Below are 60,948 nucleotides of genomic sequence, written 5' to 3'. Positions count from 1 at the left end.
GATTTGATAGACCTAAACCTCTCCGAGGACATGGTTGAGGATAAAAATTCGTGGAGAAGTAGAATTAAAGTTAAGGATTTTTAGAGAGAATTGAATATCTTAGGGCTTAGACTTGACTTATTTAGGTCACATACCATAATGGTATTTCCCTTACATATATTATTATTATTATTATTATTATTATTATTATTATTATTATTATAATTATTATTAGCTTTTATATAGCTGTTAAACTGTGGCCTTATTATTAATATTATTATAATTAGTAGTAGTTTTTATATAATTGTTAAACTTTGATTTCCTTTATTTTGCTTCATACTCATACACATTCACATGTACTTAGAGCCGAGGGTCTCTCTGGAAGCCACCTCTTTATTCATTTGGATAGAGGTACGGTGTGCCTACATTCTACCCTCCCCAGACCCTACCTATAGCTTTGCTGTCGGTGGGATTTTACTGGGTATGATTGATTGATTGATTGAGTTCACTGAACACTAAGATCTTCCAACAAACAAAAACAAGTTTGTATTATCAACACTACACCTTTACGCATGGTCCTGTCCTATATGCTTCAATAACGGTACTTAACAAATTCGATTACACAAACCATACGCTAACTTTTATTGTTGATTCGGCCTTCTTCTCCCTACATCTGTCCTCATTTTCTTAACAGGGTTAGCCCAACCAACGCTAGCACCACCCCCACTTCCCTGTTGACCAACAGTTTGACTTTGACTTGGCCTACTTTGACCCGGGCTCCTAATCCCACGCCTAACAGGCGAGACAGGACCAGCTCTATCTTTCCTTTTCTTCTTGCAGGTAACAAGATCACCTGGATGGGAAAGCGGTTTAGATTCTTCCAGACCATGAGACGAACCCGCACCCCCACTGCTGGTGTTCCCGAACCTTGTTTCTCTAGCGGGAATGGACCCACGAGAAAGTGGTCTCGACGGGTGACGTGGCTCTGGCTCTGGATTACTCGTCTGTTTTGTTCGCTTGGCTTGACCAATGGGTTGTAGCCCTTTAGGAGATGAGGAAGCCATCGGCCCTCTAGGAGATGAGGAAGCCATCGGACCCGAGAAAGTGAGTGCACTTCGGGCTTCACGGAAGTCGGCGTCGGGAAATGCAATTTTCATTATGTCGAAGAAAAGATCGTGCACCTTCCTTGCTTCAGACCTCACCTGTTCATCAATATTATTATTGTATTGTTTATGTAGATCATAAATTATACTATATATTAAAAAGAAGATTATACTCTCCTCACATATGTACTATTCCTTTTTGGTACAAAATTTTAAACATGTAGTATAATATTGTAATGCATATTTTCTTTGTTCACACCTTAGGTTTGACAGAAGTTATCAACAAAATCAAATCTTCAACAATAATGTTACAGTTTTACCCCTCAAATCTGTATACTTTACCCCTCCCCCTCTTCAAGTTTTACCTATAACTTTTTATGACAAAATCTCATTTCTTTGTTTTATTTGTTATCCTCTTATAACTTTATAAATTTTGATTTTAATAAAATTCAGAATATACCATTACGACAAGCTTATATTTATCTACGTTTTGATGTAATTTTTATTCAAAACGAAGATGCGTGTCATAATACAAGTCATCGAAGTGCAAACCGTCAAGGCTGCTTCAAGGTTTCGATTATCTTATAAACTTTTTTTCTCTTAAAACTTTAAGAACATGATGTTGTCAAAGTTGCTTCAAGGTTTCGATTTTTTATCTTAAAACTTTAAGAGCATGATGTTTTATCAACGTTTCGATACAAATAATGTTAGCTTTTTTTAACGCTTAACAGGCCACAACACGACGGTCCCGCGGCAAAGCGCGGGTTATAAATACTAGTTAATTTTCAAATTTAAGGGTTATAAACTTATAATACCTCATGTGAAAATCCGAAGTACTGCATTCCAGTTTTTAACATAAGCTGCACGTCACCAATGAGATCAGTAACTCCACTGTACTCCAGTCGGTCAACTCGCAGCTCAATCTTTCTTAGATCAAGACTATTTCCAGAACCCCTGGGACTTTCGGTTCTCTTCCATAAATCAGTTAGCAATGGAATAATCTGTTGGCCTTCTTTGTCAATTCGCCTCTGGATCTTGGTGATTACATTTTTGCACTGCAGAGTAAGCAAATTATTAAAGATTTCACTAATAGCATAAATAAATCAAACAAGTTGATTGATTAACATTAACTCGTATTAATTAAAAACGTACCCTTCTTTGGATCGCCTCAGTCATCATTGTCCCACCAAAAGACCCACTTCCTTTCTTTACGTTAGAGTTTTCAGAAGGACCAGATATGGGATTTGTTCTTGTAGGCTGCCCAGAAATTTTCCGGGCAGGGGGGGTTTGTTTAGCCTTCACTGATGAGCTGCTTTGTTCATTCTTGTAAGCATTATTATCTTTAACCAATTTTCGGTCAGCTTGAAAAGGCAGGTGAGAGGATGGACCGCGGAGGAGAGAAGACCGGTCAACAGATTTGTTATCCTGCCTCGTTACAGCAGGCTGCGGTCGAACACGAATACTACGTTTGCGTTTTAACTTTGGTTGCACAACTAATGCAGAGAGTGACCCGAATTTCTTGGAAGGAATTGAAGGAATTGTCATTGGAGTTGATCGTTTACTATCTGAAGATGATCCTGATGAGCCCGGTTCTTGAAGCATATTATTTTGTCTTGAAGCAGGAATAATATCATCTTCTTCAGATTGACTTTGGTCAACTACAGGTGCAGTTTCATCATCATCATCATCATTATCAGAGTCTGCAGCTTCTTGTTCTTCTTCTTCTGCTGCTGCTGCTGTGGCATCCACAATCTCTTCAGATGAAGCTTCATAGAGATCTGTATCGTCCAGCTCCGCATAATTCAAAAACTTCTTTCCTTTAAGTCGGGCCCTTCTAACATCTGAACCCATTTCACTTGATTCCACACCAATGTTATCGGTAAATAAAGTGTTCTTCAGGGGCTTTTTGGACATTCTAGCAATAGTAGAGTTGACTTCTCGAGTACCAGCACGGAGCCATTTAGGAACTTGATCGTATTGCGTCATCTCATCCGTCCAATCAAATTCTTCATCCATTTGATCAAAAATCTCAACTTCTTCTTCACTTCTAGCAATCATTCGATTCACTTCTTGAAGTGACGGGACATCATGAACCGTTTCTTGATACCTTTCTTCATCACGTAACAATGATTCCAAAGTTGACCGTCTTTCTTCATGTGTGGTTCTTTGGTCAAACCTTCCAGCATTTATGACCTCATCAGCCATCTCAATCTTATATTGCTGAATATTATTTCTTATCAAACTTTCGATAGATCCTACGTAACGATCTTTACCTGCCAGGTCATCATCCGAGTCAACACTACCTCCGTTCCTAAAATTATCCTCTTTTTGATGACTAGAAACTTGGTCAACCACGGCTTCCATGTAAATAACTTTGACTTCCCGTGTTTGACCAATACGATGAGCTCTCGCAACGGCTTGTTCCTCGTTTTGAGGGTTCGCATCAGGATCGTATATTATAACCGTGTCAGCTGTTTGAAGATTTAAACCTCGTCCAGCTGCACGAATGCTGAGTAAAAACACGAAACAATCAGTATCCGGGCTGTTAAAGTCATCAATTGCTGACTCACGGTCTTCCAAGCTCGTTGTACCATCGATTCTTCGGTAAATAAGTCGACGCCACTGTAAATATTCCTCTAAAATATCTAGAAGCTTTGTCATTGTACTAAACAAAAGCACGCGATGCCCAGTTCTTTGAAGCTTTACTAGGATTCTATCAAGAACCCATAACTTGCCACATGATTTAACAAGGAATTCTTTTGATAGATCGTTAAAAAACGGGTAAGTAAGCAAAGGATGGTTGCACGTTTTCCGAAGCTCCATGATTTTATTCTTCAATGGCTTGAATGTCTTGGCTTGGTATATTGAGCTTTTTTGTACCTTCCGTTTCTCGTCTTCCGGGTCAACCCGAATCGTACCAGTTGCTTTGATCCAATCATATATCACACTTTGGATAGCTGACATTTTACATCTTAATATGATGGAGATCTGCAATTATTATTTTTTAAGGTCAGACTCAAGGTACGGATTAAAAACGTTGCCTGTAAGTGAACCAAACGAAGTGTTCATTCATTTAGCTTTAACGCAACAAATGATCGAAAATGAACAATTAAACGAACAAAGTTTTGTTGTTCGTGTTCGTTCGTTAAAAAAAGAGTGTGTTCGAGTTCATTTATGTCTGTTCATTAACAGTATAAACAAACGATTTATGAACGTAAACAAACAAACACAAGTTAAAATTAATGGACGAACATAACCGAACTAAAACAATTTAAAAGTAAATGTGAACAACAATATGTTGGGCCTAAAAAGTTACTATAATTAGACTAAATTGAACAGGCCTAAAAAGTTAACTAAATATATTAATGAACTTAAATGAACATAAACTAACAAACTTAAAAGAACGTAAGTAAACGAACAAACACACACGAATTCAAATGAACGAACGTTGACGAACATAAATGAACGAATGAGACATGTGTTCATGTTCGTCTGCTTATTAAACAAGCGAACATAAACCAACTCCCGCCAAACGGTTCATGAATGGGTCACTGAACGTTTGGTTCGTTTACAGGCCTAATCGGGTAAAAAAGGTGTTTTTTACTAGTTGTGTTGGTCTGGATTGACCCGAAACACTTTTTGACCAAGGTTTTTTTACTGGTTGTGTTGGTCCGGGTTGACCCGAAACACTTTTTGACCTGTTTACTTTTAAACCAAGTTTTTTTTTTCATTTTACCATCTTGACCCATTAACACAACACAAATGGACCCATTGATAACTAAACGGATCGAATAAGATTGATTACCTTTGGAGGAAGTGAGCCTTCAACATCTTCAACACGACGCCTAAGCATAAAAGGCTCCAAGATTTGATGAAGTCGATGTATAATAATAACTTTTTTCTCGGTTTCGAGCCAATCATCTTCAGCATTGTGAGCACCATCTTTCTGAAAAGGTTGTGAAAACCAATCATGAAACACTTTTCGGTTGTCAAACACGTCTGGAAGTAATAGATTTAACAATGACCAGAGCTCTTTAAGATTATTCTGCAAAAAATAAAATAAAAAGCCACCACTTGCCAACTCAGCATATGTAGTTAAGATGTAGAAACTGTAAAATATGAGTGATTATGAGACCTGTAAGGGGGTCCCAGTGAGAAGTAACCGCCTTTGGCATCGATATTTATCAAGATCACGGGCTAGAACCGAGTCTCGGTCTTTCATTCGTTGTGCTTCATCAATAACTATATATTTCCAGTCAACTCTAGAAAGTTTTGATTTATCAAACATGATAAATTCATAGGTTGTCACAAGTACATTAAATTTCATACAGCGAACCTCCTAACAGAATAGAAAAAAAACATGGGATCATTTAAATGTTATAATAAAGGGAAAACAAAGGAAAAGGGAAAATTCTTACCTGAGTAAACAATTTTGTCCGTTGATCTTTGTTACCAACATAATAAATGCAAGATGCGTTTGGCAACCAAGTACGCAACTCACTCTGCAGAAACAAGTTAGTTAGACAAGAATGCAAAATGAAGCATTAACAGGGGCATAATTAAGGTTAACCAACCTTCCAGTTAACCAGAACTGCATTTGGAACAATTATAAGATGTGGACCATAATTACTTTTGTACTCCATCAGATAAGCAATCAAAGCCATAACCTGTGAAGGAAGAAAAATAAGATTTGGTTGCCAGGTGGACAGATAGAATTACAGACAAGTGTAGTGTAGCTTACCTGGACAGTTTTCCCAAGGCCCATTTCATCAGCCAAAATACCATTCAACTTATTGTTATATAATGAAAGCATCCACTGCAATCCAACCTGTAAGGCCCATAAGCTGATAAGAATATTTCTTCATCATTGACCAAATTAAAAAATAAGGACTTAACATAAATAAAGCAACATACAAGTTGATAGTCACGTAAAGTTCCTTTTCTTAGCATTGAGGGCTGCCGTGTGACTCTTTCACTGACAGCATGTGCAAGAGTATAATATCTGTAGACAACCAACAAGATGAGAGATTAAATAAAAGAATTTATAATATATAATCTTGGATATCCTAAAGGCTGCATTGTAAAATTTAAAAAACTAGAAATAGTTATTTGAAGCTCACTTGCTAACAGATGAACTATCTTGAGGTGCATTCATTTCAGAGAAGCGGTTTCTTATTAATACTTCTTCTCTCGCACGAGATGCGGCAGCTCTTACCTCTTCTTCGGATAGACCCTTCTATAACAAAGTGACATCATTTATGTGACCCAAGAATAAATATATATGACATGAAGAATCATTTCATGTTTATGTTATGAATCCCGTACCTGAGCTCTTGCAACTGCAGCTGCAGCATTTGTAGCCTCGTCAGCCTCCTGTTGATTCTTGGCAGCCGTAAGTTTGCCACCAAGTTTGTTAAGATAATCTTCAGTCTGAGATAAAAACGAGGATAAAACCTCGTATCTCTCGGCAGCCTCACTGGGAACATTATTTTGTTGCTCTAGAAGAATCTCTCTATACCTCTCAACATCATTATTCTTCAAAGCTTCCATTCTTTTACTTAGATCATCATCTTCGTTCCAGAATTCCCTCAACATCTTCTCATGATACTTAGCAACACCCTTGTTACGTGAAGTCCGTGCATCACGAATAGCCCAGTGAGATTCTAGAAGCTTCTTACGCCACTGAAAAAGAGATTTCAACTGGTTCTTTCTAATGGTTCTTTGAGCAGCTTGTACTTGTCTGTTAAGATCCAGTCGTTGGCGTTCACATAACCGAATAAATTTCCTATACGGTCTATCTGGCATAGCCATTATATGTTGTTGTTGTTGATCAACTTCTTCTCTCACACGTGTTTGTACATCTTGTAAGAGAAGTTTCTTTTCTTCAATCTGTAACTTTATAACAAGATCTGGCCTTATCCTTTTTCTCTCCAAATTTACAGCTAGTAAACTGTTAATCTTTTTTAAACTCTCGTTTTTCTTTTTGTTAATCATGTCTATGCCTTCGTCAATAACAAGATCTTTCACATCATATGCTAGAGTTAGATTGTTATTGTTATTGAGCATCATACTTGATCCAAAAGAATCATGCTTGCGAGTGAAAAAAGGAAAGTCAAACAATGGGCCATGGTACTTTCTAGAAGGACCCGGATCTTTTGTTTGAGTTGGATCTCCTGATTGTGAGACAACAGCTTTCCCTTTGTCTGTGGGACCCTCACCTACATGAGAAGTTTTCGGAATCACATGCTCTACCTCATGTTCCTGTTTGGTAGGTAGTGTAGGATTTCTCAGCTCTTCTTTTGCAGGGAGAGAAACTGATGGAGTTTCAGTAACTACAGTTGTACTTTGTGCATTAGCTGTGGAACCCGCAGTTTCTTTCTCCTTGTGCACTTCTCTTTTCGGAAAATTCATCACAGCCTGAAGATCCTTGTTATTGGAATCCATAAGATTTCTACCAGCAGGGGCAGTAATCTGCTGCAACTGCACTTCAAGTGGAGGCGGTGCAATAGCTTGAAGTAGTTCACGAGGCAGAGTTTTCTCTCCTTTCTGTCATCAAGTCAAATAAAAAGGTCAATAAAAAGATAAATATATGACATTTACAAAACTAGTCTATATGATTAAAAAATATACAAATTTTGCAAACCTTTATACGCCTAAAAGCAAGAATTTGGGCTTTAAGAACATGAAACTGCTGTTTTGTAAAGCCCGGGGGTAATTTTTGTACTTTCTGAGATGCTAAAGGGTTATCCATTTGCTGTCTAGCATGCTGTATTTGAAATGACTCTGAGCCAGTTACCATGTTTTTGCTAAAATTATCTGAATTCTGGCTCATGTTAGCAAGTGAGTGTGGGGGCGGCATAGATTGCCTAGGTGCCATCTGATTCTCCCTCCCTTGAATAGGGAACTGTTGACCTTGACCACCGCTAGAAGTGTTGACCAAGGGGGTATTTTGGGTTGAACTCAGATGACCAGGCGACATTGCCTGCCTTGCTTTTGTAGAGCCCGAATGACCCGACACGTCACTATGGGGAGAACTTGCATTCGCCACTTGTGGAGAATGCGGGCCCGTGTTGCTTTCATTGACTTTTTGTTGACCAAACATCCTAGACTGCATAATCGGCATTATTTGTGCCATCAAATTAACATTTTCAGGACGTGAAAGATCAATGTTACGCTCGAGTGCCAAAGCCTGCATTGCCTGCATTTGGGCAGCCATTGCGACCTGGCTATTTCCCATATTATTGATACCCTGTTGACCTTGTGAGACTTGCATTTGTTCCATATTACTCCCTGGTACCATCTGGCCAAACGATGCTGGCATGCCAAAATGCTTCTGAATTTGATTTTGACTTTGACTAGAAACCGCCTGCTGGGCTTGCATACCCGGTGATGACTTTTGTTGGCCTTGTTGGGCTTGTTGAGCATATTGCATATATGCCTGTTGCATCGGGCTCAAGTGCTGATCAAAACCATGCCTTGTATTTTGTCCTTCATCTTGACCATGCTGTTGCATTTGTTGCATGGAGCCCGAACCCAATCCCGATACTCCTTGCCTGATTCCAGCTTGATATGCTAACATAGCTTCTCTCCCTTCAGGGTTTCTAAGTAACTGTTGTTGCAATAACTGCATAAACAGTGTACACAAAATTCACTTTCAAACTTTCAACAGAACCACATAACTGTTTCAAACAAGATATAACTGCATAACAACATACACACACACATATCAAAACTTAACATAATTCAAAAGAATGGAATGTAAACCCAATGATGAATACTGATAACACATACAAATAGGACTTAATGATCCTGAGTGAAACACGTCGACGAACTGTCGTGAACCATTAGGCGGGAAGTTTGTTTATGTTCGTTCAGTTAATAGATGAACGAACATTAACAAAAAATTTCGTTCAATTAACTAAATGAAGGAACACGAACAGAGGCAATGTTAATTCAATTGTGTTTGTGAACGCTCAAATACTGTGTTCATTTACGTCTGTTTAGTGCTTGCTAACGTTCGATAATGTTGTTAAATGACTTCTCTGATTTTATCATATAAAACAAATATATATACACACACACATATATATACGAGTATTAAGTCAATTAATTTATATGCAAATTAACATATGAATATGAACATTCATAAAAACACAATCGTTCGCTTGTCCGATGAAACAAACATGAACAAGGCCTCTTTCGTTTCGATTCAGTTTGTTTACAGCCCTATCAGCAAGCGTAAACAAATCTAACAATTCATTGACACTTTCAACAAAAAAACACAACTGTTTCAAATAAGACATAACTGCATAACCAACACACACACACACACACACATCAAAACTTAACCTAACTCAAAAGGCACACAAACAGTACTTAATAGTCCACGTGTCAAACTCAAAACCATTTTCAGTGTAAACAAATCACTTTCAGTTGCAACAAATTGACACGTCATCACTCATGTGAGCTGTCAGCAGTACAACAAAGCATCCAAAAGTTCATTTATGCGGCCAATTGAATAAATCTAAATATAAATAATAATAAGAATATCAGTGACTCCAAAACCCTAACCTGCATTTGCTGCTGCTGCTGTTGATGCTTCACCGGATCAAATCGAGACACCGCCGGCGCCGACGAAGACGACGGCGATGCGGACGCCGAGGGCGGTCCTCCACCGTCAGATTGCATTTAAAAACCTTATATAAATAAAATTAAAAGCGTTAACGGTCACTACCTGTCACTAAAAAGACGCAAATTCACCTGTACCGAATAAATCGATAATTTCGGATGAATTTGCAATACTTTATATCGGATCGTGTGGGACCAGATGTAGATGACGGCGTAGGCACCGAAGTTAACGGAGGAATGATTTGATATGAGTTGAGTAGAGGCTAGTGGTTGAGTTGGTGTCAGATTGTACGCCCAATTGAAATTCGATTGGATCGGTCAAACCCTAATTTTTACCTTACCCCCAATTTTATTATATTATATTTTCCTAATGTTTTGCGTGTGGGGGGTGGTGTATAATATAGGGGGTGTATAATAATAATAATAATATTATTATATAGGGGTGTATCATGATGAGCTGGGTCCCCCACGGTATTTGAAAACCAAGGTGGGTTGGGTTGGGTTGGGTTTGGTTGTATCAACTATGGTTAAATGAGTGGGTCCCACAATTGTTATATTTTCATTATTATTTTTTAAAGCACTGTGAAATATAATGTTAAGTGACGGTGATGTCGTAATAGATCGGTATTCGATTTTCAGTTTTGTATTCGGTAGGGAACCTCGTCCTATATTCTATGATATATGAGTATCGACTATGTTGTGAGATTGTTAAAGTTTTCTCTCTTAAGGTTTCTAAATACGCTTTAACTGTTTGAGTTTTTATTTAATTTTGTTATTTAAGTAAATAGTGAGTAAGAAATAGAAAAAGTAAAAAGAAGTGAACTAGTGAATCTTATGTGTAGGTTGGTATATGGGTATGCGTGTTCAAGTAATTGGGTCATGTCTCATCTAATATTATACCCAACTACCCGTCTATGCATGTCAAGAATTTTAAAGAAATCTCAAACCCGGTCTAAAACAAATAATTAATATATATTAATCTTTTACAATAAACTTATAATAATAAAACCGTTACACTATGGAATTTAGTTATCATAATTAATTTATTGTACTTATTATAAGGACAACAATCATAACAATATAATTTCCACATGATTTACACTTTCTTCCTCATTTTCTGTTTTTGTTAAATTTTTAGAGAAACATATATTTAGTTTAATAATAGCATAAAATATACGTGCTTGGGACGTTATAGTAGAATCTTCATTCATATAATTTAACTAAAATATGTATTCATAGTTAAAACTTATTATGTTTATCAAAAAAAGCCTCACATCTGATTTCATACGTATCTTAATAATTAGTTAAATAGTACATTTTCCACCTACGATCACTTAAAAAAATAAACTTTATGTATTGTGTTTTCAAGCATTTATGTTTAAATTATGCCAGTATATTTTAAACATTTAATTTGTGATACTTTTTAATTTCTCTTTACAAGAACAAATGGAACTCTCAATGTTATGGAACTATGGAGATTAAGCTCCTAAGTCATATCATGAATATGTGGGAAAGAGTAATTGAGAGAAATAGACACAAACTTGATTTACAATGAACCAATTTTGATATATGTTATGGCAATTTACCGCTAAGGTGATACACATCGGAAGAAATTAATCAAAATGTACAGGGGAAGGTGGGATTTGCATAGGTTGTTCATTAACCTTGAAAATCTTTACGATAGTGTGCCATGTCAAGTATTTTTTAGATAGCCTTAAGAGAAAATGGCTCCAAGAAATACATAGAAGTAACTACATATGTATGATTGGTTTAAAACAAGTGTTCGCGCGTCAATAGGGGATACAAACTTCTTTTCTATAAAGGTGGATCTTTCACCAATGATCTATGTTAAGCATTTTGTTTTTTACAATAGTCTTGGATGATTTATCTAAGTTGATCTAGGTGGAAAACCCATGGTGCATGTATTTATCATATTGTGCTAATAGATGAGAGTAAACATGGACTGAATTAGAGACTAAAGGAGTGGTGGTCGTTCTTAAAGCATAATGGTTTAGAGATAAGTCATTCTAGAAGTGAGTATCTTTATTGTAACTTCAGTGGTACATATGATGGAGAGGACACTCAAATTACTATTGAAGGCCTTGTAGTCTCCTAGAAAACTAAATTCAAATATTTATGATCATTTGTTTACAGATAGCAGTAAAGGAGTGTGTAAGGATGTTGGTGCAAGTGGTGAGGCACATAAGTATTTGTGACAAAACGTACCCAAGAAGTTCAACGAGAGAAATTTATAGGGATACAACTCCAGAGTATCTTATACATAAACGATCACTAGAACATCAAGAAGACACGTGTCCGAAAGCGAAATCTGGCATAAATGAAGGTTTGAGGTGAATGAGTGAAACATGGGTTGGACCAGATAATAAATGAAGTTCTTCATAAGAAATTAGGCATGTCTTGTATTTTGGATAAGATAAGAGTTAAGATTAAGATGGTTTTGAGCATATGAATATGTGACATGTTTACTTGACACAAATAAGAATCATGGGCACCGTCATATTGAAGGGGAAGAGGAGCAGAGGCATACCTAAATCAACATAGGATGGACGAATTATATAGGATTTGCTAGACTTGCATCTCCGCGAGTAGATGCTTGAGGAATATGATTTCTTGGAGACATCGAAATAATGTTTTGTACTTTAAGGAGAGAGTATATATATAACTTAGTCTTGTAGCCTTAGTTCTTATACACTTTTGTTATTTAAACCTTGGTTTTATATTAAGGTTGTCTTATGTGTAGATTTTCCAAGGGAGTGTATAAGTACCTTAGAGGGTGTTGGCGATACTTTTGTTTTAGTTCTTTTCTTTTTTATTGGTTGCCACAATAGTTTACTCACCACTTTATGATAGTGATGGTTTTATAGAAAAATAGAGTTTTTTGAGCTAGAGAGATCTCAATGACGACAAACCATCTATTTCTTATATGAAAGGTTTTTCTTCGAACCCTTTCCTAGACCGCGCTACTAGTTAGTTGATATGAGTGAGATTGGACTCGGTACTCTTGTGTGCATATTTAGACATTGGTATAAAAAGCATATTCAAATAAAACACTTTAAAAAATATATAAAAAGTTGTATTAATTTTAAACAAGTTAGCAAGTTAGCCTATGAGCCCATCAAATTAACACAAACACTACTCATTTACTAAATGAAACATACACGAACTCATTTTTGACTAAATCCAAATCTGTTTATCTTGTTTAGTTTCATGCCTTACATGTAGGTTAGAAATTCACATCAATGCTAAAAATTATGTATTATTATTATTAAATCCATTAAATGTGATATATTAACCACATTCTATGTTGTATTGATTACTGTAATATACATGTAAAAGAAGGTTTTTTAAGGTGGATGTTTCGGTTAGGGCATCTCCAATAGTCAATTTTTTGAAATCAAATCTATATAGAGAAAAGAGAGTGTCATGTGAAAGAGAGAGAGAAGCGAAGAGTTTGTATGCTCAAAATGAGTGTTTGTGAGATAAAAGTAAAAAAAGAGGATAGAAATGAATGAAAATTGGAAAGATGGCGGTGAGATGGTGATGATGTGAATGTGTTTGGAAAATAAAAACACCTTCACCATTCAAGATGCTCTTAGGACAACGTTTCTATTTATTGGAATCGAGGAAATGTTTTGACTTCAACCTCGATTTTTAGACCTTACAAATAGTTAATTGCTATGAGTGAAAGTTTACTATGCATATACGTTATTTGTTATTTAAACTTTGGTATATGATCCCGAAATAGCTTAGTTATTACTATATTAAAAGCATGTTTAACATAAACAAAAGATAAAAACATGGGTCAAACAAGTCTACTTATGAGCCCGTCGGGTTAGACACGTATTCGACACGTGTAACTAAACGCGTTCACAGGTTAAACCTGAAACTGACTCCAACCTATCAAGACTAAATCTGGCGTGTTTTCATTTTTTTAGAACGACAATTTTCTTGTGTTTAGACTATCGCAATCCCCAAATTTGAAGAACCTCGTTGCCCCACTATAGCCGGACTATGTTGTTTTAACTGGGCCCACACTGACTTCAGAGTTTGGCTTGGGCGTTCCCCTAAGAAACCATACCGTCAGCTGTCACTTGACAATCGTTGTACCAACACAAGAGCAGAACTCTCTGGCGTAAAACACTGTAAGACGAAAACACGGGTGAGCTCGGGATTCAAACTAACAACCTTGTACAAAACCTAACTTAAACCTTTTACTGCAATAATTCACCAAAAGTAACACAATTAAAATTGAACTTGCATTTTCATTAAAGAACCCAAGCCTTCGTACCACTCCACTCGTATGAGAAATTTAACTCAAGAATATATTATCCATTAAATGCGATATAAAATCACTCACTAATTTGCGTACTCTCACCTAAGCGTCATCACTCACACAACGTGACCTGATTCGGTGCTAATATGCGCCCAAGGTGCGCACATGAATAAGAATGTTTACAGTTGGAAAGCTGCTAGCTAACATATAGCCGTATATATATATATATATATCTATATATACAGTCAATAATATCAATATAACCTTCAACCGACATCAATAGCGAATCAAATGCCGGTGTACACATTCTCTTCATCAATTCACCTCCGACTCTCACTACTCATCATTATTACTCTAATTCTAATCGTACTCCAAACCAGCACCGTAATTGGCGGGAAAAGTGGACGATATCACATACCTGACGAATTAGATGACGTGGTGGATGACGAGGAGGATGACGCCTGGAAGGAATGGGGAAAGAAGAAGAAGAAGGCGGATGATGACGTGTTTGATCCGCCGCCGTCGGATTTGAATGAGATGGATTTGACGCAGATGCAGGAGGAGATGATGAAACGACATTACGGACCGTCGTTCGGGTTCGTTAAGCTTCGGTTAGGCGTTCGACGAACCACGGTAACTATTTGTTAGCTGCTGCATTTAGGTTTTATTATTGTTTTAAGTTAATAATAATATGTTAATTTTGTGATTAGTAGTCAATTACATTACAATTAGTTTAAAAGGTTAGATAGAATATATTGCTAGCTAGGTTTTGGATCTACAAATGTCAAATGAGTGTCTCTATGGGTGCAAACGAGTTGAGCTACTCGAGATCGGATCGTTAAAAAGCTTAGAACATGCCAAGCGGAGCCTTATCGAGCTTGATCTGAGCCGGATTGTCAAATATACGCATATAGCTTGTTTAGTAAAACAAATAAATAAAACTATTAATAGTAGAATATTAAAACATTAACCTAGTAAACGGACGTAAACGAACACACGTAAACGAACACATTACCAAATTTTCACGAACACTATTGAACGAATGCGGCCTCTGTTCATGTTCGTTTGATAAGCTTACCGAACGGATTTTTTTGTTCATGTTCGTTCATTTATTAAGCGGACGAACATAAATGAACTTCCCTCCAAAAGGTTCGCTGGGCGTTCGGTTCGTTTGCAGCCCTATCACTGAGCCTTAACGAGCCTTATGTTTTTTTAAAGTTCTAACTCTTTTGGACTTCTATGATTTAATTTCACACTGCACGGCCGAGTTCGAGCCGGGCTTTGGCTCGCTTAAGGCACTGCACACGAGCTCGAGCGGAGGCGTGGAGCTTAGGCTCGTTCGGTTAAGGTTTCTATTATAATACATAAAAATAATTAAAACTGTATATAAACAAATAAATAATAAACTAGCTGAGCTTGAAAAAACCACTCACGAACCGAGTTCGAGCTCAAGCTCTCATAAGTCAAAACGAGCCGAGCTGGGGATCGGTTCGTTTACACCCCTAAGTGTCTTACTCAAAATTATCGAAAAATGGATGTTGTCAACCAAAATAATGCATACTTAGTGCACTATGCATAATGCACTCCTTGTGCTGTACAAATATTTTCCTCCAGAGATTAAGTTATTAGGGCTTGGAATTACTAAATTAGAAGATCCATATCAAAGGGATTGCTGAGATTTTAATCAGGTAACTAACCGAATCTGGTAATTTTAGTCCCAATAATCTTTTTGAAGAGACACAAAGGACAAATTATGGTAATAAACTAGGAAATGTACTATGAGTTAAGATTCTAATTTCCAAGTTTGGTTATGGATACTGGTAGTGTCTTAATAGGTAATAGCTCCATTTCATAACATTGTTTTGGGAATTTAACTAAAAAGGGTGTGTTTTTGTTATTTTTTCTGCAGAATATGATAACAGATTTGGCAATGAAATGGAGCAAAGTGGCAAGAACAGGATCCATAGAGGTCAAATTTATGGGCGTTGATGTCAGCACAATCATGTTCACTCTAGAAAAAGGCCAAGACACTTTAGAGGTTTGTTTCAAATAGCTCTTCCAACTATTGTCATATTTACTCATTTACCCTCTGATAACGGTTTCAAACTAGGTTTAATTTCATATATACCCTTACGAACAACTAAAACTTAAAATATCACATATACCCAACTTTAATGAAGTTTAAATTATTGACCATTCTACCACTTCTCATTATATTTGTGTAAACCTTATTATAGTTTGGATTTTGATCGACATCCCGCAAACGAACCAAACCGTTGTCTCTCCCTTTTGTTCTCTTGACGGCATATAATCGAACAATCGAATCTGCATCTTCAGTTAGATAACCGAACTTGTATAAGATAACTGAATCAGGTATAGTCGCATGATAATCGATCGATAAGCAATATAATATAAGCAAAATAATACATTGAGAAAACTATTGTTTATGTGTAGAAATAAAAAAAAGAAGTTAAAAATAGGTAAATAAAAACACTTGAAGTTAAAGATGGGCCTATATGAAATTTTAAAGTTTTAGAAAAATAAGGGTATGATGGTCATTATTAAATTGTTTTTAAAGAATTGAGTATATTTAAAACTTTAACCACTTTGTTAGGGCATATATGATATCTTAGTTTTACATGAATATATGCATGATATTTTTCAAGTCTGTAGGTATATATGAAATTGCCCCAAGCTAATTACAACCTCAATAAATACACAAATGAGTGATTGACTACATGTCTACAGTTTGGGTCTGAAATTATTGACTTTACATATTATAATGGGCTTTTGCAACAAAATGTTATTAATACAAATGATTCAAAAAAAAGTCAACCACTTTTTTTTAAGATTGCTGACTTAACAAGATGTGCCATGTGGTGTAATTTGTACAACCATTCCCTCCAAGTCACATGAGGAGCACATGACATAGAAAGGCTATAATAATGTGAATGAAATTTGTTGATTTGAGCATCTTGATGAGTTTATTTGCATTTTGATGGTGCAGTTGAAAGAATTTATACTAAGCCAACCGGAAGCGTATGAGGTTAAGATCGGGGATCAGCTTTTCAGAAGACCAGGAGATCCTTCGTTTGATGATGTGTTTGCTGAGCTCCATGCTAATGACTACAATGACAAAAACAAGAATGATGAAGGTCAGACTCATGAGGAATTGTAATCAAATCCCCTTAATAACATTTTAGTCTTCCTTTGGACATCATTGCTGCTAGATATCTTTGTAAACATCTGATATTACTTTTCAGTTTATACTTTAGTTCATGAGCATATAAGTTATTATTTAACGCTAAAGAACACACACCCGCACAAAATAGGTGCAAAGGTATATAATTGACACTATAATGCAGTGGTTAAAACGGGTGTTAAAGAATTAATCGCAAGCAAACTCGTTTGGCATGCTTCCGGTTTTAATTTATTTTGGTTGAATTAAAATTTCTTAACATTTTCTAATCACAAGTTAGATTCACATCAATATAACAAACACATAAGGAACAATAAAAACAACTAAATAATGAACTAAAAAACATCAATATAAACAAATTGAGAAAGCCCAAAACCTTGGACCATGGTGTAGAACCACCGCTTTCAAATTAAAATACACAACACAAATGCAAAGGAAATGAAAAGTACTTTACATACAAAATTGCATGTAATCAATTAAGAAAACTGGAATAAAGAAATACACGAAAACAAAATAAAGCGGGTGTTGGTTGGGGATTTCTGTTAAACAATGGGTTCCTTAAAACATATTCGGCCACCCCGGTAAACCCGTCAGCCTCCCAGGGTATAAAAGCTGAAGCAATGTGTACAACCGGGATTCACCTAGCACTCGAACTATACTTGAAACGAGAGTGTGTAGGGACGAGAAAGCTGGAAACGGTTCTAGTTGAGAGTGACGCATGAACTAGCTTGGTGTTATGGTTGCAAATTTGTGTGGTGTTGTCAGGTTCTTGTGTGTTTTAAACTGAACATCACCATCTGCTATATATAGAAGGTTATGACGTTATGTTGATGACTCACAGGATACCTGAGACACACACCACTTTTCAAGTTCATGCGCTAACACGTACGTGATGACTTATCACTGCCTATGGCATGCGTCTCACTACTCGACCCCACGTAACACGAAGTGCAAAGTGGGCCATCGGTGCACCATCAACACGCCGCATTGCTCCCGTTGCCCCCGGTCTCATGCCCTTGCTCTGCACTCTTGCTAATGCTACTGAATGTGTCTATCTTGTGAGTCTTTCTCCTTATAAGGAGCTCTCAAGTTTATCATTCTATCAACGTGGGACAACCCCAGTTTCCCATTTCGCCAATGTTTAAATTCTCAACCACACATTTTAGAGTATCAATATTGCATTCATCTCTACTCTTTAGACTCGTTAATAATTAGTTTATTAGTAACATACTAATAATTATTGTGAATTACTGAATTAGAGCATAGCATAGGATAAACGTAAGTTCAAACTTCAAATGCCACAATTGCTCCTACATATTAAGTGTCTGGTTAGTCTTGAATTCTATTTTTACAACTTTTTTTATAAATTCATTTCTTTATATAGTTATTTCGATAAATATAAACAACTGGAGGAGGGGTAGAGGACGACCTATATTGACGTGGGATGAGAGGATTAAGCATGGTTTGATAGACTTAAACCTTTCCGAGGACATGGTTGAGGATAGGAATTCATGAAGAAGTAGAATTAAAGTTAAGGATTTTTAGGAACAAAGGAATTCCTTAGGGTTCCTTAGTGCCTCTATTTACCTTATTTTGGCCACATATATAGTATTAGTATTATTATTAGTACTATTCTTCCCATATATATAGTATTAGTATATTCTTTTCATATATTATTATTATTATTATTATTATATTTATTATAATTATTATTATTATTATTTATATTATTATTATTATTACTACAATCACTACTATTACTATTGAACTTTGATTTCTTTTGTATTGCTTCATACATATGTTTTTTAGAGTTGAGCTTCTCTCTGGAAGCCACCTCTTTATCCCTCTGGATAGAGGTACGGTGTGCCTACATCCCACCCTCCCCAGACCCTACCTATAGCTTGGCTGTTGGTGGGACTTCACTGGGTATGATTGATTGATTAATTGATTGTTGGTGTTAATATGGTTAAATGGAATCTAAATATGATCAAATGTAGGGGTGAGCGAAAAAAACGGTTCGGAACCGCCAGAACCAGGAACCGGAACCGAACCGGTGCCTTAGAACCGCTAATGTGTGTTACCTTACGGTTCTCGGTTCTCAGAATTTGCATTAAATGATTCCCGGTTCGGTTTCGAGTAAACCGGCGGTTCTAGACTTGGAACCGAAGAACCGAAATATTAAAAAACGTTTTAACTAAATTTACCAATCCCTATATTTTATAGACTAACTTATTAACCGACATCTATTCAGTCATACTTTAATTCAAATCTTCTTTCTTTATGTTCAAGACCTAGCAAACATGATCAATTTTGATTTAAGCTATCAAGGTAATTTAATAAAAAAATTTGATGATATTATTTTAATCTATCGTTGCCAATGATTTACTCTGTATTTAACTTCAACAATTAGGTTTTAATAAAAAATATAACGAATGTTCATGTTGTAATCTAAATTAGTTTTACCGTGAAAGAAAACATACAATTATATAAACTTGTTTTACAATTTGCAAAGTTTGCACAACTCATTTGATAAATAAACAATCGAACCGGTTCTAGCTAGAACCGATTAGCGAGAACCTACTTTACCGGTTCTGGAACCGAACCGGGTTACTATAATAGGTTTCGGTCCCGGTTCTATTTTTCAATTATTTTCGGTTCCGGTTCCGATTTGGGTCTCATGGTTCTGAACCGTTGCACAACCTTAATCAAATATGATTTTGATAAATATTTGAAAGGGCCCAATTGTCCAAATATGTGTAATCTTCTTTCAATGAATATGAATGGGTATCAAATAACATTTCATCATGCTGTAAAATTCACATATTCTATGTAGTGTTATCTGTTTGTTTTCTATTTCGGTGTCAACACAACTTGTTTTCTTAAAAAAGTGTTCCTTATATTCATTTTCTTTAAAGAAAAATAAAGACAAGAAATTTTACCATGGTTAATAGTAGAACTTTATGGCTATTTAGCCGTGCAGAAATTCTTTTACTTCAACAAACCAAATTTTTCAAGAAAAGATGTACAAGATATTACGTGTTTAAATTTTGTATTTCTAAAAAGACTTCACAATAGACAACGTTATTATATTTTTTGAAAGCAAAAGGTGATAGTTTTCTACATCTTTCCTTGTATGTTATAACAAACCCTCAAATTTTATCTAACCTTTTCAAAACATTTTATTTTTATACTTCTCATCATATTTAACTCAGTTAATCTAATTCATTAATATGTATCAAGAGCGATAGAGCTATGATTTTTTTTTTTGTGTTCACTATTTTTTTGAAGATTTTATTTGTTATTATCTGGTATCAAAGTTCTTGGGTTGGATTGAATGACCGGGTCACGTAACATATATTTATTGGTGGAACATAACCTCTATTTGGGGGTCACTATATAAAATTTTTTATGCCGTAATTAATACTCTACAAACACAAAAACAATTATTAGCTAATAATCTTCGCTAGCCCGGGCATTTTTTCAATATCTTGGGATGATATATTTTTGCCAATAATATGTCCGTAATAATAAAAACATTCTTTAGTTATGCATATTATTAAAAGGATTAAAAGAATAAAACTTTCTTGAAATAAACAAATTTAATAATGAATAATAAAGGTTGTTCATCGGGTATGTGTTGTGAAGGGCCTTTAAAGCCCATACTAAAGTGTCACGTCACTGAAATAAAGACGGTGGAGACTTTAACCTTAAAGTCCTGTTATGGTTTAAAGCCTCGCTCTTTTATATTTGGAACCCACCATTTGTCAACACCTCTTCCTTTCTCAACTTTTAATGCCTTGAAGCCTCCTCCTTTACCGCCCCTCCATTATCGGCACGACACGGTGTTAGGGGCTTTAAAGCCCTATCGTGTCATTTTGGCACTTTATGTAATGCCCATAATGATGGATCTTATATATTTTGTGAGAAAGAACCATAAAAACTCTAGCTAAAATCACATCAACTAATAAATATTTAATACAATATAGTAATTGTTAAATATAATGAAAACTACTATATCAATATATGAAAAATAAAAGCCTAAAAAGTTAACCTGCTATTATCTCTCAAAAGTAAAGTAAAACAAAATTAGAAAAGTTTTTTTTAAATTGTCCCTAAGTACTTGAATGATGCATGGGATATATATGCATTGAGTGACTTTAATTTCTGCTTAAACTAAAATAACAAAGGATCACCTACTTTGTTTCTTCTTCACTAGCAATTCCACCATTGACGTTCCTTTCGTCAACCAGAAACATTTTTGGTATGTTTTCTTCACTAATTGTTTCTTAATGAATGGGTCCGTTCACCAAAAACGAACGAGTTTATTTATACGCTACTATAAGCTCTAAAACCAAAGATAAACAGGGTTCGGACAAAACCGAACCCACATGGGTAGCTCTGCCCTATGTATCAAAATATCTTCGTTTCATTGTTTTTTTATTAAGGGAAATTCCCAAAATAATCGTTTATGAAAACGTTTTTCATGTTTTAAGTGTCATTTACAAGAAATTCCCAAAATATGTATTATAATCTAGTCGTGACTAGTAGTTTGTATAACCATTTAAAACTAGACACGTGTCTTTAAACTAACCGTAACGAGCAGATTTACTAACCATTTACTCGTCATGACTAAATAAGTTTTATGCCTCGTAATCAACGCCTACGAGTAATTCATAAGTTCTTTAGTCGCGACGAGTAGATTGTAAGGTTAAACGAGTTGCGACGAGTTAACTACTAATAAACTACTCATGTGGAGAATGTAAACCAGGTAAACTAGTCGTCGTGACTAAGGGGGTGTTTGTTTTTTCTTCAAACATCTTCAAGGGAGCTAATGTCTGCAGGCGCGCAGACATTACCCTTGAAGACTGTTTGTTTTTTTTCTTAAAACAGATCTGAAGTTATCTTCTTTCATCTTAAAAGAAAAGCAAGGAAATCTTGCTTAAAACATCTTCACAAAAAAACCCTACTCTTCTCCCTTTGCAGCCACCCTCTCATCCACTGCTCCTACCACCGTCCGCCAACACCACCACCCACCGTACGCCGCCACCACCACCCCCGTACCCCGCCGCCACCGTCCACCACCATCCACCGCCACCACCACCACCACCGTCCACCACCCACCATCCATCACCACCACCGTCCACCACCCACCATCCATCACCACCACCGTCCGCCACCACCACCACCATCCATCACCGCCACCACCACCATCCATCACCCACCACCACCACCATCCATCACCGCCACCACCACCACCATCCATCACCGCCACCACCACCGTCCACCACCCACCATCCATCACCACCACCGTCCACCACCCACCATCCATCACCACCACCGTCCGCCACCACCACCACCATCCATCACCACCACCGTCCACCACCCACCATCCATCACCACCACCATCCATCACCACCACCACCATCCATCACCGCCACCACCACCATCCATCACCCACCACCACCACCATCCATCACCACCACCGTCCACCACCAACCAAAACCATCCATCACCACCACCCATTGTCCACCACCACCATCCACCGCCACTACCCACCGTCCGCCGCCACTACCACCATCCACCACCACCACCTTCCACCACCCACCAAAACCAAATCGGCATGGCAAGCAAAGACTAAAAACTAGATGTAACTTGAATAAATGACTTCTATCTTGTGAGATAAGTTTGACAGTTATGCAGACAGTATCAGCTTATAAAAACAAACAGTCTTATATTTTCAGCTTGCAGATCTTCAGACCACATCTTCAGTTGCAGACATGAAAACAGATGAAATCAGCTTGCAGACAGTTTATGTCTGCAAAAACAAACAGCACCTAAATGACTTATGAATTACTCGTGGACGTTGATTACAAGGCATGAAACTTATCTAGTCGTGACGAGCAAATGATTAGTGAACCTGCTCGTTACGGTTAGTTTAAGGGCACGTGGCAAGTTTTAACTAGTTCTACAAACTACTCGTGTGTAATCATAAACTACTCGTCACGACTAGTTTAATACATATTTTGGGAATTTCTTGCAAATGACACCTAAAACTTAAAAAAACTTTTCATAAACGCTTATTTTGAGAATTTTCCCTATTTATTATCACGTAGCGTCCAAACTTATGATATCAAACTCTCACATTGTAGCGGGTATCAAACAAAAAGTAAAAGCAAATAACATGTGAATTAATTAAATGATGAAAATGTACACTTCTAATTAAGTTGGGTCCCACTTTGAGTAGAACTTAAACTCACACTGAAATCCAGCTACTTTTGATTGGAAAAAAAACACTTGTAGTTAATTAAGTGGGACCCACTTGAGACCAATGTTGACCTTTACACTTGGTCAGAATATATAAACCCCAAAATCACTCAAGGGCTCCAGGCCCCTGCTTCTGTTGCATATTCATCGACAACTTTGTAAAGAGAGCAAAACACTAGGTATGTTTCTGATCTAATTTATTTATTTGTAACCGCATTTGATTTTAATTTAATTTGTTAGTTAAAACTGATTAGTAAAGTAGAAAGTCTTGTTATACACTTATACATTTAGCAAATGCTATCTTGAAATTGGGTATTTTGCACATGACAAGTAAAGGTTCATACAAAATGAAATTGTGAATTATAGTCAACACATGCATGTAATTATGTAAATAAATTTTCAGAAGTGCTATATTCGATCCGCCAACGGGAGATAATGGATGACCTTAGTGGCCTAGTGGGCCTGTAAATGAACCGAACAACCACGAACAAGGGCATGTTGGTGTTCGTCCATTTAGCTTTAGCCAAACACAAACACGGACATAAAATCTAACCGTTTTTGTGTTCATGTTTGTTCGTTTTAAACCTAATTAAACAGTTTACGAATGTAAACGAACACAAAATAAAGAAAAACAAACAAACTTAAACGAGCATAATAGAACAAACATAAACGCATGCAAATGAGCTTAATTGACCAAACATAACCAAGACATATAATTTGAATGAGCCCCTTCAATATAGATATATGTATATATATATATATATATATATTGAAAGGCGAAATTCAATATGCACAAACTAGCAAGATGCTAGTACAACAAACTACAAACATCCAAACAAACAACAAAGAAAGCAAAGCCAAACACGGCTATTGAAACTAAAATTACACCGATTGCACCATCCTTGTATATTTATTTATATAAATATAACTACTTGCGTATTTATTTTGGTTTGTAATTCACAAGATGTCCTGTTTTTATTTTGGTTTGTAACCTGTAGCTGGACATTTTGTATCTGGGCCTCTGGTTGCTCACCAGAGTTCATGCTCTATGTTTTTATATAATATCTTTGGCTTTTTAAAAAATAATTGCGTATTTATTAAAATTTAAATGCACATAAACAGATATTCATGAACTTAAATGAACGACAAAACGTGTGTTCGTGTTTGTTCGTTTAACCAAATGAATAAGAAATTGGTTGTTCATATTCGTTTGTTTATTAAGTAAACAAACTTCTTGCTGAACAAGTCAAACGGTTCATGAACGTTCGGTTCTACAGGCTTGAAAGTTAGTCTGAAGGGCTAAAACTGGAATCAAACTTAAACCTCAGGGGTTCATAAAGGTTTCATTTTGAGCTAAAAATTTATCTGTTTTTGTTATCTTATATATGTAAAAGATTCCAAGAAACTTATGTTCTTTTTTTGTTTTTGTTTTTGTTTTTGTTTATGCAGTATGGAAGCCATGGATATTGCAGCTGGTTCTTATCAAATTCCAGTGAAGGTTAAAATTTGTGCTCAAATCTCCTTACTTTGAATTTTCCCTGCACTTATATAATATCAAATCTAAATTTTTTTAATAATATCTTGAATTTTCTTTTCTGTAGGGAAAGTGGATTGCAGTTTTAGTGTGTTGGACTCTTGGCTTTGGATCTTTGCTAGCATTGAATAGTTTGTTAACTATTGGAGACTACTATTATGCAATATTTCCTGTAAGTCAAAATCCTTCAACATACATCAATTTAAATTTCATCAAGTTTATTTATTTTTAATGACAAGTTATTGACTGGCCGAAAAGTTATAATAAGATTTTTAACAGACATAGTACAGTAAATTATTCATAAAAGAATAAGAAATATAAGCTTCGGTTTTAATGATGGTTATTTTCAGTTATGTAACTATTCGTTGGATTCGGTTATTCTGGTTATGTTTCAACTATTCAGCTTTTCTGCTCATCACTAAAATGCATTGTTTTATTTTTCATGTGTAGGATTACCATCCATCAAGGGTACGAACCCTCGTCTACCAACCGTTCTCTTTAGGAACAATGGCGATACTTGCGTAGAACGAATCAAAAGTCAATACTAGAAAACGTAACATTACAGGATACACATTATTCTTTCTATGCACTCTAGCCCTCCTTGTGGTATAAGTCAAAACTATTGACTTTTTAAACTAGTTTGATAATCAAAAGTCAATACTAGAAAACATTGTTCTAAACATGTTTACAGATAGATTTAGCCTCATCCGGGAAAGGCGGGATCGGAAACTACATTGTAATATGCGTTTTCGTAGCTGGTTTTGGTGTGGCCGATGCTCATGTTCAAGGCGGAATGGTTGGAGATTTGGCCTTCATGCATCCAGAATTCATCCAAGTGAGATTGTACTCCTAAAATATTCATAATAAGCATATTCACAAAAATTTCACATGTGAATCTAACTCTTCAAAATTATTAAAAATGCCAATTTTTCTGTACTTGCAGTCTTTTTTTGCTGGTTTAGCAGCGTCAGGCGTTCTGACCTCGGGATTAAGACTTATTACAAGAGCCGCGTTTGAAAAATCTTCTCATGGTTTACGAAAAGGGGCTAGTAAGTGTTCGTTGTTCGGTTATTGAAATTGAAATTTTCAATGTTTAATCTTGGTTGATTATTTAGTATAACTTTTGCAGTGTTATTCCTTGCAATAACAACATTCTTCGAGTTTTTATGCATTTTGCTCTACGCCATTGTGTTTGCTAAATTACCGATTGTGAAGCATTATCGCGCTAAAGCAGCACGAGAAGGGTCAAAGACTGTTGCATCTGATCTTGCTGCAGCCGGAATCCAAACTGAGCATAACGGAACAGTAATTTATTTATTTATTTATTTTTTGAGATGTTATAACTTTTAAATATTAAAAAATTGCTAAAGTTTTAAGAAAAATGTTTGTTTTTTGTATTTTTGCAGGATGATATTGATGCTAAACTTACTTCGCGATTAAGCAATAAAGAACTGTTGTACAAAAACATCGATTACGCGTTGGATTTGTTCTTGATATATGTCCTTTCTCTCTCCATTTTCCCTGGCTTCTTGTATGAAAATACAGGAAGTCATCAGTTGGGCTCGTGGTAAGTTCTCGTAAAACTAACTATTTATAAACTGTTCGATCCGGGTTGTTTTTAGATGTCAAATGTGTTAGTTATTGAGCCCAAGCTCGAGCCTTGTGTTTTTTTATTTTTTACATTTTACCTCTTTTGGACGTCTATGTATTAATTTTACACTGCACAACCAAGCTCTAGCTCGTTTAAGGTACTACACAAGCTCGCGCTGAGCTTAATCTCGTTTCAAGTTTTTCTCAAAATATATAAAAATAATTAAAAACATATACAAGTTAATTAATAAATAATAAACGAGTCGGCCCAAGCTTGAAAAAACAATTCACAAGTAAAGCTCGAGCTTTAGGAAAAGACCTTGAAACGAGCCGAGCTCAACTACAACTACTTTTAGTTGTCATATCTAGTGATGTTATTTTTAATAGGTACCCACTCGTTCTAGTTGCAATTTATAGCGCATGGGATTTCATCGGAAGATACATTCCTCTAATTAAATCTACTAAGATTAAATCACGTAAAGGGTTAATGATCGCTATATTATCCCGTGTCTTGTTCATTCCCGCTTTCTATTTCACCGCGAAATACGGTGATCAGGGTTGGATGCTCATGCTTACATCTTTTCTTGGACTAACTTGTGGGTATCTTACTGTATGTGTTATGACTGCGGCTCCTAAAGGTTACAAGGTGAGTTCAAACTACAAGAAGCCTTCATCTTTCCATGAAAATGTTTAGTAAAGTTTCTTGACTTGATATTGTGTTTTGGTGTGATTCTTTTAGGGTCCAGAGGCAAACGCTTTAGGAAACATTCTGATGGTATTTCTTGTCGGAGGAATTTTTGCTGGGGTCGCACTTGATTGGTTGTGGATAATTGGCAATGGAAACTTTTGAGTAACAATGTTATTGGAAATAGTTTCATTTTGGGGGTCTTATTTTGTTTTTGTTTAGTTCATATATAAAAGATCATAAGAATATATATTGAACTAGGTTAGAATCTCGTGTATTGCAACATAGAAAGAGTACAAATCTTTAATATTTTTCATTCATATCTTCCAACAAATGCATGTAAATATTTAAAGAGAAAACTAATGCTTCATGCTTGGGCCTAAACAAAGAAACTTGTAACACCCCACCCCGGAAGGGTGACGTGTCACTATCATAGATATCAAAACATAAGACATAATTCCATAAGTCAAACATTATTACAGAGCCCTAGGTTTAATTATTTATTACATAACATCAGTTCTAGATAAACTAGCATAGGCTACCAAAAGTGACTAACTTTGTCAAACCAAAAGTCCTAGAGCTCAGTTTTTATCTATCTTCACACCCCGCCTAGAGTAACCTGTGAACCTGCTAAAAAAAAAGATTTACGGAATGAGCCGAATGCTCAGTACGGATAAAATGGCACAAGTAACAATAATAACAATCTAGCAAGATCAAACAATAATATGACATAAGATGATACGACACAATGTAAAGCAAGCCAATAAACTAAATCGTATCATACGGATGTACCCAAGAGCCGAATAACTTATTACTTACAAACATGCACATAGAGCTGCAGACCCTATGTGCCGAACGTGCAATGGAGCGTGGGCATCACACACCATCCACCATAGTCATATACATATATCCTAGGACCAGTCCATACGCCTCCTAATGGCCTCATGTACCTCACACGTACTAAGGAGACGCCGTGATTTAGGCTCACCGTCACGGCCGGTGCCACGCCATCGATGCCGCAATGCCGTGCTTGTGGTCACCCCCACAAGTAGGAACATGCTCAGGGTAACAGATCATTATAGCTGAAAAAACACTTCAACAATATATCCAAAGTACGCTCTCGAAGCGTCAAAGCAAATACATAATCATATCATTATCATTGAAGCATGCAATAACGAGTACAATATAATAATAATTCTATTGCATGCTATTAAGTCATATAACAAATCATAATCAGGACATGAATCGAACGAACGGCCAAATGAATCGAGTTGTCAAAGAACGCTAGGAGTTCCAAAGGTATATATAATATCAACGGGTTTACAACAAACGAATATAATAACAATAAGGAAGGGGTTAGGATCCGTACCTTGAGTAGCAATTTACACTAGAGTCCGACTTTCTTTTTAAGGGGCGTGATAACCTACAAATAATTTATATTTAGTGATATATATCTATATACTCTTCTATTCTATTTATTTATCATTTTTTTTATTTTAGTGTTGTATGTTCATTAAGTGAGTTTGTAGATAATATTAATATTTGTTGGTTATGTACCAGTAGATATTATTTTGTTATATAACTTCTTTTTTTATAATTATAACCACAACTAATAAAATAGATTTTCAAGTTTAAAAACTTAAGTATGAAATGTCTAATACAGAATGTCCACAACTCAACTTGTATAACCTCTTGTTATGACCTAGTCATTAGACTTTATGTAGTTAATAATATTTATATATATCATTTATTTATGTATTTTTGTTCGTATTGTACTTTCATTTACTATATCGATTTAAATATTAACAACTTCCATTAAGCCATGCTTATAACAACATATATAATATACTAATTTATGTGAGTTCATAACGAGACACATGCAAACAGTTTTGTATTGTTGGTTTAAAATGGGTTTTAGCATAATAATAATAATAATATGGGCCAAAAGCATATCATCAAAATATTTGGCAGCTACGATTTTTAGAACTTGAAACCGTCTTAATAACAACAAAACGAAAGATCGACGTAACTTTATCGGAACCGAGTTAACACAATATTGATGTTTACATGTTACTAATATTCTTATATTCAATTTCACTTGTCTTTCTATGTCAGTATACAAGTTAGGAACAATCAAGGTGGTAAACTTATTATTATTTTTTTTCACAAACATGATTCAAACTTGATTACGTAATAACAACAGGAACCATGTACGATTTAGTCTAGGATTTCAAATGCTTGTTACCTGAGTTCTGATATCGCACGAGAGACAAAAAAAACGGTTCCTCGCCGGATAGACTTGCAGCGATGGCGACGGTAGTTACAACGGTCCCTGTGGCGGCGGTGCAGAATGGAGACAACCGTAGGTGTGTCTGCTAGTGTGTACGGAAGTGGGTTGGTTGTAATTGGCTATAGGATCGCTGGAAATCAATGGGTTGGTCGTAAATAGGTTATCGAAAGTGTAGCTTGGAGAGAGTTGGGTTACTACATGATGCCATACTGAAGAGGTATGTTGTACATATTTGTCATCATTTTTTTTATATCCATATTTTTCTATGCATAGGGACTTCTTCATATGTTGTTTATATGTACTCATGGATATGTTCAATAAACAAACATAACAGGTTAAATTATTATTATTATTATTATTATTATTATTATTATTATTATTATGCATCGAGTATACCTTCTGTTCATTCATTTTTATTTTTCATGTTAATATTATTTTATAATTTTCATTCTTAGGTTACATTCTATGTGTTTCTAAGAAAATTTATTTATTAGATTCCTATATTATTCGATATATATATATATATATATATATATTTTTTACGTGATTTATCGTATATTTGTTTTTAAATTTAGGGCTATTTCAGAACTAGGGCTACATGAAGAGACTAATGGAAACTTGGGATGATTAACTCCTAAATGCAAAACAAACGTGCACAGCTTAATGGATATTTTTGACTTGTTCTTCACACTAATAAACGAGTGGTACACGTGTCCACGTGGGTCCGACACGTATCACTTATATACTCAGTAATAAGAATTATGTGTTTAGAAAACACGTGTACTGCACGGGTTAAATAAAATATAATGTAATATGTTAACACATATAGTCGTCAAGTTATGTGTCTAAAAAATTAAACGATAATTATAACTTCTGTTAAGTTAAATTTCAAAGCTTTATTTACATCTGGTTTAAGTTCTTTTTATGTAACTGATAAATGTTAATCAATTTAAGTATACTTAGTTCCTTAACTATCCTTTGAACATAGTTAAGTGGAAAATGAAGTAAGAGCATGTTTTGTAAACATTGCAAAATATGTCGGGGGAAGCCTGTTCATTCCGTTTTGTTTGTCATTCATGTGTATCAAACGCAAAAGTCATTTTGCAAAATAGAAGACGGTTTTGTAATTATGCTTCAGAATATATATGACAAAAAAACAGTAAATGGGTTTATAATGCCTCGATACCAAACCCGAACTGGTTTCCAACCCAACCTAGACCGGCAGTTCGATACTCAAACCGGGTGAAGATCTGACCCGGTTTGAGAAAAAAACAAAACGCTTTTTCCTTTCCCAAACGGGTTTATAACCCGGACCGAATTGATTTAACAGGTTCAAACATATTCTCTCATTAACCGAGTTTGTTTTCACTGGGTGGCTTAATTACGCGAGATCTGAAAGGTACGTCTTCCTTTGTTTAGCTTCGGATCAGTTGTTTATCTGAAATGAATTAATTAATAACTGATTATCAATTAGGTCGTAATCATCGATCCTGAATGCAATCGGAACACTTAATTATTTGGTATAATTTGTTTATGTCCTTGAATTCACAAAATGCCCTAATTTGATCCGGTTAAAATATTTAATTTGTTCAGGATTGAGTAATTGTTCATAATTCAATAGTGTATCGATTAGAAAAATATAATCAGGATTGAGATATTGACTTGTAAACATCCGGAGGCTCGTTTTGACTTACCAGAGCTCGAGCTCGGGCTCTTTTATTAAAGCCAGGCTCATTTATTATTTATTAGTTACATAAAGGATATAATACACCTACAAAAATACCTATATTCACAAATTGATCCTTTAAATCACATCACAAGATCTCGGAATCATCAATACATACCCAATTAATCATCGATTCACCCAAAAAAAAAAACAGATTTGGATCGTCAATCGATCGGTTTTTTAGTTTTCTTCACGAAACCCGTTTTTAGCGTATTATGATTTTCTTGAGTGTTTTTGTATTTTGTCTTTGAGCGTTTGTTTTTGCCTTGAGCGTTTTGTTTTTGGCTTTAGCGTAATTCGCGTACGTTAAGAATTATTGTACGTGAAGTTAACTCTTATTAATTAATCTATATACATTTATAATTATTTTTATATATTTTGAGAAAACCTTAGACGAGCCTAAGCTCGGCTTGAGGTCAGCTGTGCACTTTGAAATCAATACATAAAAAGTCTAAAAGTGGTAAAATTTGAAAATACACAAGCACGAGCCTAAGCGAGCTTTCCATACAAGGCTCGGGCTCGTGTAGTACAGAGTGAAATTAGCTCAAGCCAAGCATTGACCTGTTTAAGGGTGGTTAAGGATCTAGCTCGAAAAAGCTCGGCTCGTTTCAAGCTTTTAATCGATCCGTTCTCGAGTAGCTTGGGAGCAGCTAAACTTGTTAATGAATTATTGGTACTTCTGAATATATGTATATATGTGTGAACCCTCGGGTGGGCAAAAGTAAAATTGCACTAATTTTGACGTTATTTTACTAATTTTGTGAAAATAACGTTAAAAGTGATGGAAGGTTAATCAGGCATCATGTGGTGGCGTTGATAGCCGAAAGACAAGGGTACATGCACCAATCAGCCGGCGTCCCGATGATTGAGTGCTATGTGCCTTATGTAATATGTCCAAGGCTTGATGCAAAACTACTATCGAGCCGGGGGTCTCACCGGAAGCAGCCTCTCTATCCCCATGGGGTAGAGGTAAGGCTGTCTACATCTTACCCTCCTCAGACCCTACCATAGCTTTGCTATTGGTGGGATATACTGAGTACGATGATGATGATGATGATGATGTACTTCTGAATTACTTATATGCAGACACTGGGTATGGATATGCAGACACTGAATTACTTATATCCGTTCACGAGTACCTTATTACCTTGTATATTTATTTTTTTATTATTACATTAGATGACTGTTAGTAGGTGCCTGGTAAACACTATGAGGCTGGTTACCACTAATTCATATATCCCAAGCCTTAGCTAATCATCTTATCAATGTGGTTAAGGGTGCTGCTAAAGTGTATTATAACGATGAACACTTTTCTTAATTCCAATTACTATACCTGATCCGTGTACAACAAATCATTAACTGTGGACTGCAATATCTAACATAGCATTTAGGCTGACTTCAACAAATCAATAAGCTATTAACAAACGAACCCACTTTCAGTATTGCGTTATAGGCATTTACTCTTATATATTAGAATCTGTTGCAGCTGTATTATCTATAAGGATAGAAGATTATGCTAAAAACTAGAAAAAATCAAGATGGGATATTTTATTACTGTAACCAACCACTGAAGTTACTGAACGTATAAAATATCGTTGCACATTACAACTATCCACGAAAATCCTATGTCTATTAAAATTGATGTGCGGTTATCAATATATGAAATCCATCCAACCAAAATCCCAAATTACTGATATATCTTCAAGGGGTCTAATTTATTTTGGCTTATATCTTGGATATTTATACATTAAGTGGGCCAGGGACACCCCTTCTTTGTTAAGGGGATACATCGTTAATTCTATCACCTAATTGAGACATTGAGTTTGGTATGAACAAGTAGATGCTAGTTGTTTGTGCATTACCTCATGTTAACATGTTTCGTTCACGATATGTTGAAAGCTGACCTTAATTAAACCAACTTGTGAATTTAAATTGTGTTCTCGGTTGATTTATGTATGTTTGTCTCACCTTTACATTAACATCTTGGAGAATATGATTAGTTTATTTTATATTTCATCAACATCACAAAAAGTCGGATACTTGTATTGAAAGTGACCCTTTTGAGTTCTGATCGTCATTTACATATCTTTTCTAACCTTTGCATTATTCCCACTTTGTCGAATTTTTTTGTTTTGCAGGATTTCAGTTACTTTTTAAGATAAAGAAACATGCCTGCACAAAAGATTGAAACAGGTCATACCGACACAGTCCATGATGTAAGCATGGATTATTATGGAAAACGAGTCGCATCCGCATCCTCAGATTCCACCATCAAAATCGTTGGTGTAAGCAACACCACCACTTCCCAGCACTTAGCCACTTTGACCGGTCACAACGGTCCAGTCTGGCAGGTCGCTTGGGCCCACCCTAAATTCGGGTCCTTTTTAGCCTCTTGTTCATACGATGCAACCGTCATAGTTTGGAAGGAAGGTAACCCAAACGAGTGGACCCAGTTCCATACTTTTACCGACCATAAGTCTTCAGTCAACTCTATTGCGTGGGCCCCACACGAGCTTGGTTTGTGTTTGGCTTGTGGGTCGTCGGATGGAAACATCTCGGTTCACACCTACAGGTCAGATGGTGGGTGGGACACCACACGGATTGACCAGGCTCACCCGATTGGAGTCACGTCTGTTACATGGGCCCCATCGATGGCTCCCGGAGCACTGGTTGGATCCGGTGCATTTGAGCCTGTGCAAAAGCTGGCTTCTGGTGGGTGTGATAATACGGTTAAAGTATGGAAACTGTCTAACGGGATATGGAAAATGGACTGTTTTCCTGCTTTACAAATGCATACGGATTGGGTTCGTGCGGTTGCGTGGGCCCCGAATCTGGGACTTCCAAAGTCAACAATTGCAAGTGCTTCTGAGGATGGGACTGTTGTGATATGGACTGTTGGGAAAGAAGGCGATAACTGGAATGGTAAGGTGTTGTGTGATTTCAAGGTTCCGGTTTGGAGGGTATCTTGGTCATTAACTGGGAATCTTTTGGCGGTTGCTGCTGGTGATAATAATGTGACTTTGTGGAAAGAAGCAGTTGATGGAGATTGGCAACAGGTGACCACTGTCGATTAGCTTTTCATCGTGTCCGTTTTGTTTTTATACTCCGTTTCGTGTTATTCCTTAACCATTTTAGATTTGTCTTTATATTTTGGTTTTGAAGTATTTTGAATTTGGGTTAAGCAATTTGAGGTTGCAAAATGTCTAGTTTTTATGCTGTGCAAGTAACATTAGAACATGTCTAGTTATTACGTCCTAGAGACCGAGATGCGGGGTGAAAGCTTCACGTACACGATTCGTTTGGTATTAAGAAAATAGTAATAAGTTGGTTTTTTTTTCAACGGCCTTTTGGATCACTAACGAGCTAGTGAGCTACCCGATCATCTCCATTTCCGCCCTCAGGAGGAAACCCAAATAAGAAAGCGTGTATAAACGTCCAATTTAAATTACTAGTACACAATAAGTAATTTCAAGATGCAAATTTATTAATCTTTATGAGATGATACATTGGAAAATCTATGGTTATTAATGCTACATGTCTGGCACAAGTTGCGATACAGTTGTGATGGTTAGTATTTCGTTAACAATGTGTGGATGAATATCGTGAAATTTTCAGTGATTGGTTTCTCATGGTACAAAAAAGGAATACAAGTTTACTATATAAATTGGAATACCAGGTTTTAAAAATCTATACAATGACTCATTGATAATAATTCATACTGACAATTTTACCTGTGGCAGTCATAACTTTTGTTTAGTTGCCAAGGACAATCCCAATCACATAGCCACTACAGATATGCACTTCATTTCTACTCGATGTCACACACAAGGAAGATAAGTTTTTCAATTCACTCATACCTCCATGTGAACGAAATCAAGTAGAAACCAAGTGTATATGTATGATGATTATGCGAGTATATTTGCCCTTAGGAGTTTGCAATTTTGCGTAAACATGGTTTAGATTTTACATATTGTATCTCATAGTTTAATTCGGTGTGAGTATTATGGATGCATAAGCATCTTATGGTGCACATGAAACTGGAAAAACCAAATTATAATAACCGAACACAAAAAAGCCGACGGTTTGGTTTTATGTTTTCATATAAACCGAACTTCTGGTTAAGTTTTTATTTTGCATGTAATAAAAACTGATAAAACCAAACCAAACTGAGTTTATGGGTTTTCATTTTCAATTTTGATATTTAAGTAATTTTTCATAATTTAATAAATAGTATTAACCAAATATTTTAGCTAAAATGTATAATAATCAATTAATTATTAACTAACAAAAGAATTTAGGCCCAAAATATTATCAAGGGCCAATTTCTTTTTTTTTCCAGCTAAAATAAAGTTTCATGTTCAAAATTTCCAAAGCCCAAATGGTAAAATTGAAAACCCGAAACCGGATCAAACCCAAAGAGAAAACTGAGAAAGTAGAAACCGAACAGTTTGAACAACTCGAAAACCGAGTTTTCTGCTTTTTTGGATGCACACCCCTAAACAATATATCGTTATTGTATGATTTATAAGCTCAAATAGGCTGAATGTGGCTCCAATTTGAGATGTAGCCAACAGCTTGTATTGAGCGTTAGGAGTCTTTGTATGAAGCTTTGATGGTTATTTTGTACGTCCTAAGATAAGTTTCATTAATATTCATCTCGTCTTAACAGGGATTACCACATTTTATGATATGCGTGTATAAAAATTCCCTCGATTAGTGAGATATTGAAGTAAGCGCATAAAGGGTATAGAAGGATTCTGAATGGCAGCCAAATATTGTAGACGATGGAGCTCGATGGCCGCTCTAAGTAGCCATCTTGGAAATGTGATTGTGTTTTCAGACATTGTGGTGATACCAAGCTTGCAAAATGGTCCTTTGGTACCATGTATCCCTCCTACAAAAGCACAAATATGGCAACTTGTAAGCATACATAAATCACAATCAAGTGAGCAATCTAGTCGAGTTAGATTGGTCAACTTATTTTATTTTCTGAGGCGTTTAATAGACTATTAGGGGGTGTTTGGTAGAGAGATTTGAGGGTGGAGAATTAGGTTTCTCTTGTTTGGGAGAATTAGGCGGAGAATTGGGTGGAGAATTGGTTTTCTCTGAGAATTGGGTGTAGGCAAAAAGTAGAGAAATCCAATTCTCTCCATTTGGAAGAGAAATGGAATTCTCTCTGCTTCTAAATCGCGTCTCTGCTCTACTCCGTTCGCGTATGATGATGATGATGCTCCGACCGGCGATGGTGATGATGATGCCGACGTCCGGCACGGCGGCCGACGCCGCAGCCACGTCCGTTCGCGTCTCTGAGCCAAAACGAAACCCTAAATCGCGAGGCGGTGTTGCGAGGCGGAACCCTAAATCGCGGTGTTGATGTTGCGCGGCGATGATGATGACGCTCTACTCCGTTCGCGGTGTTGCGACGCGTCTCTGAGCCACCATTTCTCCACCATGATGATGCCGAGGCGGAACCCTAATCACGTCTCTGCTCCCGTTTCTCCACCCATTTCTCTATTGTACCAAACAAAGGAAATGATTGTCAATTCTCCACCCATTTCTATTTCTCTCCAATTCCATTTCTCTCCCATTTCTATTTCCATTTCTTCCCATTCTTTTTCTCTGTACCAAACACCCCCTTAGTTTTAACAAGAGAATCATGAATTATTTTATGTAGTATTGATATGATTAAAGACTGTATTATTTAATTAATAATTAAAAAAATAAAGGTTTTGTGTATGTATAATTTTTTTTACTTCATGTTCGTATATTTTATTTACAAAGTAGTGTTATAAGAAGTTAATGTTTTCTAAAAAAAAGGAAGACGATAAAACATACCGTACTTTTTTCTATAAAATAAAACACATCGTGTTTTTTTTAACTAGATTTAATCTTAGCTTTATCACTCTAATCGAATGACCCATATCTCTTACAAATATAATAAAACCATAAATAAATGAACAAAAAGGGCACACCTCTTGGATGTTAACGACTGAACTTAACTAAAAAGGACAAACAGGAACCAAAACCGTAATTTGCTTTGCGTATTATTTACATCAACTCAAAACTAGACGAACTAACCTTGCAAATGGACATGAAATCTTGATCAGATTTACAATCACCTATTCCAATATCCGGCATATCTTCGCCAAACTCCTTCATAACCGCAAGCCTTTTCAACTTACCGACCAAAATGCCAGGCCCCGTAACAAATCCGGTAGCTCTCTCCGTCCTCGGATCCACCTCGATCTCCGTTCCCAACACCTTTTTAAAAAACAGAAGAAATAACAAAAGAATATTTGTGAATTGTATTTCTTTATGTATCTAATAAATAAAGGCAATGGTTATTCATACACCCTTTTAACACACACCATATCTATATATACACCCTATAAAGGGTATATGAATAACACATCCCATAATAAAAACCAAATGTGAATGCCAATTTACACGCAAACTAAATGTACTTTTAGATCTTACTTTGTCGTCCTCTAAACCTCAATTTGAAAATGACACCTTAGACCTTACTTCAAGTATTTCTACTAATAGAAATTTAAAATTAAAAAAAAAATTATAAAATGAGAATCTCTTATGTCATGTGTCGTCTCTAATGATAGAAATTTAAAATAAAAAACAAATTATAAAATAAAAATCTTTTATGTTATGTGTCGTCTCGTCTCTATGTCTCTACCTCGTATTTTTTCATGTCTCTCTCTTATTAAATAATCTCATTTTCTAATAATGATTTGTTTCTATACTAATAAAAGTACATTTATTTTAAATTATTCTTTATTTTAAGAAAACTTATAATACTTTAGAATCAAATTATATAATCTTATGTAATATATTTTTACATCTTATTATAACCTATTCTTATAACCTATAAGATATGCATAAATATTTATAAATTTTTAGATATGATATTTTTCACCGTATGCGGTACACGAGTTCTAAGCTAGTAATAAATATACGAAATCTAGTAATAAACTCGGTTAACACACCTTCTCGGCTCCCAAAACCTCCTTCGAAAACGTATCACCATCACAACCGGATTCGCCGTCACAATCACCTTCCTCATACACTTATCAAACACTTCAAAACTATCTCTCCTCACATCCACAGCATAAAACCGCGGCAGGACAAATCGTGACACAACCTCTATATCACGTACTTTGATCCCCGAAAACGACACGAATATCAGCATCTTCGCAGCAAGATCATCGGACACAAAAATGTAGACTAGAGAAATGATGGGAATAGATAGTAACACAATAAGGCCACGTAGGAGGCTGCCCGCCTCGATTGTGACAAGTATGTAGTATGGAAAGGAGAATTTGGCTTTGAGTAAGGTCCCGTCGAGGTCCGTGGCGATCGATCGGTGGCTGATGGAGGATAAGTTGCATTCCGATATTAGAGGAAATGATTTCTGGTCATGTTCGGGTGGTAACATTTTGTTATCTGTATAGAGGGAGAGATATAAGGTTCATGTTTTAAGTGTGAGTTGTAGGTTAATTGCTAGTTACGTGTCATTATATAGTATCATTTTGAACAAATCAATATCTAGTAGTTGAGAATTGTTAACTTAATATTTTACATAAGTTAACCCGTTATATTGTAGTTCTCATGATTCGAACATTTGTATCAAAAAGAGAGATACCATAATGATCAATAGTTAACATATCCCCCAACATTGTATGTATCAACGTCTTACATTGTTGTTCTCATAGTTCCCAACAATGTATTATGTATTATCGACGAAAAATGTAATGATTTTCATATCTCCTACAATGTATTATCATTTATAAACATGTATGATTTTCTCCAATGTCATTTGCATGTGAATTTAACTATGAACAAGTGCCAAAGTGGATATCAATGATCAATTCTTGGTCATATGATTTTCTTCATTATAACTAAATATTATATAAAATACGTTTTTACTGTGAGTTTAGTAATGTACGCAACAAAATGGATACATGACATTATTTGTTCGCATTAATGATGACTATATGCATGAATATGATTTGAAACTGTGGATAAACATTTGACTGCAATTGTCGATCAATAAGAGGTCCAATTTCCACGGTTCTGATTATTGACTACACGATCCTTGATCAATATCATATACCGGGATCTAATATTCAAACTTGCTAGAGTTCCTAAGGAATTACTATTATGGTATCTATCATCTACATTAGATAGAAAAACACATTAGATTGGTGTATGAATATACGAAGTGGCGTGTGAAGAAGTTATTGTGGTAATATAGAAGCCCAAAGTCATCTAATCTAAGTATGTTGTTTCTCAAACCTATCAGGAAGTAGCATGTGGGACAAATTATTTTCAAACTATGGCCATTGTCCCTTACATTAATTACTTTATTGTTCAGAAGATAGTTGAACATGAGGACAAATCCAGTCCGGTTCCCCTTTATACCACAAGTGTCTCAAGTCTCCTCGTCGCTTCCCTAACGTCAACATCGTGCCTGCAAATTCAAACCATGATTTTAAACCGTTAACATGCGTTAATTTTCTTTTGTGTCATTCTTGGTTTTCAATTATCCACCAAACGGAAAATCATACCGAGTGTGAAAGGAACAATGTAAAGCAAAGCAGGTTGACCATGTCCGTCCATCAAGTTCAGAGCTACATATGTAATTAGCAGACCTGCAGAACAGAAATCAAAGATATCAACATAATTGAACCAAGAAATACACTGAAAACTGCACACACAACCGTGTTTTTTGGGTTCCGTACCTAGTCCATAGGCAATCATTGCCCATAAGAAGTATCCGGCTCGCAGGCTCTTGTTTGATAACCAGTCATACCTAAAAAATCAATTAGAAAATTAATAATCTGTATCATGGAATGGTAACATTTTATTTTTCTAAAGCTTTCATGTTATAGATACAGGATACCTATTGCTCATTATGTTTGTTACAATTCATGTGATTTTTTGTTCATCTTCATGAAGAGTAGCTTAGATGGTTAACTAAAGCTGATAACGGTGGCCTGTTTACACACAAGGGTGTGAATTTCTTACACGATATTCGTAGGTTTGGATTTAGTCTAAACTGGTCCGGGTCAGTGTTGGGTCAACCCGTGAATGTGTTTAGCTAAACAGGCCGTTTTCAAGTCACCTGGCGGGTTTGGAGGACGAGTTGTCTAGTCTCTAACCGATTGGGTATTTTATGTCAAAATTTACAAGAAACAGGAAAAATATAAATCCAATTAATAATTAAAACATAATCATTTTATATGCATTTGTATTTTCTATTGTAAATATGTATATTTAGGATATTGATATAAAAAAATCAGGTTAAACGAGTCGTGTTCATGCCAATCCAACAAACTAGTGTCATGTTCAGGCAGGCACGTGTGTCGTATCAAATTTTTGGGTTCATGTCAGGTTTTATGCATTAAGCTATATATTTTGAAAAGAAAACAAGTAAAATGAGTCAAAGTGGCCCAAAGTTCATACTTGATGCACAAAACCTGCTATAGATCATTTCATTCAAAAAATATATTGTCTTTGAAATAATATAACATTTGCCAAACTAATTATTAATAAAACTCAAAACTTTTGGATAGAAAGTGTTTCCAGTCAACTCACACGGACTAATTTTGACTAGTACCAAAAACACCAGACCCATCCATTTTCCATCTCTATATTTAGACAAATAGTCAAACTAAGCATCAAGTCAAAGCAGTTATCATTTTGGTGGAGTGATCTAAGGTTTATAATTTCTGCAAGTTTAATTTTTTATGAAAGGAACCAATTGTACAAACCTTAACGAAAAGGCAACTAACAGCCCCGGTAATATAATGTCACCAAATCCGATGATGCTATAACCACCCCAAGGATCGAACATTCGTGGGATTTTCAGCAACATCGGGATGCCATCTTCTCCACTCTTATCACCACGTGCCACCTGTACTTAAAAGAAACAAATAATCATTTGTGGCAATTTTGAATATAAATAAAGTTAATCATTAAATCTCACCATTATCATCACACTTTCATCAAACCACCATTTGGAAACAAACACCCAGAAAATATCATACAAGAATGCACAGCAGAGGAGGACTGTCCCAACCTAATTTGAGAAAAAAAAAGTAATATTAATAATAATAATTGAAGCCCATCAGACAATATATCAGGTTAACAATTCAGCTGATGATAAATTTATACAAGTACCTTGAGATTAGGCACTCGTATTATCTGGATAACCGTGATTATCAGCGCGATACCCTGGTTTAAGATGAATACAAAATCAGTATACTGTTTTTTGTACTTAACGGCGCTATTTATGTATTAAAAAGGGAAAATATCTTACAAGTATATCTTGACCAATCCAAGCAAAGGAAATTCTGCGATAAACAGCCCACACAACAGCAAATGCTATACAGAATGGAGAGACACCGATTGTCAAATATGACACGGCACCTAAAAATGGAACCTTGACGAACGTTTGTGAAGAATGTTCAAACCATCTGAAACTGCAATATTTGATTGTTAGTTTAGACTTTAGACTATTGACTTATTTGGCCATATCTATAATTAAGTAATAATATTGTCAATGCACCAGTCACTATTATTAGCCCAGTTATAGCTACCACAACCTCTATTGAAACTATAACTGATAATAGTTTATTGTTACATGTCCTCCATTTACATAAACTGTGTGTGAATATTGTGATCTATTTAATGGTTAATTGATATTTATCTCAAAAAAGTTAGAAACTTGCATGCACGAGTAATAGTTAAGAAAAGGTAACTTGAATACCATGATAAAAGAGCCACCAAACAAGTTTGCAGACCCTGAAAATTGAGAAGAGCAAAAACTCAGCTATCAATAACTTGATAATCAAAGAAATCAAATATGAAATAATTAGGAATGAAGTATGTAGAAGACAGTAGGGCACCCAAATACGTATCCGGTTTCGTATATAGTAAATCCAGCAAAAATATGCTGAATCATTGTAAAATACCAAAACGCCACACTTTCATTACATTAATTCGCTTTTTGACAAATCGATACAAGGTTGTTTTTGTCTTTTCAAAAAATTTAAAGGCATTTTCCCCATTAAGCACGTTTGATAGCTAATTGGGTGGTCCATAAAGTAGCTTCAATATAAGGTTGGCCTCCACTTACATTATCCCATATTATTATTATTATTATATGACTATAAAACACACCTCAACACCACCAATGGCAAACAAGACAACAAGGACCTCAATAAACCAGTATGACATCAGCTTGTAAAGCATGACTAAGAAACATGATGCGATCACAACAAACAGAACTGCGGATGTTGTGTTGATGTCCACCACACCACTTGATCGAGAAGATTCTGTAGTCAAGTATTCATCAGAAGCGTCCTGGCAAGAATATTATTATTATTAAAGCCCAGTAACTCTTTTCAGTATTTATCCTTTGTAAATGATAAAAAGCCTTTTGAAGGTCAGTTCAATAGATGCATATAAGCTTAGGATTACCTTTAATATTTTGTCCTGTTCAATGGCTGCTTCTCGTGCAGTCCATGCAGACCAGTAAGATGCACATAATATGGTACCGACAGCCATAAGCCACAAAAACACCTCAGCAACATCAACCAGAGGGCGCTTTGGAGAGTATAGCTGAACATAAACTGAGGGGGAAAAAAAAGCATATCTTCAACGAAAAATAAATAAATTGAACAATAGGTAATATTGCACGCACATAATTGTTTCAAATACCATTTAACTTATTCTGTACATCCGTTTCCAAGCTTGTACCAGCATCTTGGGGAAGCATGACTGCAGGGATGCCAATTTGCACATCAGTTTCATCTGGTTCACACACCATCTTGAAAAGCTCTGTAGAAATATCATGTTCAGTTTCACATGATGAGAAAGATTTTATTGAAATATATAGATATACAATAAGTAAAAGGGGCCATTAGAAAAAAACAATAAGTAAAAGGATGTGTACCTGTTTGGTTGTTAACAATAAGGATTGCTGAAGCGCCTGCAGCTTCAGCAACATGTGCCTTGGCAGTAAAACTGCAGTTGCCTCGGTGCACCAAGATAACTTCACCGGTAAGCTACAGAAATAAGACCTCCGAATGCTGAGTTCTGATATAAGTAGCAAACTCAAAAGGCTATCAAATAGCAATCCTCACACTTACCATTGACATGTATCCGACTTATGTGTATTAGACTCTGTGTGTGTGTGTGGAGAGAGAGAGAAGTGAACCTTGTTTTTAGGCGTACTACAACAATCCGGAGGGTCTGCAAGAGCAACTCTACTTTTATTAGCATCCTTCTCCTTTGATTCCAAAGTAGGACCAAATCGGGCACCAACACCTACAAATTCTTCTTCATTATCACCAATCCAGGTAGGAACTTTGACCTGTTATGCAACAAGTCAGCACAGAACAAGAAAACCTTGACTACAATGATGAAATAACATTTACATCAGCAAATAAAGTTTTCATATTGCAAAAACTTCTACAAGATACACATGCATCATCTACATTGAAGATACACATGCATCATCTACATTGAATAAGCAACTTCCATCATAGAGAATTTCCAGATTATACTTCACCAAACTCTATAACCTAAAATCACGCCTAAATCATAGATTCAACCTGATAATCTTCATTTTTGTTTATATTAAATCAACAAATTACAATGTCATTAGCCCTAAATCATAGATCAGTAGATCGCAGCCAAATATTCCTCATTTTTGTTACTAAAATTAACTGTCAATACAAAATCAACTAATTTCAATGCATTTAACCGCTACAACGTTAAAAAAAATATTAAATAATAATAGATTGATTCTTCAAACCACATATCCTAATCTAACAAACTGACAACAAAATTGAATTGAAAAATCAACTTGCAAAAAATAATAATATGTAGGAACTTTGACCTGTTATCCAACAAATCAGCACAGAACAAGAGAACCTTGACTACAATGGTAAAATAACATTTACATCAGAAAATCAAGTTTACATATGCAAAATATCTATGAGATATACATACAGAATCTACATTAAATACACAAATTCATCACAGAGCATATCCAGATCATACTTTACCAAACTCTACAACCTAAAATCAGCCCTAAATCATACATCAGTAGATCACAACCGAATAATCCTCACTTGTTACTAAAATCAACTGTAAACACAAAGTTAAAAATTTTCAATGTCATTTAACCACTAAACGTAAAAAAAAATGAATCATAAATTGATACTTCTAAGTTCTAACCACATATCATGGCCTAAACTCTGTAACCTAAAATCAACCCCAAGTCATAGATCAGTAGATTTGTTACCAAATTCAACTGTAAATACAAAATCAACAAATCTCAACCTCATTTAACCGCCAAAAACGTCACAAAATGAATAATAAATTAACAATTCTAACCACATATCCCAGTCTAAACTCTACAATCTAAAATCAACCCTAAATCCTAGATCAGTAGATCACAACCTAATAATCCTCACTTTTATTATTTGTAGGGGTATGGTGCTAAACCCGGTTTTACGACCGTAAAATTATTATGTTTGGCTTATTTTATTATATGGACTAATACAATGTTATTGGGCTGAGGGGGTTTTGTGGAGGTAACCCTAACTGGGCTAGGCCCATTAGGGTACCATGATGGTGGCCATGAGACTCTCTATATAAGGAGGTCTCCACCTCCTTATTCAGGGGTCATGCTCAATAAGAGCCACCACCACTTTTTTGTGTCTGTAAACAAGAGATCTTTTAGATTTCTTAGCAGTCACCTCCACACCACCGAAAAACCATTGCAGGTCTCAAGCGCAGCCGAGAAGAAGATCAAGACGTGGTCCGTTCATCTCGAAAATCCGTGGAAACATCGTCATGGATCAGGTCAGATTCATTTCGTGTTTCGACATTGGCGCCATCCGTGGGAGGGCAACGAACTACCCTTCGATCTTCATCTCGGCTGTCAGATCTCTCCCAGGAACAACCCAGATCTGGAAGTTTACAGAAAAAGGCTTCAAAGCTTGTTCTATTAAAGCTCAAAAAGATCCATAGATCTAAAAGAGGCTTCCAGATCTGTGCGAAAAGAAACTGCCGGACTCGAATGATCAAGTCTCCGGATCTGTGATGGTTTTAAATCTGTTCCGAGCTTCAGATCTATCCAGATCTGATTCACAGATCTAGATCTAGATTACAGACCTGGATTTTAGGTTTAAAATTGTAGGTCTAACTCTTAAATTGCAGATCCAAAAATTACCAGATTTCCGCCGCCATGTACACGCGCCCGCGGATTCTCACTCCGCAGCCGTGCATGTGCCACCGCGGAAACCACCATGCGGGTTTTGCGCAAGAGACCTCCGCCATGCACGCGCACTCGCGAGTCACCACTCCATCGCCGTGCATGCGTGCATCAGGCCTCACGCCAAACTTAAAGGTTGGGAATCCTCATAATATCCCATATGGCTACGCGCCAAACTTCAAGGTTGGGAATCCTCATAATATCCCATATGGCTACGCGCCAAACTTCAAGGATGGGAATCCTCATAATATCCCATATGGCTACGCGCCAAACTTCAAGGATGGGAATCCTCATAATATCCCATGTGGCTACGCGCCAAACTTCAAGGTTGGGAATCCTCATAATATCCCATGTGGCTACGCGCCAAACTTCAAGGATGGGAATCCTCATAATATCCCATGTGGCTACGCGCCAAACTTCAAGGATGGGAATCCTCATAATATCCCATGTGGCTACGCGCCAAACTTCAAGGATGGGAATCCTCATAATATCCCATGTGGCTACGCGCCAAACTTAAAGGATGGGAATCCTCACAATATCCCATATGGCTACGCGCCAAACTTAAAGGTTGGGAATCCTCATGATATCCCATATGGCTACGCGCCAAACTTAAAGGATGGGAATCCTCATAATATCCCATATGGACACGCGCCAAACTTAAGGGTTGGGAATCCTCATGCCACATGCTCACGCATCACATATGCTCACGCATATTACACATGCTTACGCATCACATGCTTACACATATCACAGTCTACGCGCACGCGCATGCAACATCTGCGCGCGGCGCGGGACATAAAGCCTACGCGCACGCGCATGCAACATCTGCGCGTGGCGCATAACACAAAACCAAAGTCTACGCGCACGCGCATGCAACGTCTGCGCGTGGCGCGGGACATAAAGTAACCCGTAAGTCGCCATGCGCGCAGGCTTCATTATTATTATAGCTCGTAAGTCGCCTCTCGCGCAAGCTCCATTATTATTATAGCTCATAAGTCGCCTCGCGCGCAAGCTTCATTATTATTATAGCTCGTAAGTCGCCTCTCGCGCAAGCTCCATTACTATTACAGCTCATAAGTCGCCTCGCGCGCAAGCTTCATTATTATTATAGCTCGTAAGCCGCAACTCGCGCAAACTTCATTATTCTTATAGCTCGTAACTCGCCTCACGCGCAAGCTTCATTATTATTATAGCTCGTAAGCCGCAACTCGCGCAAGCTTCATTATTCTTATAGCTCGTAAGTCGCCTCACGCGCAAGCTTCATTATTATTATAGCTCATAAGACGCCTCGCGCGCAAGCTGTTATTATTCTTATAGCTCGTAAGACGCCTCGCGCGCAAGCTTTATTATTCATACAGCTCATAAGACGCCTCGCGCGCAAGCTGTTATTATTCTTATAGCTCGTAAGACGCCTCGCGCGCAAGCTGTTATTATTCTTATAGCTCGTAAGACGCCTCGCGCGCAAGCTGTTATTATTCTTACAGCTCATAAGACGCCTCGCGCGCAAGCTGTTATGATTCTTATAGCTCGTTAGACGCCTCGCGCGCAAGCTGTTATTATTCTTATAGCTCGTAAGCCGCCATGCGCGCAGACTTCGTTATTCTTATAGCTCGTAAGTCGCCATGCGCGCAAGCTTCATTATTATTATAGCTCGTAAGTCGCCTCTCGCGCAAGCTCCATTATTATTACAGCTCATAAGTCGCCTTGCGCGCAAGCTTCATTATTATTATAGCTCGTAAGTCGCCTCTCGCGCAAGCTCCATTACTATTACAGCTCATAAGTCGCCTCGCGCGCAAGCTTCATTATTATTATAGCTCGTAAGCCGCAACTCGCGCAAGCTTCATTATTCTTATAGCTCGTAAGTCGCCTCACGCGCAAGCTTCATTATTATTATAGCTCGTAAGCCGCAACTCGCGCAAGCCTTATTATTCTTATAGCTCGTAAGTCGCCTCACGCGCAGGCTTTATTATTCTCATAACTCATAAGCTGCCTCGCGCGCAAGTTATGTTACATTATTATCAAGATGCGCGCTCCATCTTTCATCAGGCCTCGCGCCACTATGATGCGTGCTATATCTTATTTATACTAGGGCACCATCATTATCACAAGGACCGCAACAATGTCACCATCATGGGGAAAACCTCCCAAAACTCAGACAATAAAGACAAGGCCAAAGAAAAGGGAAAAAACTGCCCCATGACCTAACACACCTCATAAAGTCCAGCGCTCCACCTAGACGCTTACACGCCCAGGAGCAACGCTGGACTTGGGGGGCTTGTAGGGGTATGGTGCTAAACCCGGTTTTACGACCCTAAAATTATTATGTTTGGCTTATTTTATTATATGGACTAATACAATGTTATTGGGCTGAGGGGGTTTTGTGGAGGTAACCCTAATTGGGCTAGGCCCATTAGGGTACCATGATGGTGGCCATGAGACTCTCTATATAAGGAGGTCTCCACCTCCTTATTCAGGGGTCATGCTCAATAAGAGCCACCGCCACTTTTTTGTGTCTGTAAACAAGAGATCTTTTAGATTTCTTAGCAGTCACCTCCACACCCCCGAAAACCATTGCAGGTCTCAAGCACAGCCGAGAAGAAGATCAAGACGTGGTCCGTTCATCTCGAAAATCCGTGGAAACATCGTCATGGATCAGGTCAGATTCATTTCGTGTTTCGACAATTACTAAAATCAACTATAAACACAAAATCTACAAATCTCAACGTCAATTAACCGCCAAAACGTCAAAAAATATTAATAATAAATTAACACTTCTCACCACACATCCTACTCTAGCAAAATGACAACAAAATTCAACTAGCAAAAAAATAATAACACATAGCTAACGAATCAAAGTTTATTCCTGTACAAATACCTACCTACACATAAACACCTAAGAACTAACAACAATAAAATAATAACGATCTAAAATCAAACTGCAAACACTGAAATTGATTCAATTAAACCATACCAGCACGAAATTATTATCACATCCAGGCCGTTTAGGTGCCACGTCATCCTGATGAACTATATCTCCGGCGAAAACCACCGGAAAGCTGCAAATTAGAGCAAACAGAGCTACCTGAACCACCACGGATCTGCTACGGTCAGTTACTGCTGCAAACATTGGATAATAATTGTATAATTTTGATGTAATAAAACGGTTATTAGTAGGAGATGAGCTAATAATATAAAGGAAAAGTCAAAATTAGGGTTTTGTTTATTTGTAGTTTGGTTTGTTAGTTATCGTAGTAGTGCTTAGATGATGGTGGAGATGAACATGGTACGAAATAATAATGTATACGTACAGGAAGCGTGTATGTATATGTGTAATTTTTATTTTTTTTTTTTTTATTTTAACTTGCTTTACTTGGTATTTAGTGTTGCTGCTGGCTTATTATTGGACCACGCGCGCCGTACAGCGCGTGGGGTGTCACGCGCTTTGAAAGTCGTTGCTAGTTGTTTATTGTATTTTAACGGGATATGAAGAGGTCGGTGATGAACAGATGAATTAAAAAATAAAATATGTTTTTTTTTTAAATTGTTTTAAGTTAAATATTATTATATGTTTGCTTGTGTTTTTATAAGCGTTTGGTTTCTTATAACACGTTGACGAGAGTTCGAATATTTAAAGAATAAGGAAAATGTCAAAACTATTATACCGGACTTGTATCAAATAGATCACTTGTATATGTACATGGAACGATTTCGATCAGGTAACCGTATCAATTTAGCCAATTTGATATTGGCTCGTACGGGTACTCGTATTGTTTTAGCATATTTGTTACTCGTACAAGTACTGGTATCAAAATCATTGAAGATGTGAAAAAAACAAAACAAAGTTGGTACTGTACTAAAATACAGGTACACGTACCATACCATAAATTCGGTACGGTATTTGGTACTCATTTTTGTTGATATTCGATATTGGTATATAGTGTTGTTGGCTTCTTTTATTTGGTCGCGCTAGTTTTTTATATTTTATGTTAATGTTGATGGGATTAATGGAAAATGAAGAGGTTGGTGATGAACTGATGATTAAAATATGTTTATTGTTGTCAATACTCCTTAGTCTAAGTGATTCAGGTGTGATACTAAAAAACTACAAGCTAAAATTGAGGAAGTCTTGGGTTGAAGTCTCATTCGTGATAAAAATCATCATCATCGTACTCATTCATGATAAAAATAAAAATACTAAAAAAATAGGAAGTTTCAAGTTGGGTCATAGAGTTTTTGAAGTTTTCTCATCTATGATGAGTTTACTTCTAAAGGTGAAGTGGAAATGATTGGTTTGTTCAGTGACATGTCACTCATCTAAATGATCGTTACTATAAATATGTTTACTTGTGTGTTTAATATGCATTTGGTGTCTTATGATACGTTGACGAGAATTTGAATTTTTAAAGATCAAGGAAGATGTCAAAATTACTATTTCCCCACCTAACAACCGTCGTCTCTATGTTTAAAGTTCCTATAATCGGACTTTTATTGAACAAATCACTCTTGTTTAATTTTTCAAATCCCATCCCTCCTATCAGTTTATTGGAATGGTTTCGATCTGGTACTAGTATCATTTTGATATCCGTTGTGTATTGGTACCCGTACCAATTTAGCTTATTTGTTACTCGTACTGATACCAGGATCAAGATCATTGGGTATTTAAAAAAAACAATTGGTACAATATATGGTACTCATTTTTGTTGATATTCGATACCAGTTTATTCGGTACAAGTATGGTACCGATCTCACCCCTAGTATTGGCACAAAGATTTTAGATTTTTGTATTCGGTATTTGTGGATACGTGCATTTTTCGGTATTCCGCTATTTGATACCCCTTTTTTTATTTTTACTTCGAGTTTAATTTAATTAAATTGAAAAGTAGTGATTACATCGAAACAGAAGGCAAGTGGGCAACAAGTTGTACCGTTGTCCTCTTTTAAATTACAAAACTCAATCTTTTAAAAACTGTATTGGCTGATATTGGAGCCATAACATTAGCCGCTTTTATCAATTTATTATGGTTCAAATCTTGCAACCTAAGAAAATAACTTTTGCTATCCATCAATCCAACCCATTGACCGACCCAACCGGCATCTACACAGTTGGCTCGTAAGTGTTCAACCATGTGTCCAGTGACGGATCCAGGAATTTTTTTTAGGTGGTGCACTACTATTTGATGTTTCAATTTCATAAAGTCGGGTATAAAAAATTTCGGTTTGGGTCGATGATTCGGGCAAAGTTCATTACATAATAAAAATACGATAAAAAAAATTAAAAAAACACTGTCATTAGAAATTAGAAAACACATAATATAGAAACTAACAAATTTATTTTTGATGGTTTACTACTTGAAGAACAATTAAACATTTAATAAATGAATCTAGAGTGAAAGAATTCTAGGAAGAGTAAGGTTGAATAATAAATAAAAAAAAGTTTTAAAATTTGTTCTTGCAAGGAATCGAACCAGCGTCCTTCTGTTTATGAAACCTGCAAATTACCAACTACTCCAACACTTGAATTGTCTATAAGGTGGTTCCTTTCTAATTTATAAGGTGGTTTCTCTAGCATTTTCTGTATATCATTACACTATTATTTCGGAACTCGGGTGGTTCCGGAGAACCACCCAATTGCTATATAAATCCGCCCCTGCATGCGTCAGTGTTTCTTGTCAAGCCCTAAAAACTTTGTACCACATAATTTCTATATTGTTATTTTTCTAAAGAACGAAAATGTTAATTCTCGGTTCAAAAAAAATTATTTTGCGTTAGGTTGAATATTTATTACGTGTATTTGGATCTCGAAGACAAGTGTCAGAAATATTTATTTTATAATTTTAACTTTTTATATATAGGTTAAACATAAATATTTGTTCGATTAAATGTTCGTGTTTGTTTAAAGTTAAATGAACGAACACGACAATGTGAATGTTCGTGTTCGTTCGATTCGTTTACATTCTTTCATTATTCACATTGATGAATATATCGGTCTCAATCTCTAGGCTCTTTTGATTGCATTTGTGTTCGTGAACAAATTCATTTCCTTAATGAACGAACACGAACATATAATCTTTTTCGGTAAGTGTTCGTGAACCGTTCGTAAACACATTATTTTTTTAACGAGCGAACACAAACAAGATCTTGTTCGTATTCGTTGGTTCGTTTACAACCCTAGTTAACATAAACTCTAAGAAACATTTGAAAGATATTTGTATGGTATAAAAAATAAAATATTTTCCAAGCGGGGCCCACTTGTATGTTTGTTAAAAACGAGAGATGGTGAGTGTATAGGCGAAGACCGGGTACGCGTGGAGATTGTACCAGTTGGCTTAACCGGAAACCGGCTGGACCGGTAAATAGATCTGTCCGTACACTGCCGTACTGATGAGACGGCCCATTCATCGAGTTGGACAGTACAGTTTACCTATAAGATTTAAGCTTCAATCATTAACATATATTATTGGAAAATTGTGTGAAGGGATTTAATTAAAAAAGATATTTTGTATAACAAGAAAAAATGTAATATTATTGCAATAAAATTCTTTGGCCAACATTGTTCCTTTAGCAATATTATGGGTCCTATTAGAGACGGCTCATCATCTACACGTCTCGTATAGGGTTATACGGGGGCGCATAAGTCTCGTATAGTGTTATACGGAGCATATACGGGGGCATATACGCCCCGTATAGCTCTGTACGAGGCATATTGGTGGATTTTTTTAGTAAAAATGGATAGTGTCCCTTGAAAACCCCAGTATTATTCGAAATTACAGATTTTTAATTTTTAATTTTTTATTTTAACATCAATTATATTAATAAAAAAGCACAACAAGTTGGTGCAACCGTGCAATACAAATAATGTACATATGCAAATGTATAATTTATAAAACGGTGCCAGTTAGATTGATTTGGAATAAAAAATAAAGCTAAGTTTATTTCGGTTAATCGTGTCACATGATGTTAAGTGTTAACCATGTTAAGATTTTGAACTAATTGACTTAAATATCTATGTTTACATCATTATGGATCACAAATAAGTCAAACAAGTATTTGTGGTGTGCCCGTGTGTCCCTTACCAAAATGATTTGAAAAAAACTTTTTATTTTGATGTGAGTGGGACATGGATTTCAAATTTACAACACTAACACTAGCTTACTATTAAGAGTATTCATATTAAAACATCCATTTTATCTCTATAATTAACTAAAAATATTTTTTTCTAAAGTTTTTTGTTTAGTTTTCAAAAATTCTCATATCCAACTTTCTATATTTGGTGGAACCAGTATTTATTCACTATCCCATAAGTTGTTACCTATTATAAGGAATCCAAAGTAGTGGTGTTTTGGTTGTTACCTCTAATTTCTCCCCTACACTATATAGAAAGTACGGATACAGAGGCGCCAATATGAATGCTTCAATGAGCCATCTGCAACTCCATTGATGCGGGAGGAGCTTATTGCCTGCGATCGTCGATCTACACTTCTTTTTGGTGTGTATGAAAAACGAGGGACGCATGGGTGCTTAACAAGGAAAAACATCGACTTCTAACACCACAAAGGATATTGTCACGCTGCTCTTTGATGGAATCAAACACTGATCCATGGACCATGTATATGGAGGACATAAAATCAACTTAAAAGTATATCTATTTAAAGTTTTAAACACATGTCCCAAAGGAACATCCTCATAATAAGGTGTATATGAGTATAGCCTCTATCTAAAAAGTTGGATGGATTTAAGTTTGAAGTACAGGTGGTCAATAGAAGTATATTAGAATTATTATGATTCAATTTAGTAGGTTAATTATGTAGAGAACTAAATTTTCTTTGGCATATTTGTTTGTGTATTGTATGTGAAGTATATAAATAAAATTATAATGATATTATTATTAATTTATCATGACACTTATATGTATGTGATGCCTCATATATTAATCGTAATATAAATAAAATTTATACAATAATTATAATGGAAATGTAATTTACATGAAAATCTAAATGGGTATTTATTAACTAACTAAAGAGTATATTCGATGCCCGACGGGTATTGAATTAAGTATGTAATACGATTTTTACAATCAGTGTTAGACTGAGATCACCAATACTTGACTTGAACTCGGCCTATATCATCTCTAATTATGAGTCATTTTAAAATATGACTAAACACATGGCCGAATATAGTAAACATGAGATGTTAAAATTTTTTTATTAAATACCACATTCATTAATCATTATATACTTGTTTAAGTTACCATACTCATGCATTTTTGATTTTTTTCCCGTCACAACTAGTACTCAAAAGTAATGTATTAGATAAGATAATTTATATATTATAACTGATAGACTACCAAAAAAGTATGACTTAATTAAATTAGACAAATATGAAAGGGCATAAACAAGTCGAGTCATTCGGGTTGTCGGATCTTTTGGGATGTAGTGTTTTAAATTTTAATCTTATATACAAATTTATTAACTTGATATTATATTAGTTTGAACAGTAAGAGTGACCCTTATGCTAAGAAATATTGTTAAACTTTGTAGAATCGTAGTTATGCCAAGTTATGTAACATTTAGACATATTCGAAGTAGCATGTTAAAGTTATATTATATAATAGATAATATGATTTATAACTAACTGATAGATTGCACCCAATATAATTTATAAATAGACAACATGACTACATGAGGGGCACGAACAAGTCAAGCAAAGCCTGGGATCGCCTATATGTTTACAGTTCTATTCTTAAATTTTGAGTTTGGTTGTGAGTCAATATTCAAGTTCGAGCTCATTTGATTATTATACATATAGGGATGGGTTAATAAGAGAAACCGTCAAAAAGTGGGAACCTAAAAAACCTTGTGTTTTATTTGTAAAAACTCATTATTACATAATTTTTTAGAGGTTTTACATATAAACACATGTAGAAACTGTTTTATTATAATATATATATATATATTTTTTAAAGTTAATTTTAATAATACTTTTTTTTATACAAAAATGAGTTTTTTTTGGATACATTGTACATACAAAAGCTCTAAAAAAAATTATGCAAAAAAACTTTTTACATGTAAATATGTGTTTTTTACATGTAAAACTCAAAGTTCTCTGATTTCCTTTTTTTGCGGTTCTCCAATGAAACATAAAAAATATACAAATTATAAGTTCGTTTAGGCTTTTAGTCCTTGTCAAACTTGATATTTGAAGCTACACATTAATTAAAAGAGCCTAATATAAGCTTAAGCCCAGGCTCGAGCTCGTTCACATTTGACTATGAACAAAATTTTTTAAAAAGTTTTACGTTCTCGAGTAACTCACGAATAGATTATGATTTATAAGCTATAGCATCGTTTTAATTAACACGTTCCATCACTGTTATGTTTGGTAGAGAGGATCTATTTTAGGTTTAAAGGCATGTTATGTTCATAGCTATTTTAGGTGAGAGTTAGGACATGATGAGAACATTGCTAATAAAGTAAATAGCAAGCTTAAATGACCAAAAATGAAAAAAAAACATCTAAAAAATAAACGTCACTAAAATAATTTGTATTAAGGTTGTCATATTCTTGGATATTGGATAATTGCCTCCGAAGGAATACCACGCACACCATCCATACACCAGTAACATATCATAAGAGACTTATGACAAAGAAATAAATACCATCTTGGTCGTATGATATACGAAAAATGATCATATTAAAGGCTACTCATACGTCTTATATGATTTGTTTGACTGACTAAAAAATGACTTATATGACTACTAGCAACATCATATAACTCGTATGACCATTTTTAATCATTATATAAACCCATATAACGAGATAGACTCCGACGTGCAGACTTGATATCTAGGACTTGTATGATATTATATATACATCGATGTACACTATGGATGGTGGTTTTGTTAACCCCCATTAAGTAACTTTTAGTATGCAATCAGTATGCATATAAATGAATGAGACGAGTCATTTTTGTGTTTGTTTGTTTAATGTTTAATTTTAATCGAATATATGATCGAACACGGACATCAAACAAACCATGTTCGTGTCCGTTCATTAGTAATACAAACGAAAGTTTTACAAACGTAAATAAACATAAATTAATGAACATAAGTGAATGGGAACTCAATTGGTTGATCATGATGTTTGCCTGTGTTGGTGTTAGGCATGTTGGTTGCGGCTCCCTAATATTCTCTGTCCCAAATTGGAAAATTCTTATTTTTCTTAAGCCCGACAATTTGTTTGAACTTCTTAATGACTTGGCTAAACAAAGTTCAAATGTACAAACTACAAAAGCAGGCTAAACAAATTTATAACTTACAAAAGCAAATATCATATATGCTTTTATAAACACAATCAAAGTATCATATATACCCATATTAATTAATAATAATTTAATAAATAACCATTTTACTGTTATTTTTCAAAAAAAAACTAACTTTTATATATGCTCATTTTAACGAATAGACCATTTTACCTCTTTATATTACATAATGTATTTATACCATGTGTTATTATATTAATTTTAATTGACGTTTCTCACCTTTAACGACACCCAAATCGTCTCTCGTCACTTCTTCAAAGTTGCAAACCATTCGAATATTTGTCGCAACAAATGGTCTACAATGTAAAACCTTTTATCGCATCTAATCAAACTAGAGTAATATGGTCATTTTTTAAATGTTTGATGAGTTGGGTATATATGATATATTAATAACTTTGTAAGGGCATATACGATATTTTTAGTTTTACATGGGTGTATATGATATGTTTAATATTTGTAAAAGTATATACGAAACTGCCCCTTTTTCTTAAGCCCGACAGTTTGTTTGAACTTATTAATGACTTGGCTAAACAAAGTTCAAATGCACAAACTACAAAAGCAGGCTAAACAAATTTATAACGTACCAAAGCAAATAGGTTTAAAAGTAATATTAGTAACAAAAAAATGAATATTATTTAACTAACACAAACGAAACAAACGTGACATGTTTGGTTTCTAACATTCGTTCGCTTAATAAAATGACCGAAAAGTTTTACATAATCAATTTTAGTTCAATAAACAAACTTTTCATCACTGAATGTTTGGTTTCTTAACAGTCCTATAGATGTGTCTCTAACTAGAGATTAAGTCGAGAAGTTCACCTTTTGCATGATACATGCAATACAAATACACGAGAAACTACATACACAAACTAGTGTTACGTGACCCTCAAGGGCGAACCTATGTTGCTAGAAAGGGGGGCTGCCGCCCACCTTAATTTTTTTTTTAGTGTTATTTGTATGTGAAAATCTCGATCGCCCCCATAAGATTAGTGTTAAGTCCCGATGCCGCCCCCCAAAAAAATAATTCCTGGGTCCGCCTCTGGTGACACTATTAATTTTTTTTTGTTTTTTTTTATGTTATATGGCATCCGATGCCCAATAAATAGTTATTAAAAGTGTCCTAAACTTTGCAAGAGACATCATGATAGAGTGGTAGTAAGGTGTGTCCTCTTTATCTAAGAGGTTAATAGTTCAAATTCTGTAATACGTAGGTATACGTGATTAACATGGCTAATCAGGCCATTCTAGAAAGAAAAGTTATTGAAAGTGATCAATTACAAAAAAGATTTGTAAATCAATCAATCAATCAATCATGCCCAGTAAAATCCCACCGACAGCAAAGCTATAAGTAGGGTCTGGGGAGGGTGGGATGTAGGCACACCGTACCTCAAAGGAATGAAGAGGTGGCTTCCAGAGAGACCCTCGGCTCTAAGTACATGTGTATGAAGCATGATTTGTAAATATATATATATATATATATATATATAAGATAAATATTGTATGTCGATGCCACAAAATCTTGAAAGACAAAATGAATTTGGATATTTAAATAGTTCACTTGATGTCCACACTAAAGATTTATGTTTGTCTTGATAGTTGATGTTGTATTTCCTTAATTAAATCATGCCTTTGTGTGTATGTTCGAATCCCCTCTAGCGATATGCGTTTTATATTTGTTTTTTTTTTCACTTGGATGGGTCCAGTATTAAGCTGTTCACAAGATTTTTTTTATTTATTTTTAATATTGCAATGAGTTTTATTTCTCTTTTTTTTTCTTTTAATATGTATACATTTTTTTTTGTTTTTATTTTTGGTACTGTGTAACCAAAACTGATTGAATTCGCGATTCTCATATTATACTGGCTAAATAAACGTAGTTTGAAATGCGCAATGGCTAAAACCAACCAAATTCGTGTCGAGTTGCCACCGCTCTCAGGTTTTACCGACCGAATAAACGCCGTTTGAAATGTGTCATAACTGAGGGTTACTGAATTCGTGTCGAGTCGCCATAACGTCCGGGTAACGACCATATAAACATCATTTTAAACATGTTATTTTGTGTATCATAAGCTATACGAATACGGCTTTTTTAATTTCGTTACCGTAGTAACCAAAACCAATCAAATTCGCGATAAGTAAATAAGCAGATGCCCGCCGCCCGACGCAGCGCGCCAGCTGAAACAAGCTAGCTTTTAATTAAACAAAAGGGGTGCGAGTATAGTATAAAAGGTCACACTCTGAATAACATCAGGTTACAAAACCGTTAGAGCTAACTGATTTGAAATCAACAAGATGAAGATCAACAAAGCCTGTGATCTCAGCTCCATTTCCGTTCTTCCACCTCAATCAAGGTTCAATTACACTTTTAGACCTCAAAATCTCCATTAATTCGCATACATTTCGTCCATTATAATTTGTGCGCGTGACAGTTACGAACTTGTAATCGGATGAATAATATTAATTATTCGCTTACGTTTTAGCAGAACTGTGCGTTTGAGTGGAATCGATTGAGTTTATTTGATATAACTGCGTGTTTTGTGATGACGTGTTAATTATCGTCTTCATTTAGCTGATTTAGTATGCTTATAGTGAAATATTGAATTAAAAAGTAATATATCGTTATTAACAGATGTGTAAGTGTTTGTAAGCTAGATGCTATTATGGTGAAAATTGTGCATAAACTGAAACGGACTTTGAATAGCTTATTACTGTGTTTTGTGATGACGTGGAACTTGATGTGTTAATTATCGTCTTCATTGAGCTGATTTTGTATGCTTATGGTGAGAAATTAAATTTGAATAATGTATAATGTATTAATGTTAGCTGCTGTATTTAGGTTTTAAATCTAGATGATTCTGTGATTAGAATTGTGCGTGTTTAGAAAGTAAACTGGTTATATTTAAAGGTGTTCCTGTGCAAAACGTCAATCTCGATTGTGATAAAGTGATATGGAGCTTTAGTTAGCTTAATTTGGTGTTTTAGTGAAGATCTGAGCTTAGTGTAGAAAAATATGTGCAAACTCATGTTCATTCAGATCATTATATAGTGAAATATTGAATATTAATTATACGGTATGTTTTAGTCGAATTGTGCATTTGAGTGGAATTGATTGAGTTTATTTGATTAAACTGTGTGTTTTGTGACGACGCGGAACTTGACGTGTTAATCGTCGTCTTCATTTAGCTGATTTTGTATGCTCATGGTGAGAAGTTGAATTTGAATAATGTATAATGTTAGCTGCTGTATTTAGGTTTAAAACTTAGTTGAAATGGACTTTTGAATAGCTTATTACTGTGTTTGGTGATGACGTGGAACGTGAGGTATTAATTATCGTCTTCGTTTAGTCTATTTTGTATGCTTATGGTGAGAAGTTGAGTTTGAATAATGTATAATGTTAGCTGCTGTATTTAGGTTTGAACTCTAGATGAAATGGACCTTTGAATAGCTTATTACTGTGTTTTGTGATGACGTGGAACTTGGCGTGTTAATCGTCGTCTTCGTTTAGTCGGTTTTTTATGCTTATGGTGAGAAGTTTAATTTGAATAATATAGAATGTTAGCGGCTGCATATATTTTTGAAATTTTGACGATTCTGTTATGAAAACCGTGTATGTTTAGAAAACAAATTGATTATGTTTAGAGTGTGGCTGACATTGATAGGATTCCTGTTCGAAACTACAATCTCGATTGTGATAAACTGACATGGACCTTTAAATAGCTTAATACTGTGCTTTAGTGAAGAATGAACTCAGTGTAGAAAAAAATTTGCAAACTCATGTTCGTTCAGTTCATATTATGGATTGAGTTGTATATGATTGTTGCTGTTTTTAGATGCAGTTAGTTTTCTGTGTGCCGTTACAGCTGCGTGCGTGCGTATTTGAGTGTCGAACTGATATTTTAAAGTAAAATTGAGTATACGTGTACTGTTTAGTGTTAACAAGATGATTTAAACTTAGCAACATATATTATTATTAATGTCGTAACTTTAAGACTTATTAGGATTGTTCTATGTATGTAATCACTACCAAGTATTTTCTAATACCATCGATTGCTGTTCTTATTTCATTGTTATCACACACTGCGATATCACAAACATTCTCGGTCAATGTTACTGTTCTTGATTATCAATTTGAATTTCCATCATGTAAGTGTGTGATATTAGGAGGATGAGTTTATTTTATCCTTGTGTTGTGTGAAGGATTTTGACTTGGCTTTGTGATGACTGTTTCTTGTGTGTGCTCGTGTGCTTAATCGTTATGTTTAATATAGCAGTGTTATGAAATATAGGAGAGGTGTCTCGTGTAGCCTGCCAGATATGTCTTCAACTTTGAAACTCAGCCAAGTACCATCACAACAGCAGCAGCAGCGGTCACAGCAATCGTTTTCTCAGGGGATGTCATCTCAGCAAAACACTTCTTTCTCTCAGTTCTCACAGAATTCTCAAGATGACACGCTGACAAACGATCAGGTTTAACTGAATTTAAACTATATAATTATGTTTATAATATATGTCCTAAACTACTTTCACTTGTTTTATTGTATAAAATATTAACTTATGCATTCTGTCAAAAATGCATCTAAGTTAGCTTCAGATCAGTGGATTCATAAAATATAACGTTTTTGCATGCCTCAATTTGCTTTGGGTGTTAACAAGCTTAAAACATATCAAATATGATTCTCATTTCTTCATTAGTAATCTGCTTTCATAGGTAAAATAGCAGAAAAAGTATTAGTTGTAATATAACGTGACACATGAGTGACATTATGACTACTGAAAAAGATATAGTTGTGCTCTTCAACTCACCTTGTATACACCCAATAACCTAGGTGCTAAGAGCTTGAATCGTTGTGTATAATTGGTTTATCTTTTCAAATGATACAAGAGCTTAGATCGATGTATATGGACTATGGTTGACAGAAGCATCATAGTAATATATTTGTCTTTCTTGACTGAAAGTCTTTGCAGTTAATTGTTTCTCTAGAAAGAGAGAATCCTGTGAGACGATTTTCAGGCTTACCTCCAGTCAACCACACAC

At 35.6% G+C, this 60,948-nt stretch overlaps 6 protein-coding genes and 1 pseudogene across 6 annotated transcripts in view; 4 read left to right on the top strand and 3 right to left on the bottom strand.

Annotated features, from left to right (window-relative positions):
• Nucleotides 1-620: 620 nt before the first annotated feature.
• Nucleotides 621-9,799, bottom strand: LOC143623271 (ATP-dependent helicase BRM-like). Its single transcript, XM_077094223.1, has 13 exons — nucleotides 9,654-9,799; nucleotides 7,726-8,706; nucleotides 6,408-7,628; nucleotides 6,203-6,315; nucleotides 5,997-6,084; nucleotides 5,824-5,910; nucleotides 5,657-5,749; nucleotides 5,501-5,584; nucleotides 5,218-5,421; nucleotides 4,888-5,127; nucleotides 2,235-4,070; nucleotides 1,898-2,137; nucleotides 621-1,181 (listed from the first exon to the last, which is right to left on the bottom strand). The coding sequence occupies exons 1-13, from the start codon at nucleotides 9,768-9,770 to the stop codon at nucleotides 621-623; spliced, it is 5,865 nt and encodes a 1,954-aa protein (XP_076950338.1). The 5' UTR covers nucleotides 9,771-9,799.
• A 4,327-nt stretch (nucleotides 9,800-14,126) lies between these two features.
• LOC143623222 (uncharacterized) lies at nucleotides 14,127-17,243 on the top strand. The gene is made up of 3 exons (XM_077094178.1): nucleotides 14,127-14,637; nucleotides 15,914-16,042; nucleotides 17,012-17,243. Exons 1-3 carry the CDS (start codon nucleotides 14,296-14,298, stop codon nucleotides 17,180-17,182), a joined length of 642 nt encoding a protein of 213 aa, XP_076950293.1. The 5' UTR covers nucleotides 14,127-14,295; the 3' UTR covers nucleotides 17,183-17,243.
• Nucleotides 17,244-25,920: 8,677 nt separating this feature from the next.
• Nucleotides 25,921-27,441, top strand: LOC143623170 (equilibrative nucleotide transporter 3-like). Its single transcript, XM_077094136.1, has 5 exons — nucleotides 25,921-26,050; nucleotides 26,131-26,306; nucleotides 26,408-26,568; nucleotides 26,979-27,237; nucleotides 27,331-27,441. Exons 1-5 carry the CDS (start codon nucleotides 25,921-25,923, stop codon nucleotides 27,439-27,441), a joined length of 837 nt encoding a protein of 278 aa, XP_076950251.1.
• Nucleotides 27,442-30,944: 3,503 nt separating this feature from the next.
• On the top strand, nucleotides 30,945-34,492 carry LOC143623270 (protein transport protein SEC13 homolog B-like). Its single transcript, XM_077094222.1, has 2 exons — nucleotides 30,945-30,965; nucleotides 33,431-34,492. Exon 2 carries the CDS (start codon nucleotides 33,461-33,463, stop codon nucleotides 34,364-34,366), a length of 906 nt encoding a protein of 301 aa, XP_076950337.1. The 5' UTR covers nucleotides 30,945-30,965; nucleotides 33,431-33,460; the 3' UTR covers nucleotides 34,367-34,492.
• Nucleotides 34,493-35,904: 1,412 nt separating this feature from the next.
• Nucleotides 35,905-38,739, bottom strand: LOC143623169 (putative glycerol-3-phosphate acyltransferase 8 pseudogene; annotated as a pseudogene).
• Nucleotides 38,740-39,428: 689 nt separating this feature from the next.
• On the bottom strand, nucleotides 39,429-48,898 carry LOC143623269 (signal peptide peptidase-like 4). The gene is made up of 14 exons (XM_077094221.1): nucleotides 48,566-48,898; nucleotides 43,528-43,683; nucleotides 43,264-43,375; nucleotides 43,029-43,148; nucleotides 42,789-42,940; nucleotides 42,489-42,671; nucleotides 42,076-42,110; nucleotides 41,626-41,788; nucleotides 41,487-41,540; nucleotides 41,293-41,385; nucleotides 41,078-41,220; nucleotides 40,046-40,116; nucleotides 39,872-39,955; nucleotides 39,429-39,774 (listed from the first exon to the last, which is right to left on the bottom strand). Exons 1-14 carry the CDS (start codon nucleotides 48,719-48,721, stop codon nucleotides 39,668-39,670), a joined length of 1,629 nt encoding a protein of 542 aa, XP_076950336.1. The 5' UTR covers nucleotides 48,722-48,898; the 3' UTR covers nucleotides 39,429-39,667.
• An 11,026-nt stretch (nucleotides 48,899-59,924) lies between these two features.
• Nucleotides 59,925-60,948, top strand: part of LOC143623221 (putative recombination initiation defects 3) — a 3,620-nt gene continuing 2,596 nt past the window's right edge. The window contains exons 1-2 of the mRNA XM_077094177.1: nucleotides 59,925-60,380; nucleotides 60,879-60,948. The exon at nucleotides 60,879-60,948 is cut by the window's right edge and continues 81 nt beyond it. Of these exons, the coding sequence (XP_076950292.1) occupies nucleotides 60,189-60,380; nucleotides 60,879-60,948 (262 nt within the window). The 5' untranslated portion in view covers nucleotides 59,925-60,188. The remainder of the gene's footprint in view (nucleotides 60,381-60,878) is intronic.

Source organism: Bidens hawaiensis, unplaced genomic scaffold (genome assembly GCF_021521415.1).
Source record: "Bidens hawaiensis isolate Kalapana, Puna unplaced genomic scaffold, B.hawaiensis_p1.1 tig00003356_1, whole genome shotgun sequence".
In the NCBI taxonomy this organism is placed as follows: Eukaryota; Viridiplantae; Streptophyta; class Magnoliopsida; order Asterales; family Asteraceae; genus Bidens; species Bidens hawaiensis.
This window is presented reverse-complemented; position numbering and strand designations above follow the sequence as displayed.

Excerpts from the sequence above, each read along its gene's own strand:
- LOC143623271 (XM_077094223.1), bottom strand. The coding sequence starts at position 9,770 with ATGCAATCTGACGGTGGAGGACCGCCCTCGGCGTCCGCATCGCCGTCG. Across the intron at positions 8,707-9,653 it reads AGCAGCAGCAGCAAATGCAG|TTATTGCAACAACAGTTACT; the intron begins GTTAGGGTTTTG and ends CTGTTTATGCAG. Across the intron at positions 7,629-7,725 it reads TTGCTTTTAGGCGTATAAAG|AAAGGAGAGAAAACTCTGCC; the intron begins GTTTGCAAAATT and ends ACTTGATGACAG.
- LOC143623170 (XM_077094136.1), top strand. The coding sequence starts at position 25,921 with ATGCCAATTTTTCTGTACTTGCAGTCTTTTTTTGCTGGTTTAGCAGCG. Across the intron at positions 26,307-26,407 it reads AAACTGAGCATAACGGAACA|GATGATATTGATGCTAAACT; the intron begins GTAATTTATTTA and ends GTATTTTTGCAG. Across the intron at positions 26,569-26,978 it reads AGTCATCAGTTGGGCTCGTG|GTACCCACTCGTTCTAGTTG; the intron begins GTAAGTTCTCGT and ends TATTTTTAATAG.
- LOC143623222 (XM_077094178.1), top strand. The coding sequence starts at position 14,296 with ATGCCGGTGTACACATTCTCTTCATCAATTCACCTCCGACTCTCACTA. Across the intron at positions 14,638-15,913 it reads TAGGCGTTCGACGAACCACG|AATATGATAACAGATTTGGC; the intron begins GTAACTATTTGT and ends TTTTTTCTGCAG. Across the intron at positions 16,043-17,011 it reads AAGGCCAAGACACTTTAGAG|TTGAAAGAATTTATACTAAG; the intron begins GTTTGTTTCAAA and ends TTGATGGTGCAG.
- LOC143623269 (XM_077094221.1), bottom strand. The coding sequence starts at position 48,721 with ATGTTTGCAGCAGTAACTGACCGTAGCAGATCCGTGGTGGTTCAGGTA. Across the intron at positions 43,376-43,527 it reads GTAGTACGCCTAAAAACAAG|CTTACCGGTGAAGTTATCTT; the intron begins GTTCACTTCTCT and ends TTATTTCTGTAG. Across the intron at positions 41,541-41,625 it reads GGATTGGTCAAGATATACTT|GGTATCGCGCTGATAATCAC; the intron begins GTAAGATATTTT and ends ATCTTAAACCAG.
- LOC143623270 (XM_077094222.1), top strand. The coding sequence starts at position 33,461 with ATGCCTGCACAAAAGATTGAAACAGGTCATACCGACACAGTCCATGAT.